The following is a 72,089-nucleotide window of genomic DNA, read 5'->3' as shown; positions in this document are numbered from 1 at the left end:
CATCAACAATTGTCTTCATCGAGCTACGGGTTCTATTTCTTCAACTCTTTCATTCCTCAGAATTGTATGTTGAAGACTTTCATCTGTGTTGTTTGAAGAATTTGTCTAAATACTTTCTCTGAATTTCCTCAACCTCAAAATTTTCATTCGAGTTAATCTTCACCCGCGTTCTGTGTACGTGCATACTGCGCAAACCAATTCTCATAATCTTCACCAAGTAATCTGTTGTAGTAATCTTTGCACTTCTGCTCCTGTACTATTTCACCTGCACGTAATTCATCAATGAGGAATTTCCTCAAAAGGAATTTCCTCAGCGTTGAAATTCTAAAAATCTCCTATTCACCCCCTCTAGTCGATATAACACACTTTCAATTGGTATCAGAGCAAGGTACTCCCTTGTTCTGTGTGATTTTGTTTAACCACCTGGAGTTTTAGTTATGTGGACTGCAGGTATGATCAAGGTTACTGCAGGATGTCCTCCCTTCGAAGGACATGACTTTCCCCATCAAGATGCAGATGCATCTTCAGGCTATTGACAATGATATCTGGTACATTGTGTAACATGGTATTCCCTCCATTAGTGCTACTATCTCTCCCGCTGATGTGAAGAAATTCAAGAAACTTGATTCTCAAACGAAGAATATTATCTATGGCCATTTGAGCAAATGTCGGTATGGCAGAGTGAGTGCTTTGGGCACAACTAAGCTTATCTGGGATAGGCTGTCCAAAGTCAATGAAGGAATTTCAACTCAGCGTGAATCTCGTGTTGATGTTCTTCGCAATCGCTTCAAGAGGCTTCACAACGAAAGCTGCCGAGATACCTTTGATCGCCTCACTGACATCTCAAATGAACTGCAAGTACTGGGAGCTCGAGACATCACTGACCATGGAGTTGTGAAGAAACTGCTAAGATCTCTTGATCCATCATTTGATACACTAGTTCTGATGATTCAAGAAGGAGACTATAAGATGCGTGATCCTGCCGATATACTTGAAAGACTCAATACTCATGAATTCCAACAACAAGAAAAGAGAGATATGTATGGACCAAGATACTCAGGACCTCGTGCGTTGAAGGCTAAAGCTATTTCCTCATCTGAAGAAGAAGACTCAGATTGCAGCATTGGTGATCCTGAAGAACTTGGACAGGAGCTTGCAATGCTCGTGAGAAAATTCCAGAAGTTTACAAGGCATGGCGAGTTTGGTAAATCTTCAAGAAGAGATATGAGGAAATCAGAATCTTCATCTGAGGACTACAAGAAACGAACCTGTCACAAATGTAAGAAATCTGGTCATTACATAGCTGACTGTCCGTGTTGGGTGAAAGAATCAAAGAAGAAGAAATACAAGGTTGAAAGGTCTGATGACTCGAAGAAAAATAAGAAATCTTCAAAATCCTCATCCTCAAAGTCCTCATCGCACAAGAAGACTAGTTTCAGAAAGGCTCGGGCACTCATTGGCAAGGAAATGGATTCAGAGGAAGAATCTGAGGAATGTGATGAAGATGAAGGTTCTGAAGAAGATTCAGAGTCTGGTGTGGCAAGTCTTGCACTGGCTACCACATTCGTCAGCAAGTCAATCTTCAACCTTCAAGAAAATGACAACGCTATCTACACTGCTGAATATGCTGATGACTTCGCTCCAACCTATTGCTTCATGGCAAAAGGTTCAAAGGTACCGAATAACACTTCCTCCTCCAACTCAAGTGATTGTGAACCTGATGATTATAAAAAACCCAGTTACAGTAAACTTGCCAACATTGCAACTAAACAACAAAGTGCATTGAAAAGCTTCAAAAACTGCCAGACAGAAGCGATGGTTTGTTGAATGATGGAATGAATCATAGTGAAGTTCTCATTGAAGATGTGAAAAGTCTTCAGTCTAGATTTGATAGTCTTCAAGATCGTTATGGCACACTTTTGGCTGATCATGAGAATCTTTCCTATGAATTTCTTCAAAGGAAACTAGATCTTGAGAAGTTAAAGATGTCTCATGATGATCTTCGAAAGGAAAACGATTCATTGATTGCTCAACAGATCAGTGCATCTGATGATGAGATGATGTATATACTTCTCGCTCCTCATTGGTTACCCCAAGTGGAAGGTTGAGATGTAGTTAGCAGCAAGTTTTCCCTCACACGGAAACTGTAAGGTTTATCGAACCACTAGGACTCCTAGGATCAACAAGTAGGTGTCCGCTGCCCCTGTCTAGCACAAGACGTGGACCTACACACACAAGAAATACCTTTTCTCCCAACGAGTACAAAGAGGTTGTCAATCTCGCCGGCCTTGTAGTTTGTAAACGATCAAAACACAAGCGGGAATAGTAATAGTGATTGCAATGGAAAAGTAAATGAAAACGGTAAATGATGGAGGTGTAAACAATGATGGTGATATGGACCGGAGTCACTGATGTTCACTAGTGATGTCTCTCTCCCAAAAGACGATAAACAACTTTGCTTGGGTAAACAAATCACAGTTGGGCAATTAACAGAATTAGGAACGCACCACAATGCTAATTATGCTACTTGATAGTTAGAGGTTCAATAGTAATGGGCAGTACGCCAAGACAAGTAGACCGTTTATTCATCAGCATCTACTTGCTAATCATCCACCTTGAGATATCTATCCAGAACATCTCGCTGGTATTAAGTTGCGAGCCCCACCAAAAGTGTAAACTCAAAGCAACGGACAACTGCATTAACGAACTATGCATAAGGTAAACAATCCTTGCAAACGCGGTCACAAGCACTGTTGTTCTCTCCCTCGTGGCAACACCACATCCCATAGTCTCATGTTTCTGTCACTCAAGTTAGACATCGAGGGGCATGAACCCACAATCATGCGTAAGCTCCCTCTTGGAGTTACAATCTACTACTCGGCCAAAGCAATAAATAGCAATGGAGAACATGCATGAATCACTAAGGAACGTAATATAAAAGGATAATCAAATATATAACTCATAACAATCTGAACATAATCTCATAATCCATTAGATCCCAACAAACCGAGCATAGCAATAGCAAGAGAATTACACAGATGCCTTGATCATGTAGGGCAGCTCACAAGGACTAACCATTTAAGCACAAGATTGGAGAGAAGACATCACATAGCTACTGGTCATGGACCCATGGTCCAAGGAGGACTACTCATGGCACGTCCGGGAAGCGTCCATGGTGGTGGAGAAGCTCCCGGAGGTCAATCCACCCTCCGGCAGGGTGCCGGGAAGAGGTCTCCTGACGCTCGTGATCTCAGAAGCGCTGCAGCGGCGTAACGATGGAGAAATTCAAGATTCTGGATGTGATGGAAGGGTTTCCTCACGGAGGAGTAAATATAGGCCAAAAGAGGGCACTGTAGGAGGTGGGACCCTCCCAGGCGGCCTCTTGGCGCGGCCTAAGGCCAAGCCGTGCCCAGAGGTCGCCTAGGAGGCCCCTGGCCCCGCTCTGGCCCATCTTCGCTGATCTGGAAGCTTCCGTTACGCTGATTATTTATATATTTTTCTTGGAATTTTCGGGATTCGGAAAATTGGGTAAAAGCCCCTGCAAAATATACATCAGCAGACAGAAACTGGCACTCGGTGCACTCAGTAGTAGGTTAGTCCAAATATGTGTAAAATGATATAAAAGTGTAGCAAAACATATAACAATGTCACCCAAAAGATCATAGAACAAGCAGAAATTATAGATACATTTGGGAAGTATGAGCCGCTCAGATTGAATTCACTCCACTATGTATCAAATGCATCAAGCGTGAAACTGCCAATTCTTCACCAGAATCATCAAATGCTTCTATTGCTACAAATTCTTCAACTACTCCTGTGGTATCAAATTCCTCACTTTAGAAAACCACAAATGCTACTGACGAAAATGCAGGGCTGAAGGAATTGTATGTGACAGGCATATACAAAAGTCTCAAAGGTCATCAAACCCTTTGCGATGTGCTCAAAAAGCAGATCTTGAACAGGAACGTGAGGAAAGAAGGAATTTCCTTCGAGAGGAAATTGAATGATGATGGATCATACTGGAAACGTGAGCAGTATCCCAAAACCTCATGGGTTGCTACTAAAGGTCCTCCTGTCGATCCATCCTCTCTAACATGAAAATCATGTGAATTATCTTATTCCTCAGACGAATCAATTGTTTCCAACTATAAACTGTTCAAAAATCAATCTGGTGAAGTATTTGCTCGATATGTTGGAACTAACTGCAAGAATGGACCACCCGTGAGGAAAATCTGGGTCCCCAAAAGTTGCTTGCAAAATCTTCAGGTGAATGTCCTCATGACACCACCTGTGAAGAACCTGAACCCCATATCAAATTCCTCAGGAAGACCAAGGTCTTCAAGAGGATCAAAATCCTCAACTGGTCAAAACTATGCTCGTACTCGTGCTAATGCTTCTGATATGAAGGGAAATTGCAAGGGATATGAATATGAGCATTATTCCTCAAATCATTATGTTCATAAATCCTCAAAGAACTTCTCTGCCTATTCATTTGAGTACTGTAACCCCCTACTGTGAAACGAAGCGCATTAGCTTCAATGCCCCCTTTCTCATATGGTGCTCGCAGGATGATGAACTCTTTGGCACCCCTTGAGATGTGGGTGGTGAAGAAATTGAACTAATTACTTCTGCATGTCACGTCTCCAGATGAAAATCATCATCTGAAGAATTTGCTGGAGACCTAAAGAAAATGCTTGATTGGACACAAGCCAAAATTGATGAAATGATAACATTTCACACGTCCTTAAAATTACTGTTTATGAATACATTCCTATCTGATGAAATTGAAATCATATTCTTCAAGTCTGAAGCATATGAGATGGTAAGTTGTACTAATTCATCTGCAGGATGACAAACCCAAGAATACTGAGTGGGTTCTTGATAGTGGTTGCACAAACCACCTGACTGGTGATAAAAGTTTGCTGATGAATATGCCACTAACTCCATCACCACTGAAGCAAATCACTTATGCTGACAATGGTAAAAGCAAGGTATTGGGACTTGGCAAAGTGGATATTTCCAAGGATAGGCACATGGACAAAGTGATGCTAGTTGAATCCCTTGGGTTTAACCTCATGTCAGTCTCAATGCTTTGTGATCTTGATATGGTTGTTTGCTTTGGAAAATATAGATATGTAGTCATCATGGAATCTGACAAATCCAAAGTCATCGAAGTATTTAGGAGAGGAGATTTGTACATTGTTGATTTTTGCACAGGTCCTCAACCAGCCACATGCTTACTAGCAAAAACCTTAGAAGGCTGGCTATGGCATCCAAGACTTGGTCATGAAGGCTTTAGAATTTGCACTCGCTCGCGAAGAAGAAGCATGTTATGAAGAAAAGGCACATGAGGGTTTTATGCTTGGTTACATAAAGGACTCAGACACCTACAAAGTCTTCAACACCTATCACAACAAGGTTGTTGAAACTGCAGATGTGCGGTTCGATGAAACTAATGGCTCGCAAAGAGAGCAATTGCCTCATGTGCGAGACAAATTATCGCCTGAGGAAGCTATCAAGTTCAAAGCTACTGAAGACATTATTCCTAGTGAGGAAATTGCTAAAGAAATCGTCCCCAGCACTGATGAAATTCAAAAAGATAAACTTGAGGAAATTGCTCCAGATCAAATTCCTCAGCCCGGACAAAATCCTCAACCAGCTCATCCAAGGATTGCAAATGAAGTAGAACCTGACAAAATTCTCGATGACATCAATGCGCCAGGTCCTCTCACTCTCTCAAAAGCTTCACATTTAGTTAACTTTTATGGTCATTCCTCCTTTGTGTCCATAAAAAAACCCTCAAAATTTGTTGAATCCTTCATGGAACCTGAATGGATTCAAGCCATGCAAGATGAACTTATTCAATTCAAGCTGAATGACGTATGCGAACTCGTCAAACGACCAGATCTTCGCAAGCACGATATCATCGGCACCAAGTGGATTTTCTGAAACAAGCAAGATGGGGATGGTCAAGTGGTGAGGAATAAGGCATGACTAGTAGCCCAAGGTTACACACATGTTGAAGGAATTGATTTCGATGCAACTTTTGCACCTGTTGCTAGACTTGAAGCTATTCGAATTCTACTTGCTTATGCTAATCATCATAACATTACTCTATATCAAATGGATGTGAAAAGTGCATTCCTCAATGGTAAGCTTGAGGAAGAAGTATATGTGCTCAGCCCCTAGGTTTTGAGGATCCGAAGCATCCAGACAAAGTCTTCACACTCAAAAAGGCACTATATGGCCTCAAGCAAGCCCCTAGGGCATGGTATGATACATTGAAGGAATTCCTCATGAAGAAAGGCTTCAAACCTGGTTCACTCGATCCAACTCTTTTCACAAAATCTTATGACAATGAACTGTTTGTATGCCAAATATATGTCGATGATATTATCTTTGGTTGTACTGACAAACGTTACAGTGATGAATTTTCTTACAAGATGAGTGAAGAATATCAAATGTCTATGATGGGGGAGCTGAAGTTCTTCTTAGGTCTTCAAATTCATCAACAATGCAATGGAATCTTCATATCACAGGAGAAATACCTCAAGGATGCTTTTAGGAAATTCGACATGCATGAATGTAAAGGCGTCAAGACTCCTATGCCTACCAACGGCCACGTTTGCACTGACGACAATGGTCAAGATTTCGATCAACAGGTATATCGCTCGATGATTGGTTCTTTATTGTATCTATGTGTATCTGGAACGGATATAATGCTTAGTTTTTCATGTGTGCTCGTTTTCAAGCAAAACCAAAGGAATCACACCATAAGGTTGTGAAGCATATTCTTCGATACTTAGCTCACACACCAACACTAGGATTATGGTACCCCAAGGGATCAAATCTTCATCTCGTTGGATATTCTGATTCTGATTATGCTCGTGACCGTGTGGATCGCAAGTCAACATCTCGCACTTGCCATTTCCTTCGAAGATCATTAGTGTGCTCGTCCTCAAAGAAGCAGAACTGTGTTTCTCTCTCCATTACCGAAGTTGAGTACATTGATGTTGGATCCTGTTGTGGTCAACTGCTATGGATGAAGCAAACCCTCACAGACTACGTCATCAACATGAAGAATGTGCCCCTCTACTGCGACAATGAGAGTGCTATCAAGATCGCCTACAACCCAGTACAACACTCGAAGACTAAGCACATCCAGATTCATCATCATTTTCTTCGGGACCATGTCCTCAAGGGCAATATCATGATTGATCATGTGAAGACTGACAATCAGCTAGCAAATATTTTCACTAAGCCCTTGGATGAGATAAGGTTTTGCAAGTTGCGGCGTGAGGTAAATATCCTAGAGTCTTCAAATGTTTTATGAAAACATGCACACATCCTAACACTTATGCAAAATTGATGACTTAGATGTGCAGCACACGAAGAATTAATTTTCTTCAATCAATGAAGAATATCACTCTTAGTGTGAGGAAATTAATGAAGAATTTGGTTCTCAGGGCCCTAAGACAATTGTACGCGGCGCCTGAAATCATCATTCTTATACGGTGGGTTACGCCACCACCCAACTTTGAAATTCTTCAAGCTAATTTTCTTCAAAGTTGAAATTCATCAATCTCACACTTTGTCAGAAAACCCTCAAGTTTTTCAAATTCTTCAAAAACGTTTCATGATTTTTATTTGCATATATATATATATATATATATATATATATATATATATATATATATATCGCGAGAGAGAGATTTCAAAGTCCTCAACATCATTCACTTATAGCTCAGTCCTCAATTTGATATTTCATCTAAGTGAATGTGATCGGATCCGACTCCCCTCTATGCTAAGCTCAACCCAGTCTATTCAATTCTTCATATGTGTTCTACTTGACACTTGTTCAAAATCCTCACCGAGTTCTTGTCAGTTCAGAGTTTGCAACAAAATCCTCAAAGATTCGAAAATCATTTTTATAACGTTACACACTAACTGGACCCAGTTTTCACGATCGGATAACCATGAACTCCACCGCTTCAGTCATGGGCTCCACGTGTCGTGCGGAGACGAATGGGCAAGGACGGTTCGGTCCGAAAGTTTCGGTCAAACAGATTTTCTCCTGAGTTATAAATAGGCCCTTACCCCCCTTAGTCAAAACTCTTTGTCCTCTCGTCTTCTCTACTCGAGTTGAACCCTAGCGCCACCGCTAGCTTCCTCGTCGCCGGTGAGGAAAAGCTTCACTGCCTCGCCCTCGCCGTTGCCGAACTCACGCTGGATGCGGAATTTCTTCCTCCGCCGCCGCCGTAGCTGATCTCTGCCGCCGAATTAGGGCGCGGAAGATTTAAACCAAAGAGCTTCTCTCTTTTACTTCTCAAGTTCTTTGTGTTCTTCGCTCAGGGTAATTAAAATCCTATTTTACTGCATCTGTTGATCTATTATTTCACTTTAGACTCGCGAAATCTGTTTTTTCTCAGAGTGTTTGTCAGCCACGCACACTCATTCCTGAAACACGTGATGAATTTCACTAAGCCACTCAAATTCTTCATGACATTCCTTAATTGTGTAAATTCTCGAATTTGCACAACTCTGGAACCCAAGATTTGAATGCTTAGTCAAATTCCTCAACCCACTAGTCAAATTCCTCAACTACTAATATTTTCAATTTATTCAAATCTGAGAACACATATGACCTCTCCAAATTCTTCGCACCTATACTCTATTCACAAGTAGAAAAATGTCAGCTGATGAATCTCTAGGTTCTCATCAACTTAACTCATTTGCAGCATTACTCGAAGAAACTTTAGCTGTGTCATCAGAATCTTCAAGAGTTCATATTACTCAGCAAAAGCCTCAGTTGATGAAAATGGAGGATGACCGAAAGCAGAAGGGAGGAAAGAAGCTTGAACAGAACACATCGTTTGAAATACCTGAAGACATATATGCTGACTACTGCACTCCAGATGAGGAAATTCATGGAAAAGAAACCATGGCGAAGCGCAAGATAAGGCTTCAGAAAATTGAACGACGGAGGGCTAAGGAGTAGAAGGAGTACAGATATGTTACTCCTAAGTATGCCAAGAAATTCGCCCTCAAGCCACCTTGCAAGAGGCCTCCTCAGGGTGATCAACAAGCTGCTCATCCCTCAAGCATTGAAACCATTGAGGATTATCCAGATGAGAAGAGTAAATATCTGTCTAAGCTACAGAAGAAGGCAGAAGGAGCTATGAAGAAATTAAATGATGACTCTGCTGCTGCACGCACTGTCGCCACTTCTTCAGCTGCTGAGGCCTGTGCTACAGCAATTCCTCACAACAATACTGTGCTCAAAAAGTCCAAAGCCTCAACGCCAAAAGAGCAATTGTCTCAAAAGTCTGCAACAATAGCAAAATCTTCAACAACACCACAGTCCTCACAACCTCAACAGAAGCAGCTCATTAAGCATCAGCCTGCTCGATCAAGTTCCTCAGTGTCGTGTCCACTAGCTCTGCTGCAAAGTCTCCACCACCTTTATTGCAGACTAAAATGACTGCTGGAAGAGGCATCAGGCCAAGTCCTAGCAAAGTCATCAATGTTCCTTCTGCATCAGAAGGAAGTGAAGAATTTGATGAGGAGACACTTCAATCTATCATCATAAACAAGCAGGAGCGAGTTGCTCAAGCCTCAGGCAGCTCCATTCCTCTAGGCATGGACCCGAAGGTTTTGCTGGACTTCATCGACCTCTGGTATGAAGATCTGAACACCCCTGTTGATGACTTAAAACTTCCCCCTGGTGTAAGCCACATGGTGGCCACTTTCATCAATGAGGCAAAGTGGAAAGAGCAGCAAGCCAAGCAAGCAAAGGCTGCAAAACTAAAGAAGGAGAAATTCCTCAAGCAGAATCTCCTCAAGATGACGCCTGAAGCTCTTGTATCAACTCAGGTTGAACTTAAAACTCTAACAGGTAAGTATACAAGGCTTCACACTGGTCGTCAAGGAGTCAAGGTTAATTTCATCAAGGCTGCATCTGTTGTAGTTGATGAATACAACAAGAGAACGACCCCTCCAATGTAGTAAGAAGCACGTCAATCAAGCTACACTGTTCAGCTGCGTGAGGAAGATGAAACTCATGAACCAGCTGCTGAGGAAATTCTTCAAGATATTCCAGCTGAAGAAATTGCTCCAGCTGATGAAACTGCCAGGCCTGACACTGCACAAGTGCGTGACGAAACTTTTCCTTCCCCTCAACCATCAAAGGTGAAGAAAGTTACTCCTTCTGCATCAGACGTGAAGAAGACTAAAGCGGTTGAGAAAGAAGCAAAGAAGAGGAAAACTTCAATGACCTGAGAAACCTCAGAGGCCAAATGCCTGAAGGTCATCGAGTCAGAGTCTTCAACTTCCCAGGTGGATGCTACTCCTCTGAATGTAGCTCCATCTTACTTGATCGTTCCCTTCGGAGTTGACTATGTCATTCCTGAAGATGATGAAGAAATGGAGGATGTTGAAGATGAAGAAATAATGGATGAGGAAATACAGATAGACGATATTCCTCAGTCCACCATTCCTCCAAAGACCACTCAAGAACAAGTGGGTGATGATGAAATTGGGTGCAGCACTCGAGTGATTCATGATGATTTTTGGGAAGAGACTCATCCTCGCTCACCCAGGTCAACTCAAATTCCTCTGACTCTTGAAGCAACTGAAATCCTCATAGGTTCTGATGGGAAAACCTTTTGTGAGGAATCTGCTCAAGAATCAGCTGCATTAGCTGAAGACAATGCAGCGATGAATACTCTAACTTCCTCCTCCAACAAGCAAATTCCTCAAGCTGGGGAAAATCCCCAAACTGAGGAAAATCCTCAAACTGAGGAAAATGCTCAGACTGAAGAAAATGCTACCGCGCACAACACTGAAACTACTATTGTTGTGGTAAACACGGAAACAACAATGATAGTGGCTACTCCTCAAGAAAAACAGCATAATCTTCAACCACAACAGAATCAGCCTTTCTCCAAAAGGCCAAAGTTTCAGAAAGAGGCATTCTATGAAGAACGCATGTACTTCACTGGCGAAAATCCATATGATAAGCTTCGCATCAGGCACAGGAAGTTTTGGGCAAGGAACCAACTCAACTACTATGCTTCGGTGCTCTGTTTGAGAAACAAGATATTTTAGCATGCCCATATTCCTCAGTGTTATATGGAGGAAATACCTTGCTTCGCTCTAGTCCTCAATGTTCTCCACGAAGCTAGATTACTGCCTTTATGCACTGACATCAGCGATTGGAACACTGACTCATTCTTTAGTTCTACGCCACTCTACACATCTCTGGCCACCCAAAAGATGTAAACACTTGGGTTTTGGATTGGATGACTCAGCACACGCACTACAAAGCGCCTGCAACTGAATTGCTCCGAGATCTTCCAATCTCAATTCCCTCAGAGGATGTAGTTCTGATGTATGATGAACGTGAACTGCCCAACAGACTGATGGAAGTCCTCATGAAGCCTTTGGCCAAGGATCAACCTCCAAGGACTCGATTTCTGGTACAAGGCTTGAAGTATGAACCAAGAACAGTCTACAAAATCTTGTCTTATGCCATTGCTCCTATCAAAAGGCATGATGATGAAGAAGATGTCATAGGCATCATGAATAATATCCTGTTCAATGTCATCCATGGCATACCAATGAACCTTCATGATTTCTTCTTGAGGACTTTGGGTGGCAATGCCCTGTTGCCATTTGAATTGAAGATTTATGCGCCGTGGATTATGAGATTCATCAGAAACAGGTCAGCCATCAACTACCAAGCTGATTTTCAGAATCGTCTCGGATATGTGCCGCCGATCAAAGTCATCAAGAAATCATTTGAGCCTCTTGAAGGCAAAGGCAAATCGGTAATAGATGAAGGAAATTGTCCCCTTGATGGCTAGTTTTGCAAGGCAGACTCATATTCTTCATATGATGACACTGCTACCCAAGATCCACCAAGCCCAACTGCTCCCAGAGTGATAAATAACAGACAGCTACTCCTCAGTCTTCACCAAAAGGTCGATCGCAATCACAAGTGGGTTAAACGTCACTTCAGTGCTATCGTGAGAACCCTCAATGAAACACACAATGCAGTGAAGAAAAATCACTATTATCTTCATGAGGTGTTTGATCGAACCTGGGCCACCTTGGCTCATCTTAAGACTCAAGAGGAACTCGAGGAATTGGAGTTTACTCAAGACTTCGACTGGTCGTGGCCTCCAAAGAAGAAATTCAAGCCAATTCCAGTTCCTGACTTGGTGGACAACTCATTTTTCTCATTCTGCACTTCAGAGTCAGATGAAGAACCAAAAGACACTGCAACTGGTCCAAGGAAGAAGCCTGTCTCCAAGAATCCTCACGCCTCTTCATCGGCCAAGAAGTGAATTTCTTCAAAGGGAGTTAATCCTCAGTTTTGTCCCTTTTAGTCACTTGATGACAAAGGGGGAGAAATCTGAGAGTTAGTCTTCAAGTGGGATCTATTTTGGGGCTTAGAAAATTTATTAAGTTACAAACTCTTGGTTCTTCTGAAGTGTTTTTATGTAATGAGTTGTAACTTAAGCCCGATGGTGCTCTGACTCTTTTGAACGTTTTTCCTCGCATGCTTATTCCTCAAAGTATATTAGTGCACACATGCTGAAATTCATCAGACACCATTTCTCATCATGCATTCTCAAATTCCTCATTTTATATGTCAAATGTGTGCATGATTTACAAGATACAGGGGAGATCTCCATGATATAAATCATCAATGTGCATCTGTTGTTCGAAGCAAATTCCTCAAAATATGCACATCTTGAGGGGGAGTCTCTCGGTATCTTGATTTCAAATTCCTAAAACTCAGTACTTACATTTCATATTATTATCCGTGTTGAAAACTTAACCTAGTTGTCATCAACAACCCAAAAGGGGGACATTGTAAGTGCATCTTGTGCCCTTAGTGATTTTGGTGGTTTGAAGACTTATAGGTTAAGTGACTAATATGTTTGCAAGTGTATACAGGCTCTATAAGTCGCTGAGGAGTTTGAGTTATACGATGAATATCGACCCCTAAAAATGAATGTCTTCGGCTGAAGAATTTGGTCTTACCCTGAAGACTTTGATCACGAAGAAATTGCGATGAAATTGATATTCCTCATGAAGATATAGAAGATGAGGAATTTGGTGGTTCCTGAAGAAAAACTGTCTGAAGAGTGTGAAGCGTTGATACGTCCAAAACGTATCTATAATTTTTGATAGTTTCATGCAACTTTTATGCTTTTGATAATTGTTTTTATATCAGGTTTATGATTTATTTGGACTAACCTACTAATAGTTCCAAAAGTGCACAATGCTCTTGTTTTACACTTTGATGTGTAGGAACTATCAAAACTAGAAGAGAAAACCTTGTTGGAGTGGGACTCTGACTTTCCTGAAATCGGTCCCCACTACAGATTTTAGGGATCATCTGTTTCTGCCTCGACGGTGAAGTCAAATGGAAAAATAATAGATGCAAAAGTTGTGGGGAGTTTTATGGTGATAGTTATAGACATACAACTCGGCCTATTTGGTTCGGACACTCCAGGAAAGCCCATTTTATTGGAGGACAACTATCTGATTACAGGATTACGGGAATCAGTGACGTGATTGAGTCCAACTCTTACCATATTAGATGGATTCGGCCAAGCCATGACTTGGGGACCTCATTAGTGCCGGGAGGGGTTCCTAGTAAGGTTCTAGATGTGCCCAAGAGCACTTGGATCAAAGGGCATCCATCGAAGGGCCAAGGATGATCGTGAGGGAAAACCTCATTTCTAGAGGGCCGCCAAGAGATACGAGATTTCCTCCTCCCAAGCAGTCACCTTGGGGTGGAGAACCACCTCCATACCAGCACTATATCCAAGGAAGAAGGGGGGCCAAGGGCCACCGCCCCAAAGGGTCGTGGCCGCCGTCAACCGCCGTCTCCTGTGATATCTTACGTTGATTGTGATATCTTGGTACTTGTCTTTGACTATCCTTGTGATATCTTACGTTGATTGTGGTAATCTCTTTGGATGGCCGCAGTGACATTGGGAAATTTATAGATGAGAACTACGAACTCTGAGGAGTTCTTTTGTAGTCCTACATTATTCTCGTCCTCTCTTGATCACAAAGGAATGACCTCCAAGTACGTCTCCATTGCATGTTTTTTGTGGAAATATCATGTGATTAGATTATGGTAATGTTGTTGGGAGTTGCCACTAGTGAAAGTATGAAGCCTGGGCCTTGTTTTCCACCATTGAACACCGTTTACTTTCAGTTTTGTTTCATGTTTACTTGCTGCCATTTTTATTTCAGATTTACAATACCTTGTTTTACCATCCATATCACTTGCCTTTTAACATAATCCTATATATAGTTTCATGTTTATATATATAGTGATTTATTTAGGTTCCTTTGGATAGTAATATGCAGTTTCTATATATGTTCCATTGGATAGTTAATTGCGGGTTTCTTGATCAATTCATAGGATATGAAAATTGCATAGGATCGATAGCTATGTGTTACATTTTGGAATCCTATAAAGATCAATTTCTCTTTAGTTGTAGTGAAACAATTTTATGCAGTGTTCTTTGATCCAAGGTTATGAAAAATGCATATAGCTAGTGATCTCTCTAGGTTTCATTGGATTGCAATATGATATGTCATAGTTATGAAAATTGCATATAGCTAGTGATCTCTCTAGGTTCCATTGGATAGCTATAGTGATCTCTCTAGGTTCCATTGGATAGCAATATGCAATATGTCTAGCTTATTGCATATTTCCAAAACCGTAGGAGAATATATATATATATATATATATATATATATATATATATATAGATATATATATATATATATATATATAGTTAATTTACGGTTTCTTGATCAATTCATAGGATATGAAAATTGCATTGGATAGCAATATGTTCCATCTGAATCGTAAAGATAATTTTCTTTTTAGTTGTAGTGAAACATTTTTCCTTGTTGTAGCAGTATGTAACATTTGTTCCATTTTAATTTGTTGTTGTTGCAGTAGTGACAAGCATTGTACAGAAATCATGGATTTCCTTCGCAGTGGCATCAATTTTTTTTACCGTTGACATAACGAACGACAAGCTGAAGATGAGGCACACCTTCTATATTGAGATACCAACTAATTGCCTCATTGATCTCCAACAGGAATTCAGGCTTCGACATGAGAGGACTTCGATGGCTCATATGGCAGTCGCCTTTATCGACAAGAAGTATATTGATGTGAAGACCAAATTCCCAACCTCTCAGCACAGACTTTGGGAGAAGGCCCCAATTGATCGTATCAACATTGAGTATGCAGCAAAAGATGCATACGTTTCATACGAGTTGTACCGCAAGATTCGAGTCGTCAACTATGGCCGGCGTCACCTCAGAGCAGGTGGACATTCAGATTTAGACGATTCAGATGAGTAGTGTTCACAACGGCGAACACTTGTATATATATCTATGCTATCTATTATTATGTACTGTTTGGACTAGTATCATTATGTACTGCTTGGACCAATTTATATATGTCTAGTTTCTGTTTGTGCCATTTTAGTTTTAAATTTGAATGGTTTAGACCTTTCTAACTTCATTTTCTACTTTTGAATGGTTTAGCCCTTTCTAACTTCATGGTAACATATATTTCAACCACATATATTTACAAAAAGTCTTCTGTTCAAATAAGTTCAAAAAAATGAAATCCCTTTTGTAACAAATGTGTTTTTGATTAAAACAGTCATTTAAAGTAACCTAAAACCTACCAAATTGAATATAATGATAAAAACACAGTAACATTAAATGGGAGCTGCTAGGCGTCCACCGGTGGATCCGTATCAAATATCCATCACCCAAATAGCCGTCTGATTACGCGCGCGTAGCCGTCCGATCTACCAGTTGGGTCGCTTCTTCCGGTCAAATACAACGTGAAACAACAACCAAGTTGCGGAAACAATTGCTCTGTTGCAAAATAATTTTAGACCCATTAATTCTTTAAACAACAGTCGAGTTGCAGAAACAATTGCTTTGTTGCAGAATTTTTTTCTTCGTCTTTGTGCAGCATAGGTACTGTTGCGGAAGAATTTTTTGCAACAAAGGTCATGTTGCAGAAAACTTTTGCAACATAGATCAGCTTGTATAATTTTTTCTTCATCTTTCTGCAACATAGGTACTGTTGCGGAAGAAATTATTGTCACATAGGTACTTCTGCAACTGCCCTCAAGGGATCCAGATTCAGATCCTGCAACATAGGAGGTGTTGTGGTGCGCAAACTGAAACAAGCGCTAAGTTGCAAAAGTGCAAGCTAGGTGAGTCTACATAAGACAAGCGTTGCACGAGCGAGAGGCGTCAGCCCTCAAGGAATTCAGATTTAGATCCTGCAACATATAACGTGTTGCGGTACGCAATCTGCAACAAGCGTTAAGTTACAGAATGATAAACTATACGAGTTCAAATAGGACACGCGTCGCATGGACGAGACGGCGGACGGCCGCGTGCGATCCGCCGGCTGGAGCACAACATTTTCCATATTAAATAGCAGGAAAAAGAATCACTCAAAAATCTATTTTTTAGTAAATTTATTCACAAAATTACATAAAAAATGTGAAAAACAAAACATCCAGTAAATGCATGAAAAATACCAAATGAACTCAGAAAGTGTTGAAAATTGATGATGTGGCCTTGAATGGTGCATTTTGAACACACAAAAAGTCTTGAGTTCAAATAAATTCAAAAAAATGAAATCCCTTTTTGTAACAGCTCTATTTTTGATTAAAAACCCTAATTCTTGCCGATTTGTACACGAAATGCATCCAGTTTTTGCCGCAACCCTCTCAACTTTTTAGCACATGCTATGTGGGTGAAATGATGATACTATGCCAACTTTGAACCTATTGAGAGTTCAGTTGTAGTGCTTTACAATTTCTCGGCCATTTAGCTAAAAAATATCAGTAAATGCATGAAAAATACCAAATGAACTGAGAAAGTGTTGAAACTTTGGCCTTGAGTGGTGCATTTTGAACACACAAAAAGTCTTGAGTTCAAATAAGTTCAAAAGATGAAATCCCATTTGTAACAGATCTGTTTTTGATTAAAAACCGTGATACTTCGAAAGAGATTGTTTGATTTGTACAAGAAGTGCATCCAGTTTTTGCTGCAACCCTCTTAACTTTTTAGCACATTCTATGTGGGTGAAATGATGATACCATGCCAACTTTCAACCTATTCAGAGTTCATTTGTAGTGCTTTTCAATTTCTGGGCCATTTAGCTCAAAAAATCAGTAAATGCATGAAAAATACCAAATGAACTCAAAAAGTGTTGAAAATTGATGATGTGGCCTTCAATGGTGCATTTTGAACACACAAAAAGTCTTGAGTTCAAATCAGTTCAAAAAAATGAAATCCCTTTTGTAACAGATCAGTTTTCGTAAGAAACCCTGATACTTCGAAAGAGATTGTCCGATTTGTACACGAAGTGCATCCAGTTTTTGCTGCAACCCTCTCAACTTTTTAGCACATGCTATGTAGGTGAAATGATGATACCATGCCAACTTTCAACCTATGCAGAGTTCATTTGTAGTGCTTTTAAATTTCTAGGCCATTTAGCTCAAAACAATTCAGTAAATGCATGAAAAATACCAAACGAACTCACAAAGTGTTCAAAATTGATGATGTGGCCTTGAATGGTGCATTTTGAACACACACAAAATTCTTGAGTTCAAATAAGTTTAAAGAAATGAATTCCCTTTTGTAACAGATCTGTTTTTGATTAAAAACCGTGATATATACTTCGTAAGAGATTGTCCGATTTGTACGCAAAGTGCATCCAGTTTTTGCCGCAACCCTCTCAACTTTTTAGCACATGCTATGTGGGTGAAACGATGATAACATGCGAACTTTCAACCTATTCAGAGTTCATTTGTAGTGCTTTTCAATTTCTGGGCCATTTAGCTCAAACAATCAGTAAATGCATGAAAAATACCAAATGAACTCAGAAAGTGTTGAAAATTGATGATGTGGACTTGAATGGTGCATTTTGAACACACAAAAAGTCTTGAGTTCAAATAAGTTCAAAAAATGAAATTCCTTTTGTAACAGATGAGTTTTCATAAGAAACCATGATACTTCAAAAGAGATTGTCCGATTTGTACACGAAGTGCATCCAGTTTTTGCCGCAACCCTCTCTACTCTGTAGCACATGCTATGTGGGTGAAATGATGATACCATGCCAACTTTCAACCTATTCAGAGTTCATTTGTAGTAATTTTCAATTTCTGGGCCATTTAGCTCAAAAAATGAGTAAATGCATGAAAAATACCAAATGAACTCAGAAAGCGTTGAAAATTGATGATGTGGCCTTGAATGGTGCATGTTGAAAACACAAAAAGTCTTGAGTTCAAATAAGTTCAAAAAAATGAAATCCATTTTGTAACACATCTCTTTTTGATTAAAACAGTCATTTAAAATAACCTAAAACCTACCAAATTGAATATAATGATAAAAACACAATAATATTAAATAGCAAGAAAAAGAATCACTCAAAAATCTATTTTTTAGTAAAGTTAGTCACAAAATAAAATAAAATAAAAAGAAACAAAAAATATATTTTTTTTAAAAATGCCACCTACTAGGCCACCACTGCGTGAATACGACTAGAAACCTAACCAGAGAGTTGGGCCAGGATTCAGGCCCGCACAAGGCCTAGTAGGCCCACACGCAGTGAACAATTAGGCCTGAAAGCCTGCAGTTGAGAGGAGCTCGAGAGTGTTGCTACTGCGACAACAGACCTTCCCTGGCAACGGCGCCAGGAATCTTGCTGCTACGGCTATGCCTATAGGGACTTCCTTGGCAAATATGCAAAGGATTTCCCCGCGGCCTTGAAGCCCTGCATTGGTTTTCCCTTGAAGAGGAAAGGGTGATGTAGCACAACGGCGGTAAGTATTTCCCTCAGTTTGAGAACCAAGGTATCAATCCAATAGAAGGAGTGTTCAAGTCACAAGTACCTGCACAAACACAAAAAGCTTACACCCAACGCTATGAAGGGGTTGTCAATCCCTTATAGATTGTTTGCAAAGTGAGAACTGAAAGAAACAAAGTAAACAAAGCAAAGTAAAAGTGAAATTGGAGACGATAGTTGTGAATAGACCCGGGGGCCGTAGTGTTCACTAGTGGCTTCTCTCATGAAAGCAAGTAGATGGTGGGTGAACGAATTACCGTCGAGCAATTGATAGAATCGCGCAAAGTCGTGACGTTATCTAAGGCAATGATTATATCTATAGGCATCACATCCAAAACAAATAGACCGATACTTTCTGCATCTACTACTATTACTCCACACGTCGACCGCTATCCAGCATGCATCTAGTGTATTAAATCCAAAAAAACAGAGTAACGCCTTAAGCAAGATGACATGATGTAGATGGACAATCTCATATCAATGATAAAAGCCCATCTTGTTACCCTTGATGGGAACAACATGATGCATGCCTTGCTGCCCCTTCTGTCACTGGGAAAGGTCACCACACGGTATGAACCCAAAACCAAGCACTTCTCCCATTGCAAGAATCATAGATGTAGTTGGCCAAACAAAACCCAAGACTTGGAGAGACTTACAAGGATATCAAATCATGCATATAAGAAATCAGCAAAGACTCAAATATAATCCATAGATAATCTGATCACAAATCCACAATTCATTGGATCTCGACAAACACACCGCCAAAGAGGATTACATCGGATAGATCTCCATGAAGATCATGGAGAACTTTGTATTAAAGATCCAAGAGAGAGAAGAAGCCATCTAGCTACTAACTACGGACCCGTAGGTCTGAAGTGGACTACTCACAAGTCATTGGAGAGGCGATGATGTTGATGTAGAAGCCCTCCAACTCCAAAGTCCCCTCCGACAGGGCACCGGGAAGGGTCTCTAGATGAGATCTCACGGAAACGGAAGCTTGCGGCGGTGGAAAAGTGTTTTCGTGGATGCCCTGATTTTTTCTGCGATTTTAGGGAATTTATAGGCCAAAGAGCTAGGGCAGGGGAGCGCCAGGGAGGCCACAAGCCTGGTTGCCGCGGGCCCCCTTGGCCGCGGCAACAGGGCTTCTGGGCTCCCTGTGGGCCCCCTGCCTTGGCCCTCAAGCCTCCCGATCTTCTTCTGTTCTGGAAAAATTTATTTCAGGGATTTTATTCCGTTTGGACTCCATTCCAAAATCAGATCTAAAAAGAGTCAAAAACATAGAAAAACAGGAACTTGCACTTGGCACTGAATTAATAAGTTAGTCCGAAAAAATATATAAAAGGTATATGAAACATCCAAAGTTGACAAGATAACAGTGTGAAACCATCAAAAATTATAGATACGTGTATCAAGCATCCCCAAGCTTAACTCCTGCTCGTCCTCGAGTAGGGAAGTCGTAAAGAATGAATTTTTGATGCTTTCATGCTACCTAGCATAGATGTCCTTTGTAACTCCTCTTATGTGACGTGAATGTTCAGATCCATTAGATTCAAAACAATAGTTTGCTATTGACGTGGAGACAATAATAATTCAAGCAAACTAGCAAGGTAATCATGAACTTTCAAAATAAAAAGGCCAAAAGAAAGTTATCCCTACAAAATCATATAGTCTCGTTATGCTCTATCATCCTTGCACAACGAATTTAAATCATGCACAACCTCGGTATTGGCCAAGTAATTGTTTTCACACCTTTACTTTCTCAAACTTTTTTCAACTCTCACACAGTACATGAGCGTGAGCCATGGTTTTAGCACTATAAGTGGTGTGGAGTGTGGTGGAGGTTGCAAGGCAAACAAGGAGAATATGGTCACATTGACTAGGCATATCAATGAGCTATGGAGATGCTCATCAATAGATATCAACGTGAATGAGTAGGGACTGCCATACAATTGATGCACTAGAGCTAAGAGTATGCGAAAGCTCTTAAAGAAAACTAGTGGGTGTGCATCCAACTTGCTTGCTCACGAAGACATAAGGCAATTTTGAGGAAGCCTATCATTGGAATATACAAGCCAAGTTATATAATGAAAATTTCCCACTAGCTATTTGGTGCTGACAAAACGAGACACTCTCAATCATGACGATCACGGTGCTTCATATGCACAAGTGTGGAAAGATAGTAGCATTGTCCCTTCTCTCTTTTTCTCCCATTTTTTTGTGGGCTCTTTGGCCTTTTTTTGTGGGCATATTTGGCCTCTTTTATTTACTCACATGGGACAATGCTCCATCCATGATGATCATCACACTTACAACTCAAAACTTAGAGCAATGATGACTCTATATGGAATGCCTTCCGTAGTGTACCGTGACAATGATCTAGCATGGCATAGACATCAATGGGAACATCTTGCTAGCTATCTTATGTTCATGCAATGGCAATGTAGAAATGGTGGCACATGTCATGGTGGTAGTCGTATGGTAATATATCTCGGAATAGCTTTGAGAAAGCCATAGTAGGTAGGTATGGTGGCTGTTTTGAGGGAGGCTATACGGTGGGTTTTGTGCACCAGTGAAAGTTGCACGACACTAAAGAAGATAGTGATGGTGGAAGGTGAAAGTGCATCTAAACCATGGACTCAACATTAGTCATGAAGAACTCATATACTTGTTGCAAAAGTTTTAGTAGTAATCGAAACAAAGCATTCAAGGCATACTCCTAGGGGAAGGGTTGGTAGGTATAAACCATCGCGCGATCCCGACCGCCACACAAAGGATGACAATCAATATTCTAATCATGCTCAGACTTCATCACGTAGCGGTTCACCATACGTGCATGCTACGGGAATCACTAACTTCAACACAAGTATTTCTAGATCCGCAACACCTTACTAATATAACTTCAATATTACCACAACCACAACTCAAAACTAATTGAGATGAATCAAACTTCTCTAACTACTCAATGCACATGAAGGTGGAAGTTTTCTTATCCCTATGGATAACTACCCCTTTTGAGACTACTATCAAAGCATAGATCAACTACCAAGCCACGCACCGCTGTGCTCTAAAAGATATAAGTGAAGCACATAGAGCAAAATCAACTAGCTCAAAAAATATAAGTGAAGCACATGTGAGCTGAATTGTCTAACCAAAGGATATAAGTGAAGCTCGACAAAATCACGGTGAGTGCATGTAACTCTCTCTAGGTGTGCAGCAAGGATGATTGTGACACAACAAAAATAAAAGACTCCTACGATACAAGACGCTCCAATCAAAACACATAACATGTGGTGAATAAAAATATAGCCCCAAGTAATGTAACCGATGGATTGAAGACGAAAGAGGGGATGCCTTCCCGGGGCATCCCCAATCTTAGGCTTTTACGGCATCCTTGAATCAACTTGGGGTGCCTTGGGCATCCCCAAGCTTGAGCTCTTGCCACTCTTTGTCTTTTTGTCCATAAGAACTTCACCCAATACTTGAAAACTTCACAACAAGAAACTTAAACAGAAACTCGTGATAACATTAGTATAAGAAAGCAAACCACCACTTCCTTAGGTACTGTAGAAAACTTAAATTCTACTCATGTTGATGTTGGGTTACTGTAATTTCAATCTTCCATGGATAATACCCCCCGATACTATCCATAGTTTCATCAAAATAAGCAACCAACTCAACAAAACAGAATCTGTTAACAGCAGACCAGTCTGTAGCAATCTGTATACTTCGTATACTTATGGTACTTAAATAATTCTGAAAACTTACGGTAGTCTGAAGAATTTGCGTAGCAATCAGCAACAAAAAGAATCAACTCAAAAGCTCTTACAGAAAAAAATGAAAATTCTTTTCGTGAGGAGAAAGTTTCTGTCTTTTCTAGCATGACCAAACGATCATCCCCAAGACTAATCATAACGGTTTTGCTTGGCACAAACGCAAAAAGAAACACAAAAAACACAATCATAACAGAATTATGAAAGTGTGGAAAACACAAAACAGAAAGAAAAAGGATAGATTCCTTGGGTTGCCTCCCAACAAGCGCTATTGTTTAATCCCCTAATCTAGGCATTGATAAATCAATGATGCTCACACAAAAGACAAGAATTGAAGCGCAACGAGAGCATCATAAAGCATGTGAAAATCACATCTAAGTCTAACATACTTCCTATGCATAGGCATTTTATAGGAAAACAGATTGTCAAGACAACCAATAGTTTCCATATGCAAGGAAGAAGAAAGAGACAATAGCAATCTCCACATAAAGACAGGTAATTTGGTAACATGAAAGTTTCTAACACAATATTTTCCTCTCTCAAAACTATTACATGTGGGATCATATTCTAATTCCACAATGTAACTATCACATAGGATATTCTTTTCATGATCCACATGTATGCAAAGTTGACGCTCTTCAAAAATAGTGGGATTATCATCAAATAAAGTCATGACTTCTCCAATCCCACTTTCAATAATATTGCAAATATCATATTCATCTTGAGGCTTAAACAAATTTTCAAGATCATAAGAAAAATCATCGCCCCACTCATGATCATTGCAACAAATAGTGGACATAGCAAAACTAGCATCCCCAAGCTTAGGGTTTTGCATATTCTTAGCATGATTGTCACTAATAGAATTTATAGTGAAACCATTGCAATCATGCTTTTCATCCAAGGAGCCCTCATGAATCACTTCATAAATTTCTTCCTCACAATTTTCAGATTCACGCAACTCAAGAAAAACTTCATAAAGATATTCAAGTGCACTCAACTCTCTAGCAATTGGATCAACATAATTGCATCTCTTAAAGAGATTAGCAAGTGGATGAGGATCCATATCACTAGATTTTTAGCAGGCCAAGATGCAAGCATATTGAGGGCACATGGCACACAAGCTAACATAAAGCAAGCGAGAGAAATGGGCGAACGAAAAGGCAAACGAAAAAGGAAAAGGAGAGAGGCAAATGAAAACGGCAAATGCGAAGTGGGGGAGAGGAAAACGAGAGGCAACTTGCAAAAAAGGTAAATGCAAGAGATGAGTTTGTGACACTTACTTGGATAGATCTTGACTTGATCTCTCCCCGGCAACGGCGCCAGAAATCCTTCTGCTACTACGACAACAGACCTTCCCTGGCAACGGCGCCAGTAATCCTGCTGCTATGGCTACGCCTATAGGGACTTCCTTGGCAAATATGCAAAGGATTTCCCCGCGGCCTTGGAGCCTAGCGTTGGTGTTCCCTTGAAGAGGAAAGGGTGATGTAGCACAGCGGCGGTAAGTATTTCCCTTAGTTTGAGAACCAAGGTATCAATCCAGTAGGAGGAGTATTCAAGTCAGAAGTACCCGCACAAACACAAAGAGCTTGCACCCAACACTATGAAGGGGTTGTCAATCCCTTATAGATTGTTTGCAAAGTAAGAACTGAAAGCAACAAAGTAAACAAAGAAAAGTAAAAGTGCAAGTGGAGATGATAGTTGTGAATAGACCCGGGGGGCGTAGTGTTCACTAGTGGCTTCTCTCATGAAAGCAAGTAGACGGTGGGTGAACGAATTACTGTCGAGCAATTGATAGAACCGAGCAAAGTAGTGACGTTATCTAAGGCAATGATTATATCTATAGGCATCACGTCCAAAACAAGTAGACCGATACTTTCTGCATCTACTACTATTACTCCACACGTCGACCGCTATCCAGCATGCATCTAGTGTATTAAGTCCAAAAGAACATTGTAACGCCTTAAGCAGGATGACATGATGTAGATGGACAATCTCATATCTACGATAAAAGCCCATCTTGTTACCCTTGATGGCAACAACATGATGCGTGCCTTGCTGCCCCTTCGGTCACTTGGAAAGGCACCACACGGTATGAACCCAAAACCAAGCACTTCTCCCATTGCAAGAATCATAGATCTAGTTGGCTAAACAAAACCCAAGACTCAGAGAGACTTACAAGGATATCAAATCATGCATATAAGAAATCAACAAAGACTCAAATATAATCCATAGATAATCTGATCACAAATCCACAATTCATCGGATCTCGACAAACACACCGCGAAAGAGGATTACATCGGATAGATCTCCATGAAGATCATGGAGAACTTTGTATTGAAGATCCAAGAGAGAGAAGAAGCCATCTAGCTACTAACTACGGACCCGTAGGTCTGAAGTGGACTACTCAGGAGTCATTGGAGAGGCGATGATGTTGATGTAGAAGCCCTCCAACTCCAAAGTCCCCTCCGGCAGGGCACCGGGAAGGGTCTCCAGATGAGATCTCACGGAAACGGAAGCTTGCGGCGGCGGAAAAGTGTTTTCGTGGATGCCCTGATTTTTTCTGCGATTTTAGGGAATTTATAGGCCAAAGAGCTAGGGCAGGGGAGCGCCAGGGAGGCTACAGGCCTGGTTGCCGCGGGCCCCCCTGGCCGCGGCAACAGGGCTTGTGGGCCCCCTGCCTTGGCCCTCAAGCCTCCCAATCTTCTTCTGTTCTGGAAAAATTTATTCCGTTTGGACTCCGTTCCAAAATCAGATCTGAAAAGAGTCAAAAACACAGAAAAAACAGGAACTGGCACTTGGCACTGAATTAATAAGTTAGTCCCAAAAAAATATAAAAGGTATATAAAACATCCAAAGTTGACAAGATAGCAGCGTCAAACCATCAAAAATTATAGATACGTTTGAGACGTATCAAGTGTATGCGCACCAGCGCTTGTAAACAATTGTCAGGCTGTCTCGGCTAGCGAGGTGGGACTAAACATCCAACCGCACCGTGGCTGTGGTAGGCACGGGCCTTTAGTCTCGGTTTGTGCAACCAGCCGACACGAAAGATGCCCTTTCGTGTCGGTTATTGGCACCAACCGGGACTAAAGGTCTCTTCTTCCCGCCCTTTGGACTAATGGAAATTGGCCTTTAGTCCCGGTTTGCGGCACAAACCGGGACGAAAGGGTGCATTGGTCCCAGTTTGTGCCGCGAACCGGGACCCCTGGTTTTCGTATATAGGTGGTAGTTGTCGAAATTTCCCCCAAACTCTCAATATGCAACCCCCCGAGCCCGTCGCCGTCGCCATGGCCGTCTCCATCGCCACCCCCGATCCAGTCCTCCTCGTCGTCACCGCCGTCCCCGAGCCCGTGGTTGTTGCCATGGTCGTCCCTGTCGCCGCCCCGATCCAGTCCTCCTCATCGTTGCCGCCGTCCCCGAGCCCGTCATCGTCGCTTTCCCGAGCACGTCGTCGTCGCTGCCCCGAGCCCGTCGTCGTCACTCCAGAGCCCGTCGCCGTCGCCCCGAGCCCGTCGCCATCGTCGTCGCCCCGAGCCCGTCGTCGTCGCTTCTAGGTGAGAATATCCAAATCCCTATGTTGTTGATATAGATGATAATGTCTTGTAAATGTCGATGATGAAAACGCTAGTGCTAGTCGCCATGTCATTGATGTCGATGATGATGCATTCTGAATATAGAGGATGATGAAAATGCTAGTGCTAGGCGCTCTATATGTCCTGTTTTTAGTAAAGGTCATGCCGATTTATTTTCATGAATTTTAGCATGACTTCTGCTACAATGTAGGACATATTGAGTGCTTGTGATTTGCGAGAATGAGAATTCAATGATATTCCAACAAAACATAGGGCATTCTTTCTATGTCATTTCTCGATGTATGGAATGGGTTGACTTTAGGTGTCGTGTCGTGGGAGTCGCTTCTCCTTCTTTTCCTTGTGTGCTAGATAGAGGAAGAATCCCGAGTGTTGTCGTGGGGTCGCTTCTCCTTCTTTTCCTTGTACTACATATTTGTAATGCACTATGGAAGGAGGAGTAGCGACCATCACCGACGGTCGAAATACCAGAGGGAGTGCCCACCATATACGTGAGATGTGAGAGTTTAGGAAGGAAAGACTCGACAGACGTAAAGTCAACCCGTTGCATATTGAGTAATAGTGATATGTGTGTTGATCAGTTTTAGGAAGGAAATGTCTCACGACGAAAGGAAATTCGTTATATGTGAAAACTGCCAAGACGAGTGCGGCATGTGCGACACGCTCAACTAGTAGATGATAGGCGCTCCAGGATCATGCTGGATGAGGACTTCGAAGTGGATACAGTAAGTCAGAACGACATGCCTTTTTCGTAATTAAGCATGACTTCTTTTGTTTCAACTTATAATTTTTATTTTTTACTATTCTACTAGCGTATCCCCTGCCATGCAAGAATTTATGTCTTGGATAAGATTGGTTTCAACACTGAAAAACTATGGTGGTAAAGATAGTTCACTTGAGGACCGAGCATGGTTATACTTTTGTGGTAAAGTTGTACAATGCAGACACCTACTCCTTTTTTGAATGCAAAACTTGGGTAGCACTATGCAAGGCTTATGCATTTGAGCCTAATATGCTTATCACCTTTGATATTCGTCCGGAAGATGAAATTGAAGGTAATATCGACATGTGGGTCGATGTGTAGACGCCTCCAGTTCTACCATTATGTGAGTTTCTCAACCATATTTATTAAGTAATTTATATTTTTTATTTAAAAATACTGACAACTTATTTCCATTGACAACTTATTTTCATTCTTCAAAAAATGTACGGAAGATGGTAGACAGAACCTATTACTACAATGATGAAGCATAATTAACTTGTAAGGAGAAACATCATCTTGTTGCATTTATCAATGATCTTGAGAATTACAATACCTATCAGCAAACTCCTCCACATTATGGTCAATACGTGCCACTAGTGCATGTGGTGAACTACGGTAACATGCATGGAGATTGCATGGTAAGATTTTATACTATTACGACATCCGTGCATCTTTTGCATAAATTCTTATAAAACTAAGCTACATTGCTAGCTACAAAGTTATTACTATGTTTTTCAACAGAAAATTCTGCAGGATTGTGTGCCTCATGTGATGTTTCCAAGAGGTCGCGTTGATGTTATGAGCATACGGCCAACACGATCAGGTCAGCCTAGGTATCTGCATCACTCCTGTCCATACCGGATTTCTAAAACTGATGAAATGATACTGAGAGATTGGAAAAAAATGTATGGTCAATCGTAGAGAGCTACTTGGAACCAACATTGTGCGTAGGCCAAGAATTGGAGACAAGATGATCTCCATTCTCCATAATGGAGAGTTAGGGCCTATTTTGTTTTATGATATTCTACCTAAGAGAGGGTAGAGTAGGTCCTATGAGAGAGGAGTAGGTCCTAGGTACAATGTGTTATTATTTGCTACAATGTGTTATAGTTGATGAGGAGGAGGAGGAGGAGTTGTGATTATGACTAGTGACCAACTTTTGTTATATGATGTCTCATTGACGAAAATGATGATTAAATAGTGTTGCTGGTAATGACTATGATGATTATTAGCTATAGTGATGCAAGAGTTTATATATTAATATGATGATGATGTTGATCATGATTATCATGATGATTTGTTATTATGATCATGATTGGTTATTATATCATTGGGGAAGGAAAGCGAATTAGATTCATGTGGATGGATCGAAAGTGACCAAAAGTTGAATTAGTAGGATCGTCGTCTTACTAATTCAACTTTTGATCACTTTTGATTCATTTGGATGAATAAAATCCATGTTTCTTCCTCACAATGATATAATAATTCATCATGAACATAATGATATAACAACCTCTTAATTGGTACTGTATCAAAATTTGTATAACGGCGTATAAATACACTAAAAATTAAAAATAATGAAAACCAGATTACTAATAGCGCGGGTTTGCAAGAACGCTACTAATAGTTATCTTATCAGTAGCGCTGGTATGATACACGCTACAACTATATGTCTTAGCAGTAGCGCGTCTTACACGCGCTGCTGGTAAGTAATAGTTGCAGCGCCTTACTAGTAGTGCGGTAACCCTCGCTACTAGTAGGCACTAAACCCGCGCTACTACTAGGCTTTTCTCTAGTAGTGGACACTTCTCTCTATTAGGTAGCTAACATAATATGAAACCACTAAATTAACCCTCCGAAAACCCCACCCCCCCATTCAAAGAAAAAACCAGCTCCGGCCAGATGGTGACGCATGGATGCCATTTTGTTCCGGTTGATGTGACCAACCGGGACTAAAGGCCCTCCTCCCTGGGCTCCCCTCAGCAGCCATGTGGAGACTCTTTGGGCCCGGTTCGTAAGCCAACTGGGACGAAAGGTTTGGGCCTTTAGTCCCGACCCTTTAGTCCAAGTTCTAGAACCGGGGCTAATGGGCCTCTGGAAACAGGACAAATGGGCCTTTTTCTACTAGTGTTAGTATGCTTCCTTTGAATATCAATACTGCTAATGACACGGAAAGCTCTAAGCTTGGGGATGACGGGTTTGATGAACATAACATTTTTAGTCCCCCAACTTTTGAGGAGAAAATTTGCTTTGATGACTACCATGATGATAATGATTGCTTTACTCTCACTATTCCTAATGATAAAGATTATGCTTATGTGGAGAGTAAGAGTACCTTTTTTGCATGTGGATCACGGTAACAATGCTTTATGTGATACATATATTGTTGAGTTTATTCATGATCTTACTAAAAATTATTATCAGAAGGGAACATATGCTTATAGATATTTCAATAATATCAAGTTCCCTCTCTTTATGTAGAAGGTTTTGTAGCTGCATTTGTTTTGCCTTCCTATGCTTATTGCTTTGTGCTTCAGTGAATTTTTCTATTGCAATATTCCTATGCATAGGAAGCATGTTAGACTTAAATGTGTTTGCTATTTGCTTCTTGATGCTCTCTTTTGTTCTACAACTCTTATTCCTACGAGAGCATCAATAAAATCTTAAGCCTATCTTTATGGCTATAAAGAAAGAGCTCTAGGGAGACAACCCTTGCTATCTTTACTTTCAGTTTTTACTTTCAGTTTTTGGTGGTCTTTATGTGTGTTACTACTGTAGCAACATCATTGTATCTTTATTTTTAAGCTTTGTGCCAAGTTTTAGCCTCCGATTGTAAGAAAGTTCAAAAGTTGTGACCTGTTGTTTGATTTTGTCTGCTTGACGGAAAAAAATCACCACTTCTTCTTTTTGATCTGAATGTTTTTCACAGCATGCTCTATACAATTGGCTTTCTGGTGTCTATTCTGAGTTTTTTGATTTGAGTTGCAGAAGTACCCCAAAACAATTGTTTACTACCTGTTGTTCTGTTTTTCACAGATTCTGCCATGTTTTGCGTTTTCATCATTTTGCAAATCTTAAGCTTGCTTTTCCTTTGAGAAAACCTTTTGTCAATCATGAGAAACAGTAGATTTTCATGAAAATCCTTATTTCCAGTAGATAATGAATTATTTTATCATGGGTACTAACCACTCTAATCAGCTTATGATGAGTTTTGTATGAAGGGAGTTTTCAACTATGCGATGGAAGATGATCAAAGAAGATCCACGAGTGTCAAGTGCTCAAGCTTGGGGATTCACCCATGAACCCCAAGAAATGTTCAAGGAGACTCAAGCGTCCAAGCTTGGGTATGCCCCCGTGCATCCCCTTCTCTATCAACAATCATTAGTTCGTCCATCTTCATCCAATATTTTTATCACTTCATATGTTATGTGCTATCCTTGGAGCATCCTGCTCTTTACTTTTTAGTTTGTTTTAGTTTTGCTTGCTGGTCATAAATAAGTTACATCCTATCATTCTTATTTGGGAGAGAGACACACTCCATTTTAATTGCTTAGAACACTCTGGTTTTCACTCTTATTGTTCTACGAGTGTTCACTTTTTGCTAGTACTGCGTTTAGCTCTTGTTTTCCACTCGTATTTTGTTTAGAGCTTGTTAGTTTGCTTCAGTTATATATGATTATCTCTCTGGTCTTTTATTGATATTATCTATGCGAGTTGTTTCAAGGAAGTTGATTGGTGTTGGAGAAGAGTAAAATAGTTCATGCTTATAGTGATGCAATAGGAAGCTTGTTTAGACTGTGGCTTAGACTTTAACATGTCATGTTAGATATTATCTTAATTATATGCTTAGTAGTTATTGATGTAGCATGACTTGTCTCAAATAGTTGAGAGTGCTTAATGTTCCATTGAAAGAATCATGTGTTGTTTTTATCATATCGAAGCATAATATTGTGGTATTCTCCTTTACTGCTTCATTTGGATTGACTTGGCACATGCTCACACCATGTTATGACTACAAACCAGTCACCTCTAGCCTATATGATCATTTATTTTTTGACTTGTAATATTATTTATGCTTTGATTAATAATGTTTTGTCGCTATGCATGATTATGGTCGTTATTGCTCTCTTAGTTGGTCGCTCCCAGTCTCTTGCTAGCCTCCACCTGTACTGAGTATGAGCTCTACTCGTGCATCCAACTCCCAGAAAAAAACAACGTTTGCCAAATGTGTCCACCATTCCTAGCTACATGTGGTATTTGACCGCCACTCCAAGTAAATTTCTCATGTGCTACCTTCAAAACTTCCAAAATATTCCTGTTTTGTGCCTCTGTTATAGCTCATGAAAAATAGTAGATAATCCATGATCATATCATACTTAACAAGCTTTATCTTGGGTCTGCATGTCTAATCTGCGAATCCCTAATACGAGGAGGGACTGGCATGAGTGCGCCCAGCTCATAAAAGATAATAGCAACAAACAAAACCTCCTTCACGCTTTGTTCATGAGAAATCAAAATAGTGATAAACAAAGGAGACTAAGGGGATGTGATCGTCCCCACTTTGGGATCCGTTCCTCGAAACTTGTCTAGCATGATAAGTATTGGGCTATCTACTAGCATTTTTTGACGAATTATGCACCTCCCAAAAGCTTGTTTTACAATCTTATTGATTTCAAAAATCTCTAAAAGCTCTAGCACATGAGTAATCCCTGCTTACCTATACGAAGGGCCTTTCTTTTACTTTTACGTTGAGTATTCATCTTCTAACTTTATGCACCAATTAAGAGAGCATAGTTGTCATTCTAAGTATAGTGTGCATAGTCCCAAAATTTATAATTGATTGATTCTTGATTATGTTATTACTTGTTCTCAAATTATCTCTATCTAGTCACCACCTGAACTTCGAAGGTGTCCTGGCATTTATGTTTTGCCCCACTCTTAAGGACAAGCGAAATACCACTTTGCTATGTTTTCTTTATGCTTGAAACAAACATATAACTTTCAAGTGCATTATTATTCATGATCTTTTGTTTGTGTTACTTTTCATGTTGCAACATGGTTGCTAAGTTTCATTGTTAGACTTATATCTATCATGCCTATGTTTAGAGTGCAATGATCTCAGCTTACAGATACTTTTATAGATATGATGATCAAAATTATGTTGGTATCATATCACCTCAAAAATTATTTTGTTTCTATCGTTTCACCTACTCGAGGACGAGTAGGAACTAAGCTTGGGGATGTTGATACGTCCAAAACGTATCTATAATTTTTGATGGTTTCGTGCTACTTTTATGATTTTGATAATTGTTTTTATATTAAGTTTATGATTTATTTGGACTAACCTACTAATAGTTGCAAAAGTGCACGATGTTCTTGTTTTACACTTTGATGTGTAGGAACTAACAAAAATAAAATAGAAAACCTTGTTGGTGTGTGACTCTGACTTTCCTGAAATCTGCCCCCTACAGATTTTAGAGATCGTCTGTTTCCTCCTCCAAGATGACGTCAAATGGACAAATAATAGATGCGAAAGTCATGGGGAATTTTGTGCTGATAATTCTAGACATAGAATTCGAGCTATTTGGAGTTCGGACACTCCAAGAAAGCCCATTTTACTGGAAGAACAATATGTGATTAGAGAATTAGGGGAATCAGTGACGTGATTGAGTCCAACTCTTATCATATTAGATGGATTCGGCCAAGCCACAACTTGGGGACATCATTAGGGCTGAAAGAGGTTCCTAAAAAGTTTCTAGAGGTGCCCAAGAGACCTTGGATCAAAGGGCATCCATCGGAGGGCCAAGGATGATCGTGAGGAAAAACCTGATTTCTGGAGGGCCACCAAGAGCTACGAGATTTCCTTATCCCAAGCAGCCGCCTTGGGGTGGAGAACCACCTCCATACCAGCACCATCTCCAAGGAAGAAGGGGGGACAAGGGCCGCCGCCCCCAAGGGTCGTGGCCGTTGTCGGCCGCCGTCTCCTGTCCGGGCTGCACCTCTCCATCAACCTCTTGCTCACCATGGCCATGTGTGAGTAGTCTCCCTCGGGGTTGAGGTCTTCTACGTGTAGCTATGTGGTCGTCTCTCTCTCCCATGATGTGATCTTGATTGTGATCATAGGCTATGTAAATCTAGGGTGATCCCATGATGTTTCCCCTTCTTCTATGTATTGGATTGATGTACTTACATGATCTTATCTAGTATAATCCCCGAGACCATGGTGACAACGGTCTAGTGGACATGGGTTAGAAGATTATTTTCATGAGTGATTTCCTCTTTTGTGAATTGATTGAAGATTGAGAGTCTCTTGGTGCTTGTCTTTGACTATCCTTGAGATATGTTATGGTTATTGGGGTACTCTCTTTGGATGGCCGTGGTGACATTTGGAAATTCATAGATGAGAACTACGAACTCTGAGGTGTGCTTTTGTAGTCCTACAAAATTCTCGTCCTCTCTTGATAACAAGGAATGACCCCCAAGTACGTCTCCATTGCATGTTTTAGTGGAAATATCATGTGATTAGATTATGTTAATGTTCTTGGGAGTTGCCACTAGTGAAAGTATGAAGCCTAGGCCTTGTTTTCCACCATTGAACACCGTTTACTTTCAGTTTTGTTTCATGTTTACTTGCTGCCATTTTTATTTCAGAATTACAATACCTTGTTTTATAATCCATATCACTTGCCTTTTAACATCTCTTTGCCGTACTAGTGCACCTACACAACTGACAATTGTATTAGGTGTGTTGGGGACACAAGAAACTTCTTGTATCTTAATTGCGAGGTTGCTTGAGAGAGACCATCTTCAACCTCTACTTCTTTGAGTTCGATAAACCTTAGGTCATCCACTTGAGAGAAATTGATGATGTCCTACAAACCTCTGCGCTTGGAGGCCCAACATAGTCTACAAGAATAGAAGCGTGCGTAGACATCAAGCGTGAAGATTTATTCTTTCTGTTTCATTTTCTTTACTCTTGAGACATAGGAACACTATATTGTTAAAGGGGGTCGAAGTTATACTACGGAATGAATTTCCTCATGATGCTCAACCCAAGCCAAAACCTACCAAAGTCTCAAAGTGAGGAATATGAGAGACATGAGGACTTTCACAGTTGAAAGTTCCGACTGTTGTCGCGACACGCGCCACCTCACTGATCTTATCCACCAAATGGTCACATTATTTAAGGGCATTTATGTCAAATCAGGTCAGGGTGCTCCCATGCTATAAATAGCCGCCCCCACAACCACTAGCTGGTTGGCTGCTCCGAGAGAAACTGACACTTGTAATTTAGAGCAACCCAAATTCCACAGAGTCTTCGAGAGTAAATCATCAAGTGAGGAAATACCCCAAACACCAAACCACAAACCAAAACCAAGTGACTGAGTATCACTGAAGAATTTGTTCATGTGTGTAACTGAAGCCTTTTACCTTTGAGTACCGTGCATCCTCCAGATGGTTAGGCGTCATGGTCTAGAGCATCCAGCAGTGTAGTCAATGGTGGATTGTCGGGTGACCGAGTTTGTGAGGGTTTGGAAGTCTGCCCGGAAGACTTACCATGAGTGTTGGGCGAGGACTGTGTGTCCTTAGCTCAAGGAGAATATGGTAGGGACTGTGTGTCCTTTGGTTTCAATACCAAGACGCTCTAAACCAGACGTACAACTGTCACAACAGTTGGAACTAGGTCATTAACAAAAGTCATCATCAAGCTACGGGTTCTATTTTTTCAACTTTTTCATTTCCTTGGAATTGTATGTTGAAGACTTACATTTGTGTTGTTTGAAGAATTTGTCTAAAGACTTTCTCTGAATTTCCTCAACCACAAATTCTTCATTTGAGTTAATCTTCACCCGCGTTCTGTGTACCTGCGTACCGTGCAAACCAATTCTCATAATCTTCACCAAGTAATCTATTGTAGTAGTCTTTGCACTTCTGATCCTACACTATTTCCGATGCACGTAATTCATCAGTGAGGAATTTCCTCAGCGATGAAATTCTAAATATCGCCTATTCACCCCCCTGTAGTCAATATAACGCACATTCAGGTTCATACTTTCACTAGTACAATCTTTCAACAATGCTAACATAATAGAATCATATGATCATCCCTCAACGCGCGACAAAGAATTACTCCAAAGTTCATATCTAGCGAAGAATATAAGATGAAATTATCGTAGGTAGAAAAACCACTTCAAAGTTATCCTTTTCGATTAATCGTTTGATCCATTCCTGTAAGTATCACGAACAACCCTAGATTTCGTACTAGAATAACACATGTGATACACATCAATCAACCCTAATGTCACCTAGATACTCCAATGTCACCACATGTATCCGTAGGTTAATTATTTGACATGCATCAAACAATATCAGATTCATCATTTTCAATCCAACAAAAAGAACCTCAAAGAGCAACCCAAGATTTTTACCAGAGAAAGTAGGACAAGAATGTGTATCAACCCATATGCATAGATTACCCCATTGTCACCACGACAATCTACAAGCTGAGTACCAAAACATATGTCAAGTGAATCTATAGAACACCCCATTGTCAACATGGGTATCAACATGCAAGACATACAACAAGTGATCTCAAATCCAATATTCAATCTGACATAATAAACCTCAAAGGGGAATATTTAATTCATCACAACAAGATACCAAGGGAAGAACACCATATGAACCAACTATATTAACAAAGCACGTGATACATCGAGATCATGATATGTCAAGAACACGAGAGACAGAGAGAGATCAAACACATAGCTACTCATACATACCCTCGGTCCCGAGGGTGAACTACTCCTTCTTTGACATGGAGACCGTCGGGATGATGAATACGGCCTCCACTGATGATTTCCCCCTCAGGTAGGGTGTTAGAACAAGGTTCCAAATGAGTTTTCTTAGGTACAAAGGCTTGTGAAGGTGGAGCAGAAGTTCTAGGTTTATTTATGAGGGTTTCTGTATTTGTAGGATTTTTTCAGCATTGGAATCACACTAAATGGAGCTACAGGGTGGTCCCAAGCTATCCGGACGCGCCCAGGGGTGTGGTCGTGCCCTGATGGCTTGGGGGAACCTGGTGGCCCCTCCTTCGATGGTTCTTCGCTCGAGTATCTCTCATTTGTTCCACAAAATATTGTCAAGAAGTTTCGGGCGTTTCCAAAAACTTATATTTTTTGCACAAAACCAACACCACAATAATTGTGCTGAAAACTATGTCGGTCCGGGTTAGTTCCAATTAAACCATATAAAGTGTAGCAAAACCATATAAAAATATTGTAAACATAGGTAAATAGGGCATGAATACTTTATGAATTATCGATACATTGGACACGTATCAGCATCTCCAAGCTTAATTCCTACTCGTCCTCGAGTTGGTAAATGATAAAAGAAGTAATTTATGAAGTGTGAATGCTAGCAGAGTATATAAGTTTGATCAATGATAATTCCAATCACTTCTCATGATAAAGTAGCATCATAAACATCAACTCTTTTCTTATAAAACTTCTCATGATCAAGTAGCATGATATTCTCATGTTAAAGTATAGACCATTGATAACCCACAAGTGTAGGGGATCGCAGCAGTTTTTGAGGGTAGAGTATTCAACCCAAATTTATTGATTCGACACAAGGGGAAGCGAAAGAATATTCTCAAGTATTAGCAGCTGAGTCTGTCAATCTCAACAAAACCTGAAAGATTAGTGTCTGCAAGCAAAGTATCAGTAGAAAAGTGGTATGATAGCAACGGTGCCAGAAAAAGATCTCTTGACGGCAGACTATTCCTAAGTGTTGTATCAATGGCGCCTAGAAAATAGCACGTTGACGGGGGACTATTCTTCCCCAACAACTGCTCCAGAAAAGTCTTGCAACAGGTAACAGCAAAGCAGCAAGTAACAACAGTAGTGACAACAGCAGCAAGTAACAGCAGTAGTGACAGCAGTAGCAAGGAACAGTAGTAGTGACAGCAGCAGCAGAGTAACAGCAGTAGCAACAACAGTAGCGACAAAGTAACTTAGCAAGGACCAGTAGTAGAAGACTCGTAGGAAGTGGATCGGTGATGTATGAGTATAACGGATGTGATTCATCATGTAACAGCTATAACACGGAGAGATAAGTAACTATCTCCCGTTCGTCAATCTAATGTAGGCATGTATTCTATATGTAGTCATACGTGCTTAGGGAAAAGAACTTGCATGACATGTATTGCCCATCCCTCCCGTGGCAGCGGGGTCCTAATGGAAACTACGGGATATTACGGTTCTCCTTTTAATAAAGAACCGGACCAACGCATTAACACTTGGTGAATACATGAACTCCTCATACTATGGTCATCTCAGGGAGTGGTTCCGGCTATTGTCACTCCAGGGTTGCCGGGTCATAACACATAGTAGGTGACTACAACTTACAAGATAGGATCTAAAACACACATATATTGGCGACATCATAATAGGTCCAGATCTGAAATCATGGCACTCGGGCCCTAGTGACAAGCATTAAGCATGGCAAAGTAGTAGCAACATCAATCTCACAACATACTGGATACTAGGGATCAATCCCCGTCAAAACTAATTCGATTACATGATAGATATCATCCAACTCATCACCGTCCAGCAAGCCTACGATGAGATTACTCACGAACGATGAAGAGCATCATGGAATTGGCGATGGAGGAAGGTTGATGATGACGATGGCGACGATTTCCCCTCTCCGGAGCCCAAAACGGACTCCAGATCTTCCCTTCAGATGAAGAACAGGGGGTGACGGCGCCTCCGTATCATAAAACGCGATGAATCCTTCCCTCCGATTTTTTTCCGGGTAAAACGGAATAAATAGAGCTGAGTTTGGAGGCGGCGGTGCCACATGGGCCCCACAAGCCCTCACGGCACGGCCAGGGGGGTGGCCGCGTCCCAGGGGCTTGTGGCCCACAGGCACACCTCCTCCGGTGGATTTTTGCGCTGGTATTTTTCATTTATTCCAGAAAAATTCTCCGTAAATTTTTAGGACATTCCGAGAACTTTTATTTCTGCACAAAAACAACACCATGGCAATTTTGCTAAAAACAGCGTCAGTCCGGGTTAGTTCCATTCAAAGCATGCAAATTAGAGTCCAAAACAAGGGCAAAAGAGTTCGGAAAAGTAGATACGACGGAGACGTATCAACTCCCCCAAGCTTAAAGCATTGCTTGTCCTCAAGCAATTCAGTTGACAAACTGAAAGAGACAAAAGAAAAACTTTGACGAACTCTATTTGACCTTGTTATTGCAACTATGTCTAACTCATAACCAGAATTTTAGCAAGATCACAAGGAAACCACATAAGCAAATGACATCTAGGTCTCACTGTAAACTCATATCAATGGCATAATCAACAAGCGAGCAAATAATAATAAGCTTCAAGTGTCAACACTTCAATCAAAACAACATGAAGCAGTACGAATAGATGGTATCTCGCTAGCTCTTTCTGAGACCACAAAACATAAGTGCAGAGCACCTTCAAAGACCAAGGGCTGACTAAACATTGTAATTCATGGCAAAGAAGATCCAGTCACAGTCATACTCAACACAGTTAAAAGCAAAGCATAAAAATGACAGAGGTGCTCTCTAATTGGTGCTTTTGTAAGAGGAGGATCACTCAACATGAACATAAATAGACAAGCCCTTCGTAGAGGGAAGCATTGATTTGAAGGGGTGCCAGAGCTCAAGCTTTGAAAACAGAGATGATCATTTTGGGTGGCATGCTTTAATTGTCAACACAATGACTAAGACTTCTCAACATCTTCCACGCTACACATGCTATAGGTGGTTCCCAAACAGAAAAGTAAAGTTTTGAGTCCCCCACCACCAATCAATCACACTCCACGGCTAGCCGAATCCTCGGGTACCGTCCATACCAACATCAATCTTCGGGGAGTTTTGTTTGCAATTATCTTTTCGATTTGAGCATGGAACTGGGAATTCCAATTACCGACCCCTTTCTCGTGAATGATAGTGAATGAACACATATCGAGGATAACACGCCTAGCATGGAAGATACCAATAGCCCCCTGTCACCACATGAGCGGTTCGGGCATGCAAAACAGATTATTTCTTGAAGGCTTAGAGAGTGGCACATGCAAATTTACTTGGAACGGCAGGTAGATACCGCACATAGGTAGGTATGGTGGACTCATATGGCACAACTTTGGATTTATGGAGGTGGATGCACAAGCAGTATTCCCGCTTAGTACAAGTGAAGGCTAGCAAAAGACTGGGAAGCGACCAACTAGAGAGTGACAACAGTCATCAAAACGCATTGAGATTAACTAACATTGAGTGCAAGCATGAGTAGGACATAAATCACCATGAACATGAACATCATAGAGGCTATGTTGATTTTGTTTCAACTACATGTGTGAACATGCGCCAAGTCAAGCCACTTGAATCATTCAAAGGAGGATACCATCCTATCATACTACATCATAGTCATCTCAACATTCATGTGGTCATCCAAGTCAAACCATTATAAGCTCCTAGCTAAGTAAGCATGGCATAAGCAACTATGATCTCTAAGTTGTCATTGCAAACATGTCACTTCATCATATATCGTCATTATTGCCTTTCACTTGCACGACCGAATGATGTGAAAAATAATAAGAGTGCTCGTGCATTGGACTAAAGCTGGAATCTGCAGGCAAACACAAAGGAGAAGACAAAGTAATATGGCTCTTTGAAAGCTAAACAGGTATGCATGCAAGAGCCACTAAACATTGTAACCAATATCTTCTACCTTGACCCAAAGAAAAAGAAAACTATTTACACGAGAAAGCTCCCAACAAGCAAAAGAAGAAAAGAAAATCTTTTTGGTTTTTCTCAAACTAGACAGACACACGAAAAGAAAACGAGAAAAAGAAAATAAACTAGCATGGATGATACAATGGCAAAGTGTGAACACCGGCTAACAAAGTGAAAGCATAAGCAAGAATGTAAAGTCGGTGAGAACACGTACTCCCCCAAGCTTAGGCTTTTGGCATAAGTTGGTCTACTCCCATGGAGGGAAATAACCAGCTCCGGGATACTCCGGAGTGGATTGAGGATGCCACTGCTGTGTGAGATCCTCTGGCTCCCACTGATAAACTGGCGTCTGGTACTCGACTAGTGGCTTGGGCACGGGCACGTGTGGTTGGGCTAAGCCCCAATATGCGTAGATGTCCGAGGGCATAATAATGTACCTGCCTGCATGAAGATTGAACAAAGAAGGAGCAGGCAAAGTAATAGTCTCACGAGTACCGTGACTAAATACCAGGTTATAAATCATCCTTCTATTTATATCTCTATCAAGAAAGTCATGGCGAACCATGCTATCGTAATCTAGATATCTCTCGGAAAGAAGAATCTCTTCTTCCTCGTCCAGTCTAATAGGTATCTCAAAGTGTCTGGCAAGACGGGTAGAATAGATACCTCCATAGACAACGCCTTCGAACTGTTCATGTTCAACCGTTGAGCTACTATAGCGCCCAAGCTATAAGTTTTATCATTATAAAGGGCTTCGCGCAAGACCGCAATATCTGGGGAACTAAGTGACCCAGCTTTCCCACGGCCAATCAAACATTTTCCCTCAAATAATGAGAAGTACCAAAGCACGGGAAAATGAATGCTAGCAGCTCTAGCGCAAGACACTCCTCTCCTACAGCAATTGTATCGATGAAAGCTTCCAAGTCCTGTGGACGAGGTTCATGAATATCCCCAACATAAGGTAATTTGCAAACATTGCAAAAATCCTGGTGTGACATGCGCTGGGGGATATCATAAAGTTTGAACTCAACCATAGGAGGATTCTTCCTCGGATAGAAGTTAAAGCTTTGTACGAAGATATTAGTGAGGAGGAGGTATTGCGGACACTTATCTTCAACGAAGGCGGTAAGGCCTGCATTCTCCACCAAGTGATAAAAGTCCTCACAAAATCCAGCGGCGCGTAAGAACACGTCGCTTGGCCACTCGCACGCTCGAACTTCTGCGACTTGAGGGACCAGGTACTTGGGCTTCTTCTCACTCCCATCATCCTTGGGGTCACGGCTTGACGAGCCTCTTAAGAACCTCCTCATCTTTTCCCTTTTCTATCTCTGAAAATTTCTGAAATTTTTAGTGACTCTAAAGAAAAGTGAAGAGGGCTCAATAAAACTAGTAGCAACTACTCCCACAAGTGCCTAGAGGCCATATTACGCATCAAAACTACTTGGGACCAGCTAAAATTAGCATGCAAAGCTTAAGAACATGGTCACCAAGGCAGCAAAAATACGCGGAGTATAAGGCACTAGAGCAAAAACTAATTGGACCAATGGAGGAGTCACTTACCAAGGAGTAATTTCCCCAAAACAGTTTGGAGAATGGTGATTTGAGCAAAGAGATCGAAAATCCCAGCAAGAGGAGCAAGAACACGGGTTTGAGCTGCGAAACGATTTTTTCTGGAGGTAGGAGAAGCGAATGAGAGCAAGAATGAGTGGAGGGGGTGCCTGTGGGCCCCCACAAGCCTGGGTGGCGCTTCTAGGAGGGTGCCCGCGCCGTCAGGGCTTGTGGCCCACTGGTGTGGCCCCAGACAGACTCTTTGTCCCAGTATTTTTTTAAAAATCCAGAAAAAATCATACTAGATTTTCACAACGTTCGGAGAACTTTTATTTTCGGGGTACTTTTCCACCGGACGGTAAGACAGGAAACAGGGAAAACTAAACTAAATCTATCATTTTTCTTCTAAGCAACCTAAAGTGAAAGCTTGGAACAGCGGTTTGTGACTCCTCGATTCATCCATCTCATGGTCATCGAAAGAAAATCCGCCAATGAGGTTGATCAAGTCTCCTTGACAAACCTTTTCGAATTGCAAAAGAGAACGGAGAATTTTCAAATAGTAACTAGGTCACCTCAATGGGGATGTGTATCTCCCCAACAAGAAATTCATTTTTCATCTTGACACGAGGAATAGGGCATTCAAAGCTCCCAATAAGAATCGATGAAGTTTTTTCGATAGCATTGATGCAATGTACTCAATATTGTTTCTTCGGAAATTGCACCGTATGCTCATTACCGTTGACATGGAAAGTGACATTGCCTTTGTTGCAATCTATAACAGCCCCTGCGGTGTTTAAAAAGGGTCTTCCAAGGATGACAGCCATGGCATCGTCCTCGGGAATATCCAAGATAACAAAGTCTGTTAAGATAGTGACATTAGCAACCACGACATGCACATCCTCGCAAATGCCGATAGGGAAAGCAGTTGATTTGTCGGCCATTTGCAGAGATATTTCAGTGGGTGTCAACTTATCCAGTTCAAGTCTACGATAAAGAGAGAGAGGCATAACACTAACACCTGCTCCAAGGTCGCATAACGCAGTTCTAACGTAGTTGCCTTTAATGGAGCAAGGTATAGTGGGCACACCGGGATCACCTAGTTTCTTAAGAGTTCCACCCTTGAAGGTATAATTAGCGAGCATGGTGGAAATCTCAACCTCGGGTATCCTCCTCTTATTATTCACAATATCTTTCATGTACTTAGCATATGGATACATCTTGAGAATATCCGTCAAACGCATTTGCAGAAAGACAGGTCAGATCATTTCAACGAAGCGCTCAAAATCCTCATCATCCTTTCTCTTGGATGGTTTTAGAGGAAAGGGCATAGGTTTCTAAACCCATGGCTCCCTTTCTTTACCATGCTTCCTAGCAGTGAAGTCATTCTTATCGTATCTTCTATTCTTAGGCTGTGGGTTATCAAGATCAACTCTAGGTTCAATCTCCACATCCTTATCATTGCTAGGTTGAGCATCAACATGAACATCACTATTGATATCATCATTAGGCTCATGTTCATCAGCAGATTGTGTTTCAGCATTAGAGACAGAGGCATCGTTTGGACTCTCAGGTGTAGCAGCAACAGGGTTGCTAGCGTGCAGGTTCCTATCATCTTTCTTCTTCTTTCTAGGATGACTAGGTGCATCAGTGCTAACTCCTTGAGAATCTTGTTCAATTCTCTTCGGATGAACCTCAGGATACAAAGGTTCCTGGGTCATTCTACCGCCTCTAGTGATGACTCTGACGGAATTGTCATTCAACTCATCGAGCAAGTCATTTTGAGCTTTAAGTACTTGTTCTACCTGAGTAGTAACCATAGAGGCATGTTTACTCAGAAGTTTAAGATCATTGACATTTCTTTCCACACAAGCACTTAAATGACTAAGCATACGAGCATTCTGTTCCAACTGTCTGCTAACATAATCATTGGAACTTTGTTGTTTGGCAACGAAGTTATCAAATTCATCCATGCATAAGCTAGCAGGTTTATCAAAAGGAATATCACTCTCATCAAACCTACGCAGAGAATTTACTTCTACTACCTGTATCGGGTTATCAAGACCATGGATCTCTTCGATAGATGGTAGATTTTTGACATCTTCAAATTTAATGCCTTTCTCTCGCATAGATTTCTTGGCTTCTTGCATATCTTCAGGACTGAGGAATATAATACCTCTTTTCTTTGGAGTTGGCTTAGGAGGTGATTCGGGAATAGTCCAAGCATTCTCATTGCTCAAGATGTTATTCAATAGAATCTCAGCTTGTTCTACAGTTTGTTCCCTAAAAACACTACCGGCACAACTATCTAGGTGGTCTTTAGAAGCATCGGTAAGTCCATTATAGAAGATATCAAGTATTTCATTCTTCTCAAGAGGGTGATCAGGCAAAGCATTCATCAGATGGATAAGCCTCCCCCAAGGTTGTGGGAGACTCTCTTCTTCAGCTTGAGCAAAGTTGTATATTTCCTGCAAGGCAGCTTGCTTCTTATGGGCAGGGAAATATTTTTCAGAGAAGTAGTAGACCATATCCTGGGGGCTACGCACACAACCAGGAGCAAGAGAAGTGAACCAAGTCTTAGCATCATCCTTTAGCGAGAAAGGAAACAGCTTGAGGATATAGTAGTGGCGAATCTTTTCCTCACTAGTGAATAGGGTGGCTATATCGTGTAGTTTGGTAAGATGGGCTACAACCGTTTCAGACTCATAATTGTGAAAAGGGTAAGATTCGACTAGAGTGATTAACTCAGGGTCGACAGAGAATTCATAATCCTTATCGGTCACAAAGATAGGCGAAGTGGCAAACTTCGGGTCGTATTTCATCCTAGCCTTCAAAGATTTTTCTTTCCACTTGTGCAGTAGTTTGTCAACATCATAGCTATCCTTACACCCAATAAAGTCCTCAGCTATCTCTCCCTCCATAGCATAACGCGTATCAGGCATATCAGGCAATTCAGACATAGGAGAGCTTGTTCTAGCACGCAAAATAGCAGGTTCTACTTCAATAGTATCAGCAGTTTCAGAAGTATCATCACATCTAGCAGCAACTCTAGCAATATGTGCATCAAGGGATGCACCTAGTGGCATAGTATCAAGCATAGTATCAAGCATAGCATCATCAGGCATAGTATCAAGCATAGCATCATCATAAGCATCAAGGGCAGCAGAAGTAGCATCATCAAGCACAGGAGACATATCAAGATTTCTATCAGGAGGCGATGTCGCAAACTTACTCATAACTGAAGGTGAATCAAGTGCAGAGCTAGATGGTAGTTCCTTACCTGACCTCGTAGTGGAAGCCAAGATTTCAGTTCTTGGACCTTTCGGCTTCTTCATAGTGACCAGCAGACATAAATCCCAAGTGACTCAGAGAATATAGCTGTGTCTCCCCGGCAACGGTGCTAGAAAATAGTCTTGATAACCCACAAGTGTAGGGGATCGCAACAGTTTTCGAGGGTAGAGTATTCAACCCAAATTTATTGATTCAACACAAGGGGAAGCGAAAGAATATTCTCAAGTATTAGCAGCTGGGTTTGTCAATCTCAACCACACCTGAAAGATTAGTGTCTGCAAGCAAAGTATCAGTTGCAAAGTGGTCTGATAGCAACGGTGCCAGAAAAAGATCTGTTAACGGCAGACTATTCCTAACTGTTGTATCAATGGCGCCTAGAAAATAGCACGTTGACGGGGGACTATTCTTCCCCAGCAACTCCTCCAGAAAAGTCTTGCAACAGGTAACAGCAAAGCAGCAAGTAACAGCAGTAGTGACAGCAGCAGCAAGTAACATCAGTAGTGACAGCAGTAGCAAGGAACAGTAGTAGTGACACCAGCACCAGAGTAACAGCAGTAGCGACAAAGTAACGTAGCAAGGACCAGTAGTAAAAGACTCGTAGGAAATGGATCGGTGATGGATGAGTATGACAGATGTGATTCATCATGTAACAGCTATGACACGGAGAGACAAGTAACTAGCTCCCATTCGTCAATCTAATGTAGGCATGTATTCCGTATCTAGTCATACGTGCTTAGGGATAAGAACATGCATGACATCTATTGTCCATCCCTCCCGTGGCAGCGGGGTCCTAATGGAAACTATCGGATATTAAGGTTCTCCTTTTAATATAGAACCGGACCACTTGGAGAATACATGAACTCCTCATACTATGGTCATCTCCGGGAGTGGTTCCGGCTATTGTCACTCCGGGGTTGCCGGGTCATAACACATAGTAGGTGACTACAACCTGCAAGATAGGATCTAAAACACACATATATTGGCGACAACATAATAGGTTCAGATCTGAAATCATGGCACTCGGGCCCCACTGACAAGCATTAAGCATGGCAAAGTAGTAGCAACATCAATCTCAGAACATAGTGGATACTAGGGATCAATCCCCGTCAAAACTAACTCGATTACATGATAGATCTCATCCAACTCATCACCGTCCAGCAAGCCTACGATGAGATTACTCACGAACAGTGAAGAGCATCATGGAATTGTCGATGGAGGAAGGTTGATGATGACGATGGAGACGATTTACCCTCTCCGGAGCCCAGAACGGACTCCAGATCTGCCCTCCAGATGAAGAACAGGAGGTGGCGGTGCCTCCGTATCATAAAACGGGATGAATCCTTCTCTCTGATTTGTTTTCTGGGCGAGACGGGATAAATAGAGCTGAGTTTGGAGGCGGTGGTGCCACGTGGGCCCCACAAGCCCTCACGGCGCGGCCAGGGGGTGGCCACGGCCCAGGGGCTTGTAGCGAACTGGGTTAGTTCCGCTGAAAACAGCGTTAATCCGGGTTAGTTCCATTCAAATCATGCAAATTAGAGTCCAAAACAAGGGCAAAAGAGTTCGGAAAAGTAGATACGACGGAGACGTATCAACCATAAACTTTCTTGAAAACCAACAAACTATGTTCTCACTAATCAAACAATTACATTTCATCTTATTTTCATGAAGGGTCTATGTAAGATCTTTGATTTAGCAAAACCCACATACCTAACTATCATTTAGTCTTCCATGATTGCTGACACTCAAAGAATATTTTTAGAACAAACAATATCAGTCAAATACATAGGAAGATAGGGGCTTAATGTTTCACCTCCCAACTTATTTATCTCAGGGATAATTTCAACAATAATGAATCATGATCACCTATATTTAATTGGATATATGTGTCTGGATCTTTCCCCACCACATGATGCTTGCCACTAAAGAATTAATAGATTGAAATAGAGATGAACATTTTTTACTCTTGCATAAAAGTAAATATAGAAAAGCAAATACACAAAAGTAAAAGATAGGCCCTTCGCAGAGGGAAGCACAGGTTGTCATGCACTTTTTATTTTGGATGTGCAAACTCTGGAAAGCAACGTCACCTTATATTGCCCCTTGTGATAGCAACCTTTATTATATGGGATAATTAGATTTATGCCCCTAGTTGTGTCCCACTCGGTTGTTTCACCCCTAATTTCCAAAAGTCACCAGTTCTGTCCAAGTCACTTCACTCTTCTTACGCTTTTTCCCTTTGACCGTTTGACCCTCAGTTCGAAAACTTCATAACTAATTCATACTAAATCAAAAAAATGCAAATAAGATACCAAAATGTTTGGAAAAACATGACCTATATGTTAGTGTCATTTGCATTCATGACAAAGGTGTTGTAAAGTGCACATCCGAGTTTTAGCTCTTATGATACCACCATGAATAGTAAAATATAAAAAAAATCGAAAATTTTGAAAAAATGGTGGCAAAGGATGACAAATGTTTTATGTGCTTGCCAAGTTTCATTAGCGAACGACATTCGTGGAAGTCGTGGCAAAAGAAACAATCATCACTCCAAAATGGATTTTTTTGCCATGACTTCCATGAATGTCGTTCATTGATGAAACTTGGCAAGCACTTAAAACATTTGTCATTCTTTGCCACCAAATATTTTTTAGAATTTTTTGATTTTTTTTTTATATTTTACTATTCATGATGGTATCATAAGATCTAAAACTCGGATGGGCACTTTCCAACACCTTTGTCTTGAATGCAAATGACACTGACATATAGGTGATGTTTTTCGAACATTTTGGTACCTTATTTGCATTTTTCTGATTTAGTATGAATTAGTTATGAAGTTTTCAAACTGACGGTCAAACGGTCAAAGGGAAAAAGCGTAAGAGGAGCGAAGTGACTTGGACAGAACCGGTGACTTTTGGAAATTAGGGGTAAAACAGCGGAGTGGGACATAACTATGGGCATAAATCTAATTATCCCTTATTATGCAGCCCGTCACTTTTATTTCTTCATCATCACAAGTTTGTACAAAGCTTATTTCCCTTCCAATAAATATCATACATATTTAGGAGCATTTTTCATTGATTTTTTGCACTGATGAAACTTACTTGAAGGATCTTATTCAATCCAGAGGTAGATATGGTGCACTCTCATGGCAAGAAACTGGGTTTAAGGGTTTTTGGATGCACAAGTAGTATCTCTACTTAGTATGAATTTTTGGCTAGCAAAAGATTTTAAGAAACCACCAAATGTTAGAGGATCCATGACAATATAAATTATATGTGAATATAAACAAACATAACCATTATGGTGTCTTCCTTGTCCAATATCAACTAGTTGATCAAGTTTGTAAATAATTAATGGGGGATCACAATCGTGGAAGATGTCCAAGATAGTATATTTATATGTGAAATCTCTCTTCCTTCAATATTATTTGATGAATTGTTCAAGGGACCGATGCTATGGTTCCAAACTTCCAATAAATTTTGCCGCTTATACTCCTAGTATGTGAAGTCATTACTCCTCATGGGATAAGCATATGAAGCATATATAATATATTATTTATGACATTCAATTCATTCAACATTTTCTCTTAGGATATAAGTGAATCACAAGAGTTAACATCAAAATACTCTAAAAAGATATAAGTAAAGATTAATGAGTAGTTAAACAATTAAGTAGCTACGTGAGGACTCTCTGACAGTAAAGACTTTTAAATCTAAGGTTTATTTCAAACAACAAAGAAAACAAAAACACACTCCAAGAATGGCACATATCATGTGAAGAAATGAAAACTTAGGATAAACATACGCTAACCTATAGTTGTTGACGAAGAGAGGTGGGATGCATAGCATCCTAAACCTTAGCTGCTTGGGAATTATTATAATATTTACTTGGGATGTTTGGGATCCCCAATCTTGAGATTTTCTATCTCTTTTAATCCTCTCATATCCCGGTTTCACCCAAGTCTCTAAAACTTCATCCACACAAAACTTGAAAAGAACTAGTGAGATAGGTCAGTACACGTAAGAATAAATCAACACTGCATGTACTGCCAAGACAAGGTCGTGAAAACTCTAGGATAAGTAGATAACAAACTATGACAACAATTTGTCCAAACCAACAACCTGTACTAATTAATTTTAAAAGTGTACTTCTGTAACTCAAAAAATTATAAAACTTTAGGACCTGATAAATAATTTGTATCGCAGTACTTTGTAAACATTTCAGAACTTTGCACGTTCCAGTAAAATCTCATAATTCAAATACTACAATAAAAGTTTTTGGTTTTGTACATTATCAAATCATACAATTCAAGTATCCTCAAGGCAACTCTTGGTACCTCTTACTGAAAACATGATTATAAATAAAAGCAAGCAAAGTTTAACAAAACAAAATGATGCTCCAAGAAAAGTACATATCATGTGTCGAATAAAAATATATATCCAAGCTTCCAAGTAAGATATACCAATAATGTTGAAGACGAAAGAGGAGACGCCTTCCGGGGCATCCCCAAACTTAGACCCTTGAGTCTTGTATGGAATTACCTTAGGGGTGCCTTGGTAATCCCCATGCTTAGGTTCTTTCCACTCCTTATTATCCTCATATCGGTATCTCACCCAAAACGTGAAAACTTCGATCACACAAAACTTAACGAAACTTCGTGAGATGGGTTAGTGTAATAAAGATAGACCATTCACTTAGCTACTATCAAGAAAAGATTAACAATTGTTATAACATAATACCTACCATATTATATCATTCCCACAATTATATATCCCTAAATATAAGCTATGGAAACACTAAAACAAGAGAACTATCCATGGAAAACAGAATATGTCGAAAACAGAAGCGTGTGTAAAGATCTGAACTAAAACTATACTCCCTATCTTTGAAAATCCTGGAAAATTAGGACAACATAGAAAATTTGCAGATAAAAACTATGTAAATTTTTTAGAATATTTTGATTCTTGAGTAAATCACATAATTCATATACTGGACGCAAAAGTTTTTGTTTCTGTACAGAATTAAATCAACAAGTATCCACACCATCCCAAAGGCTTTATTTGGCACTTTACTGAAATAAAAGGCACAAAACATGATTAATACAGTAGCTTAATCATGTTAATACAATAAAAAATATAAGTGTTGTGTTGTCTCCCAACAAGCGCTTTTCCTTAAGGCTTTTTAGCTAGGCAAGCTGGTTTCAATGATACTCACATATGAATAGTAATTGAAACATGTAAGAGAGCATCATAAATCACATGACAAGCACATTTAAGTCTAACCCACTTCCTATGCATAGGGATTTTGCAAGCAAACAATTTATGGTAGCAATAATCAACTTGCATAGGAAGGCAAAACAAGCATAACTTCAAAACTTTGAACACATAGAGAGAAAACTTGATATTGCTAAAATATACATAAGCATATCTTCCCCTCTCATGATACTTTTTTGACCAAATATTGTAGGGGTAACCCCTCCACGGCCTTTAAATTTTTATTAAGGATAGAAAGAAGGGTACATAATATGTACGAGGTTACCTCGGTAACCAGAGAAGCAAGAAAGGAGACCGAGCTACCTAACCTATGGAGGAAAGGAAAGTATAGGAATGAGGGTGGTAAGTATGAAACCCACCTTACAAGATCATCCGTTAACCTAGGCTTAATTCTGTGAGTCAGGAGTGTAATGTCTGTTACAAAACCTTCTTTCCAAATAGGTAAGGTAGGATTAACATTTGTGAATATTTTAGCATTTCTGACTAGCCAAATATTCCAGCTAGCTGTGAAAATAACCTTAGAGAAAAAGGTTTCCCAAACTCTTTCTTTGCATTCTAGGTTGTAGTTACCATATCATTGCGTGTTCCCCAATTTACTTGCAGATAATTCGAGACCCTTTGACTGAACAAACATGAAAATAATAGGTGGTCTCTATCTTCCTTAGAATGTGTATGACATAGTTTGCTATTAACCCCATCCTCCAAGTGTCAATGTCTCCTTTCCACCATATCCTTAGTGTTAAGTCTATCCATGATGATCATCCAAGCAAACACCTTAATCTTAAGGTACAACAACTTTTTCAAATCCAGTTTAGAAGAGGATTGAAAGTATGTGCTCTGTGGGCATATGAATAAAACATTTTTGGCGTATAAGACTTAGTAGAACCATGCCATGCCCAAAAATACAGTTGATCCTCTTTCAATTCAACTTCACTCAGTAATGATTGGAGCTTCCCAAGCTCAGCAAAAGCCTGGTTAGATAATGGGAGGCTAAACCAGCTCAAAAGATCAAAACATTGTAGTCCATCTTTGACAATGGTCCATGGATCCTTAACATATGAGAAAAGTCTAGGGAATCTGTTTTGAAGGGGAGTTACTGAGTTACTAATATTCCATCTATCCTTTCAGAAAAGGGAAGTATCACCCTGGTTGACTTGTAACCGGGTGACCTCCCTAAAATTATCCAGAAGTTTCAGGATATCCTTCCACCAATAGGAGCCACAAGGTTCAGTTGCTTGAGGTACCCGCTCATGATAATATGTATTCCAAATAAGGTTTACCCAAGGAACGTCAACTCTGTTGAAGAACTTGCTTGCATATTTCATTAGAAGAACATCATTTTGCACAACCAGGTTTAGGATACCAATCCACCTTTGTTTTTGGGACTACATATCAAGTCCCAAGCAGCAAGAGAAGGGGCATGTTCAGCCTTGTTTTTCCTCCAAAAAAATTGTCTCTAAATTCTATCAAGTTGTTTTAGGATGCCAGGTGGAATTGAGAGGATGTAAAGGAATAAGATAGGCAAAGATGACAGTGCAAAATTCAAGTACTAAAGTCTACCACCCCGACCAAGAAAGGAGTAACTAGGAGTCATCCTTCTCTCCATACAGTTAACCAAAGGCATAATATCCTCCATGTTTGGCTTAGTTGTTCCCACGAGGAGTCCAAGATAAGTGAAGGGCATTGATCCCACTTTGCACCCAAAACCCCCAGTCAATCTCTCAGTTTTTTCACTAGATACATTGATTGGCACCATGGAGGATTTGCGATAATTAATTTTCACAGTAGTTGATTCAGAATAAACCTTATACGTCCTTTTTAGGGCCAACAATTGTTCATTCAGAGCAGGGAGAATGGTCAGAGTGTCATCAACATATTGGATGATAGGGAAGTCCTTATCATGACAGGGGATTGGCAAGTGTATCTCACCTGTCCTAAGCATATTATTGACAAAGGATCGGATGTGGCGGGATACGAAGTGCACCGCTAAGCCAATACGAATGTATACATACGAACCCACGCCAATACTTGTAGTAGGGGTATTGAACTCAACTAAAGATTAGGGCACGGTTTCCGGTTGAATTTTCGAATCCTATCCTCTGTTTCTGGTTAAACCAATTAAATAGGAGTATCAGATCAATCGCTCGTAGACTAGGCCCCTATGGTTATGGCTTTGAGCTGTGAATAAGTGTTAAGGATTTCGCTTGACTGCAACATTTTGCTTCCTCCGTTCATAAGATGTGAGCCTGGCCCTTCCATTCCTCCGCCTACCAAATCGCTGCCCTTTGAAGGGCGAAGCCACTAACTAATACTTCTAGAGGGACTAATACTTCTAGAGAGATTGTACCAACCTCTTCCCTAGAATTGCATCTTCCCCGTACTTTCGTCGAGAGAGAAGAGCTAGAAGGCAGTTATACTTATTGATAGTTAGGTCGGGTAGCAGCCAAGTATGTGAACCATAATGAAATAGAACGCGCTCACTGCACCCACAGTTTGCAGGAGATTAGCTGCCAGCACAAACAGAAGAGGGGAAATGGAATCACCTTGCGTGACTCTAGCTTGACACAAGAACTGCTTCCTAGGAACCCCATTCAGAAGAACTGAGGAAGTCCCACAAGAAAGGAACTGCCTTATCCATGATCTCCATTTAGCATTGAAACCTTTATATTTCAAAATCTGCAAAATTACTTCATGCTCAATGGAGTCAAATGCCTTTTCAAAGTCCATCTTAAGGATAAGTATGGTGCTCTTGGACTGATGGCACTGATGAAGGTACTCCAATGTCCAACCAATACAGTCTTGGATAGTTCTGCCTTTGAGGAACCCATACTGATTCTTATGAACACAGGTCAATATTTCCTCTTGAAGTCTATTAACCACCATTTTAGTAAGGAACTTAATCCCCATACCAGTAAGGGAGATAGGTCTATAATCGCCAACCACCTTAGGAGAGTTTTTCTTAGGGACTAGAGTAATGTAGGATCCTTTTATAATCTCCAACTTTGCCTTTCCATCACAAAATTGTTGGGCAAGTTTATAAAAATCCTGACAAACTATGTTCGAGCAATTCTTGAGGAAGAGGTCATTGAAGCCATCTGGTCCTGGAGTTTTATCAATTGGCATGTGCTTGACTACAAGATCCATTTCTTCTTGAGTGGATGGTTTTGTGAGCCCGTGTAACCCTTGAACATGGGGTGATTAGAGCATGCGGATCAAAGCCCATATAGCTGCCCTTTGATGTGCCCATTCAATATCTAAATGAAGACCAGAGAACTCCTTCCATCTGGCTTTGTTCAGAAATCAATGTACCATCCTCCAGTCTCCCATTAGCAATGGAGTTCCTTCTATATCTCTCTGAGGCCATGGCATGGAAAAATTAGTGTTTTCTTCCCCAACCTTGATAAAACGAACAGTGCATTATTTTTTCCAGTACAAGAACTATTGATGCAATTGGTGTTCCAAGTGAGATTTTTACTATCTTCCTGAAGTTGAATTCATGCTCGTACGCTAATCATACACGCAAATGCGTACGACCAAGATTAGAGACTCATGGGAAGATATCACAACACAAGTCTGGACACAAATTAAAGTCATACAAGCTTCATATTACAAGCCATGGGACATGAGGACTCGAACACACACGATTCATCGGAGGCAATCAATATCTGGGTACAGACATCAATAAAAAAGTTTTGCGTTAAGAAGACTAGCACAAATACAACATGCATCGAAGAGGCAAGGCATCCTGTTTGGGAGCCTCCTAACTACTTCACATCCTCCATGTAATAGTAAGCTCCATCAGGGTAGTAGTCGTCGATGGGATCAACCATCTCCTGGGCTCCGTCATCTGGTCACGACAATCGTATCAAGAGGAAAAGGGGAGAAAACAAACGTGAGTAGTCATCCAAAGTACTTGCAATACTGACATTAGAACTATCCTAAGAATGCATTGGTTTCAAAGGAATGGGGCTATATATTTGGACTGAACTGCACAAATGCTAGAATAGAGAGAAGGCCTAGTCCTATCGAAGACTATCATCTTCAGTTTCTTGCAGCATTAGAAGAGTGTAGATTAGTAACACATATGTAATAATTGTGTTGCAACAAATTTATTAAGTACACCCAGAGATCCTTCCTCGACTCCCAGTGAGAAAGTAATCTTGGAGCCAACATTTCAATTTAAGTCACATTTCTAGTTGTATTAAATCGGGATACAACTCCAAGTCGTCCTGTTACCGTGGACATGACTATTCGAATAGTTAATTCATCCCTACAGGGGTGCGCCACATTTCCCGACATGCTCGATCAACTCCAGTCGGACACACTTTCCGGGGTCATGCCCGGCCTTGGGAGATCAACACGTCATAGCCCTACCTAGTCTCAACAGAGAGGCGAGCCTGCCAGTCTAAATCCTAAGCACACAGGGGTCTTGGGCCCATCACCCTTTGCACTCATGTACATTGCGTGGGCGGCCGAGATCAGTCCTAGCACCTCTTATACAAGATCAATGCTTATGCGGACCACTGGGCGCACGCTACTCCAATGCTGACGTTCGAAGAGCTTCGACTGATACGATGACGCTGAGTGCCCATAACTGTCCCTACGTGAAGGTTAGTGCAAAAAAGGTCAATCAACCAACTCAGATCAAATACCCAATCATATTAATATTTTGTTAACTGCGGCGACAATCATAGATCCATGATATGTGGTCTCGTCGCCCCGTCTCATGGATGTGTGGCAAGGGCCAAGAATGCCCGACCACTCCTCATCACAATCATATGGGAATCCACCCACACCACACATTTCATCATGTCCCACTAGTAAGTGAAAGTAATAGTGTGTCTATAACATCAGAGGAATCTGAGGTATTACCCTCGTTGGAGTCCAATCGATGTAACCATCAAGTTGACTAGGGATGAATCACCCTCGATGGTCCACACTTGAGGGGTTGCACGACATAGTCGTTATCGGAAGTTGTGAAGGAGGAATCACCCTCCGTAATCTACGTCTGGTTAACTACACTACACAGCTAACATCAGGAATACATAATGAGGTGTCACCCTCGGTACTCGATAGTAGCTCTAGAGAGTTGCACAACTAAGGGGGTGTGAAGTGATGTGACCGGTCATGGCTTTTCAATAAGTTGACCGAGTCTTCGGGTCTCTAATTCTTCGATGATGAAGCAGGGGCAACTGGGACTTAGTGGGGTCACTGGGGATCACTAATCCACCTATACTAAGCAATTGATATGCAGTAGGGTACAACAGCAGTTTATCAAAATAGGTTATGCATCAGAATAGGAGGTGTCTACAATAGTATCAAAATCTAATGCAAGCATGATGGATAAAGAATGGGCGAATAGGAATGATCAAGGGGGGTTGCTTGCCTGGTTTCTATTCTGCAAAAGGTTGCTCGTCAGGGGCGTAGTCGTACCCAGCAGCAGCGTCAGCTTAGGCGTCTACCAAAGAGAAGATGGGGGAATAAACAGTAAATATAAAGCACACAAATGCATCAGGATGCATGACATGACAACATGTAGCGCTAGGGGTGATCTAACGCAGTACTACACGTCGAAGACGAAGTGGGAAAATATCTGACAGTGTTTCCCGCGTCTCAGGCTTCTACGGACAAATGATTGATACGTCCCAAACGTATCAAATTTTCCAAACACTTTTACTATTGTTTTTTCCTCATTCTTGCATGATTTGAATGAAACTAACCCGGACTGACGTTGTTTTCAGGGGAGCTGCCTGTATGGTTTTCTTGTTCGCGAGAAAATGGATATTTAGACGTCCCGGAAAATTCCCATAAAAATAGAGAAAATACACGCACCGGGAGGAACCTTGGGCCAGAAGATGGGCCAGAGGGGAGCCACACGGCCTCCAGGCAACCTGTCGGTGCGGCGTGCCCCCTGGCCGCGCCGGGAGGCCGCCTAGGTGGGCTCCACCCCCTATGGTGCCCTACTTTGGCTCCTATTTTTACCCGTGACGCAGAAATCCCAGAACAGAAGTCGTTTTGCAAGTTCTCGACGCAGAGCCACCGCCACCCTCGATTCTTCTTCGGGAGAGCTAATTTGGAGGCTGATTTGGCCTCCGGAGAGGGGAAATCGTCGCCATCCTCATCACCATCCCCACTCCATCATACTCCCATGGCTTCCCCCATCATGTGTGAGTAATTCCCTATTGTAGGTGAAGGGGATGGGAGAGATTGGATGAGTTAGATCATGTAATAGTTCGTCGCAATGTTGGGGGCATGTTGCCTATCATCTACTATGGTGTTTATCATCTTTGCTACTACTTGTTACTCTTAATGCTTGTCACTTTGGGCCCGAGTGCCATGATTTTAGATCTGAATACCTTATGTTTTCATGAATATATTTGTGTTTTAGATCCTATCTATGAGTAGTATGCACCTATTATAGTCCGGAACCGGCGATCCCAATGGTGAAAGCTTGGGACACGAAAGGGGATAGACTATAATTTGAGGATTCCATGTATCCATAGATTGTTAATGCTGGTATCCGATGCTCTTTGACAGGAGCACCTTAATATCCATAAGTTCCTTTTGGACCCGTTGATAGCGGGATGGTAGGACAAAAGATGTTGTGCAAGTTCTTATTGCAAGCACGCACGACTACCTTGGGATACATGCCTAATGTTTGATATATGCCTAGATGATCATTACTTTTCTGTGTGCCTTGTCCCAAGTGAAATACAAGATATCTCTCATCCATGACCAACCATCCATCTCCCTAGCCTACAGTGTTTTAATACTGCTAGTTACAAGTTGCTTTACTTTCGGCGTTTTACTTTTGTTGCTTTGCCACTATTATTTCCGTTGCCACCATCACTTCCATATCACCGTTGCTACTAATATTTTGTTGCCAAGAAAGTATCTTTTAGGTGCAATTGAATTGAAAACTCAATTGTTAAAGCTTATAAATATTATTTGGCTCGCCTTGTGTCGAATCAATAAATTGGGTTAATTTACCCGCGAAGACTGTTGCGATCCCCTACACTTGTGGGTCATCAAGACTATTTTCTGGCGCCGTTGTCGGGGAGCATATCTTTATTTGCAAGTCTACTTGGAGTTATTCTGCTTGCTGCAATTTATTAACTATGGGTAAGAAAGGAGACCCCAAGGTTCCAATTTTACCATCCACTATGAGAAAAGGTATTGTTCTTAGCACTAGCACTACGCTTGATTCACCTTCTGTTATGAGTAAGTTTGCTTCACCACCACCACATGCTGCTTCTACCGAGTCTGTCACTATGCCTGATACTTTTGATGATGCTTCTACTACTATTGATGAGCCTGGTTTACCTGGTTATTTTATTGAGTCTCAGATTGCTAAGGCTGCTAAGCAGTCTGGAATTGAACTTCCCGTTACAGCTACCCCATTGGTAGATCTTTTGGTTACCCAGACTTGAGTGGTCTCAAGGAAAGAATTCTGGATGATGATTATATTGAACTTGATGATGATTTATGCAGGGAACTTAAAAGGTGTGCTGACTCTGACCCTGCTTCTGTTAAGAAGCTGCTTGAACAACATTCTATGACGAACAAATTTACTCCTGATCCTAAATTTGCTTCATCTACTATTTGCATTGAGGATGCTGATTTTGATTTCTCTGTTGATCTTTCACTTATATCCACAGTTGAAGCTGGCCCCTTTTATGGCAGAGAAGATGACGATGCTATTGCACACCTTGCCAAACTCACTGAGTTGGGCCGCTTATTCACTACAGAGGACAAGAAGAGAAATTATTATGTTACTAAGCTACTTCCTTTTTCTTTGAACGAAGATGCTAAAGCATGGTATGATGCACTACCATGTGGTTCCATTAAGAGTCCTCAAGATTTAGCTCAATCTTTTGTTGCTAAATATTTTCCTGCTCATAAGCAACATGCTTCTTTACAAAGAATTTATAACTTTAAACAGTTGCTGGATGAGCACCTACCTAAAGCTTGGGGAGGTATTGCACTTTACTTAAGGCTAGACCGGTACATGGAATTCCTAAGAATGAATTGCTTGATATATTTTATGTTGGTCTAACCGATGAATCTAGAACCTATCTGGATAGTTGTGCTGGTTGTGTCTTCAGGGAAAGAACACCAGACGATGATGAAGAACTAATGGGAAAGATAGCTAAAAATCATGATGATTGGTCCGTTCCTGAACAATCTCCACCACCTAAGAAGAGGGGCATGCTTTTCTTGAGCCCCGAAGTTATGCAAGAAGCCAAGAAGTCTATGAAAGAGAGAGGTATTAAAGCTGAAGATGTGAAGAATCTACCTCCTATTGAGAAATTATGTGAGCCTACCACTCACCCACCTATGGTAGAGGTACACTCTCTTTTAGAATTCAATGCAAGTGGCATCCCTAATGGTAAGCCCCTTGATCAATGTTTAGATGAGCTTGATAATTTTATTGTCAAGCAAAATCACTTTAATGAGAGGATTCAAAGCCAATTGCATGATAATTCCCTTGCTATCAAAAGTTTGCTTGATGTTTTAAGTAGAACTGTTAATGATGTTAAAGGTCTTGTTAAGCATTTTCATATGGTTCAAACTCAGCTTGAACAAATTTCTAATGTGCAAAAAGATTTTCTTGCTAACAATTCCAAACAAGTTGATACGTAGGCATATGGTATAAAGACCCGAGGAGGTACACACACCCAGGACCCTCTCTATCCGGAGGGGCATCCAAAAAGGATCAAGCAAGATTCTCAATTGCAGGAAGAAGACGTTGTCAGCTCCCCGAAGAAGAAGAAGAAACACAAGGAGGCTGACAACTCCAATGATCCCATAATTGATGAAGAACCTATTGTTGATCCTAATTGTGTATCTATTTCCGATGCTGAAACTGAAGATGGTGTTGAACCTGATAAATATGATGAGAAGATTGATCCTCCTAAGGTACGAGAAGAAGAAGCACCCGACAAGCGCAAGAGGTATACTAGAGAAGATTTTGTTGCAAGAAAACATGGGAAGGAAAGAGAACCATGGGTACAGAAATCAATGCCCTTCCCAGGTAAGTCTTTCAAAACCAAAGAAGAAGAGCATTACAATAAATTTTGTGAATGGATGAAACCTTTTTTCTTCAAATTCCTTTGACTCGTGCTATTAAGTTGCCTCCGTACTCAAGGTATATGAAAGATATTTTTACTGATAAAAGAAAAGTTCCTAATGAGGCAATATCTACTATGCTTGCTAATTACTCTTTCAGTGGTAAGATTCCTGAGAAGCTTGGTGATCCAGGTATACCCACCATTCCTTGCTCCATAAAAAATAATTATGTCAGAACTGCTTAACGTGATGTTGGTGCAGGAGTGAGTGTTATGCCTTTCTCTCTTTACAAAAGGCTATGTCTAGATAAACTAATCCCTATACATATCTCTCTTCAAATGGCGATAACTCAACGGCCGTTCCTGTTGGTATTTGTGAGGATGTTCCTGTTGAAGTTGCTAATTGCTTGATCCTTACTGACTTTGTTGTGCTTGATATGCCCGAGGATGGTAGCATGTCTATTATTCGTGGCAGACCTTTTCTTAACACCGCAGGTGCTATTATTGATTGCAGTAAAGGAAAGTTGACCTTCAATGTTAATGAGAAGGAGCACACGGTATATTTTCCGAAGAAGATTGATAAAAGGCATGGCCTTAATGCTATTGAGAATATTGATACCGTGAAGGTTGGAGAGATGGATTGTCCTCTACAAGTGCACCAAAAATACAAAACCATTATGGTGGGGACAATATCCATTAAAATAAAGGTACCATGATTGATTTATAAGAAGTGAAACTTTTTGCTCGATATAACACCTGTTTGGTAGTAAGACTTGATCAACCTTGCTAACAAATATGTTTTATATGAGAAAAAAGAGAATCTTGTTATGTTTTCATTTCCTTTATCCTTCATCCTCCTTGTTGTACCAAAAATGTTTTATGCTTTTGAAGCTTCGTATGTTTAACCATTGTTTCAAGCCTTTCGGAAGTTTTGCAGCTTTTGGTACTTCAAATTTTTTTCAAAAGTGAAGTTGTCACAAAAAATCCAGAAAAATTATAATAAAAAATTCCATCAAATAAGAGAAGCAGGGGCACCTGGAGCGAGCCAGGGGGGCACCCTTGTCAAGGCGACCAGCTGGCACGGCCTTCCCCCTAGTCGCGCCCACAGGTCGCCTAGGCCCACCTGATCTCCTTTCGAGGTACTTCTTCCTCCCTTCTCTCTCTCTCTCACTCCAAAAATCCTGATTTTTCTCATGGAGCTCGAGTTCTTGCTGTTCTTGGTGGCAAATTTTGATCTCTCTCTACAGCCCATCATTTGCATTGAGAATTTGGGCATTTGCTCCTTGGTATGTGACTCCTCCACCCCTCCAATTAATATTTTGATTGGTGGTCTTATTTGTGAGTATTTAGGAGTTCTTAGTGTTGTTCATATGATCTTGCATGCATGTTTAGGAATTTATTTATGAAGTGTTGACACAAGTTTATGCATTAGTGAAGTGAGTAGAATAGTTTGCTCCAAGTCATTTTTGCTTAAACCCCCATTTTGGTGATGAACCAAAAAATTCAGAAATGAGTTTGTTTGGAAAATAAAAAGTATGTCTTGGGAAGAAGAGACCCGAGCCTACCGATAGACTAACTAGAGCTGCAGCTTCATCCTCTACTGTGAGGACTAGTTACAATGATGATATCATGCCACCGGAGTTGTTCCACGAGACGGACACGACACGTGCCATGGCATACCCGTGTTCAGATTTCCTTATGGCGACAGGTATTAAGGATGAGTTTGATAACCTTTGTGCAACTTCAGGTTTGACACGTCTCGTAACACGATGTGTGCAACAATACCCAAAACTCACCTATTATTTTGTCAACTAGTTTAGATATAATGATAAAACTTTCATGATTGAATTCCGATTATATGAGGATGTCTTCACCATGTCTTTGGCGGAACTTTGTGATGTTATAGGTGTGCAGAATGTCGAGAAGACGACCAAAATGAAAGTTTATCCCTACGAGCTGAAATCCCTATTCGCTTCCCTTTCCAGTAAGGACCCGCGAGACATTCACCGGGGGAAGATCTCCAGCATCTTGTTTCCCCACATCAGGTATTTCACATACTATATTGCTCGAGGGGTGCTAGCTCGTGACAACACGAGCAACATTTTGGCTCCGAATCTCGCTATCATGGCATCCGCCCTCTTTGGAGATAACACGTATAATATTGGTGCTTTGATTGCTCGTCGCCTCGTCGCTAACAGCGGCAAAGGGCCTCACTTCGATGGCATTTATGCCACACTTATCCTCGAGCACCTCGGGCGCACTGTACGCACGGATGATACGCTTTTTTCATTCATAAGCTTTGATCTTACCGCTATGAAGAGGCATGAGTTTGTTACTAGGACTTCCGAGTTTGGTAGCCTTGTTTATATTATGAGGTTTGGCGAGCTTACTACTCGCGAGATCCGTCTACCTGCACCACTTTTGTTTGATTACACTAGAAGGAACGGGTGGTCCTTCACCTCGATTGAGCTGGACGAGTTCCTGATCCAGCAGCAGTTCCACAACCCCATGGAGGGGGTTGTTCCCGAGGAAGAAGTGACTTCTTCTTGGGTGGCCAGTCGGGCATCAGTATACGCGCCCGAGGCCTCGTATGATTCTTGGAGCCACCCGTACCACTCCGGAGCCGGAGGGAGCTCTTGGAGCCCGCAGTAGCCGAGCTCAACTTAGGCCAAAAGTCTAAGCTTGGGGGGGTACGTACCCTTCTCCCCTTTCATTGTATCATCCGTAGTTTTCTTTTTAATCCTTTCAGAGTTTTTGTCTGTTCTTCTTTGATCTTCCTTTGCAAAAACAACAAAATATTTCTCTTCTCTTTTGCTTTCATTTAACCTTTGGAAAACCCAAAATGATTTATTTTTTCTCTTTAGTTTTCTTTGTTTGCAGAGTTCAGCTCACGTCCATGGTTGTAATTGCACTTGATTATATCATTCTACGTTCAATCGTGCAAGTGATGATGCAATAATGACAAAGATCGACGGAAGGAATGCAACAAGGAAAGCCGGTATGGACTCTATTTGTTTCTACTTTTGTACATATGCATGTACTTATGATCTAGAGACCAACTTGTAGTGACATAGTGCTATGATTAAAATGTTTTCCCAGTAGTTCATGCTTTCTTTGTGACTAGTCTCAAATAGATGGAGTGCATAATGTGTTATTGAAATGTTTAGCATGCATTGCATTGTTCATAGTTTGGCATATTAGAGTGGTATTTCCCTTCGGAGAGTTTTTGGATTGACTTGGCACATGCTTACACATGTTTACGACTAGAAGTCTATCAAGCCTTGACAATCTTTTTATTTCAGAATAGTTATATCGCTTTCATGCCCGATTCAAAGTTGCTTTGTCGCTTTGCATGATTATGACCGTTATTGCTCTCTAGTTGGCCGCTTCCCCATCTTTTGCTAGCCTTCACCTGTACTAAGTGGACTGACTGCTTGTGCATCAAAAATCCGTGAAACCAGTTGCGCCATATGAGTCCACCATACCTACCTATATGCGGTACTTATGTGCCATCCTAAGTAAATTTGCATGTGCCCTATTTCAAATAAATATTTTGTTTTGTATGCCTGAATCGCTCATGTAGAGGCTAGGGGCTATCAGTATCTTCCATGCTAAGTAGGTTATTCTCAATATATGTGTTGATTCACTATCATTCACGAGAAAGTGGCTGGTAATCGGGATGCCCAGTTCCATGCTCAAAAGTCAAATCAAATTTAATGAAACAAAACTCCCACAGGATTGTTGTTTGTATGGACGGTACCCGTAGATTCGGCCCGCCGTGGAGTGTGATCGGTTGGTGGAGGGAGAGTAAAAACTTTACTATTCTGTTTGGGAACCGCCTATAATGTATTTAGCATGGAAGATATTGAGATCTCTTAGTTGTTTATCTCTGTTTTAAAGCTCAAGCGCAAGCTCAAGCATACCACCCAAAATTTTGATTTATCTCTGTTTTAAAGCTCAAGCTCTGTCACCTATGCAAATAAATGCTTCCCTCTGCGAAGAGCCTATCTATTTTACTTTACTGTTGAGTCATCCTCTTCTTATAAAAAGCACCAACTATAGAGAGCATAATTGTCATTCTGAGTGTAATGTGCATTGTCCCAAATACCACATTGTCTTCTGTATGATTGTGATATTACTTATTGTGAAATATTTATTTCTAGTCTCCTTTAAGACTCTGAAGGAGCGTCTGCATTTATGTTTTGCTTCACTCATGGGGGCTAGTGAGATACCACTCTAGTATGCCAAGTCATGTGCATTGTGATCTCGTTATGATTTTCAGTTACATATTATTCATTCTTAGTTGTTTGAACCTCTTCACATGATCGAAGGAATGCTTCGTGCATTGTATTTGTAGCATTGCTTCAATACTTGTTGGACTTGTTCGTAGTGCATGCTTATATACATCTGATGAAGCAAAAGAGTTTGTCGAAGTTTTCTTTGTCGCGTTCAGTTCGTTGAACTGAATTGCTTGAGGACAAGCAATATGCTAAGCTTGGGGAAGTTGATACGTCTCAAACGTATCGACTTTTCCAAACACTTTTGCTATTGTTTTGGCCTCAATCTTGCATGATTTCAATGAAACTAACCCGGACTGACGTTGTTTTCAGCAGAGCTGCCTGTATGGTTTTCTTGTGTGCAAGAAAATGGATATTTAGACGTCCTAGAAAATTCCCATAAAAGATAGAGAAAATCCACACACCGGGAGGAACCTTGGCCAAGAGGGGAGCCAGAGGGCCTCCAGGCGACCTGTGGGTGCGGCCTGCCCCCTCGCCACACCGGGAGGCCGCCTCGGTGGGGTCCACCCCCTCTGGTGCCCTATGTTGGCTCCTATTTTTACCCATGACGCAGAAATCCCAGAACAGAAGTCGTTTTGCAAGTTCTCAACGCGGAGCCGCCGCCACCCTCGGTTCTTCTTTGGGAGAGCTAATCTGGAGGCTGCTTTGGCCTCCGGAGAGGGGAAATCGTCGCCATCGTCATCACCATACCCACTCCATCATCCTCCCATGGCTTCCCCCATCATGTGTGAGTAATTCCCTGTTGTAGGTGAAGGGGAGGGAGAGATTGGATGAGTTTGATCATGTAATAGTTCGTCGAATTGTTGGGTGCATGTTGCCTATCATTTACTATGGTGTTTATCATCTTTGCTACTACTTGTTACTCTTAATGCTTGTCAGTTTGGGCCCGAGTGCCATGATTTTAGATCTGAATACCTTATGTTTTCATGAATATATTTGTGTTCTAGATCCTATCTATGAGTAGTATGCACCTATTATAGTCCAGAACCGGCGATCCCAATGGTGACAGCTTGGGACACCAAAGGGGATAGACTATAGTTTGAGGATTCCATGTATCCATTGATTGTTAATGCTTTGTTCCGGTTCTCTTTGACAGGAGCACCTTAATATCCATAAGTTCCTTTTGGCCCCGTTGATAGCGGGGTGGTAGGACAAAAGATGTTGTGCAAATTCTTATTGCAAACACACACGACTACCTTGGGATACATGCCTAATGTTTGATATATGCCTAGATGATCATTACTTTTCTGTGTGCCTTGCCCCAAGTGAAATACATGATATCTCTCATCCATGACCAACCATCCATCTCCCTAGCCTACAGTGTTTTAATACTGCTAGTTACAAGTTGCTTTACTTTCGCCGTTTTACTTTTGTTGCTTTGCCACTACTATTTTCGTTGCCACCATCACTTCCACATCATCGTTGCTACTAATATTTCGTTGCCAAGCAAGTATCTTTCAGGTGCGGTTGAATTAACAACTCAACTGTTAAAGCTTATAAATATTCTTTGGCTCCCCTTGTGTCGAATCAATAAATTGGGTTAACTTACCCATGACGACTGTTGCAATCCCCTACACTTGTGGGTCATCAATGATCCTCATGCTAAATGTGTGTGGACAACATGCTAGGAGCATGTGACAAATGAACGGACAACGTATTCGGATTCGTGAGATTTTTCTCATCAACTTTCATATGTGAAATATTTTAATTTGACTTATGGTTTATTTTCTATTAAATTTTGAAGTTTAAACAATATTCTAAAATTATTAGATTTATTTTAACTCAAAAACATTAGGCAGAAAAGTCTAGGTTCACCTAGTGCAATGCATCGAGAGGTGCACGAGTGGTTGACAGTGGGTCCTAGTTGATTGTCGAGGTAGTAGCCAACTAATGACTTTGACTCGTCAAAGGGGGCACGGGTCCCACGTGTCACTCACTAGAACTAGCCCAGTCAGGAGGTTGACTCATCAACTGGGTCGAGTGGGACGCAGTGGGCAGTGTCATGGTTTCTAATAGTGGTTTAATTAATACTAATTAGAGGTATTAGTAGATGGGGTCACCCTCTGAGTGTCTATACTAATTGATGGGGTTTAGTTAGTTTAAATTAATCTATACAATAAGTGGCCCACCTGTCAATGACGGTTAGGGTTGGGCTTTAGTGGCTAACCAGCTGACATGTGGGACCCATTGGAGTTAAACGATAGCGAGCATCGGTGCAGCTTCGACGGGCACCATTAATAGCAGCGCTGCTCGGAAACGGCACACGGGCCACTAGTTCGCGTGCTATGGCCACCTACGAGACGAGGGAGCTCGCGCGCGTCGATCCAGCCCAACAGCAGCGTCGGGGGTGGTCGGGAGCAGGAGGGCGAGCGAGTCCGAGCGGCGGACGGAGTTCGGACTCGGCCAAATCGTGGCATGAGCGGCACAGGAGCCTACCTAGAGGTCGTATTCGACGCAGAAGGGGCCCTGGAGCAACACCGCACAGGCCAGAAGGTGAGCAGGGATAGGAGTGAGGAGAGGCGGAGGTCACCGAGGGAGCACACGGCGGCTAGTTCGGTGAACGGGAGCATAGAGAGGCGGTGAATTTGACGGAGTCGGCAGCGGGTCTGAAGGTGGAAGAAGAGGAAGATTCGACTTTGGAAGGGAACCAGATCCTACAAGTGGTATAAGAGATTTGATCTCCATTGCATTGGTTTGACAACCTAGGATAGTATGACGTCTAACGAGGGAAATTACCATTGTAAAGGTCCATATTTTGATGTACAGACTTTGCTAGTTGGAAGCATAATATGAAAATGCATATTCTTGGTCATAACCCAGCCGTTTGGGTTGTTGTTGGTGTTGGTGTGCAAGGTGGTTTCTTCGGTGATGGAAGGGAACCGGATCGTGATGCGACTGCAATACAATGCTGAGGAATGCGACATTCTATTCAACTGTGTGTGCCCCAAAGAATTGAACAAAATCAGTCTCCTTGAGAATGCAAAAGAAATTTGGGATACTTTGGTTGATATGCACGAAGGTACATAATCTGTTAGGGGATCTTAGTTGGATGTGCTACACAGTGAGCTTGACAAGTTCAAGATGAAGTATTGTGAAGGAGTCGCTGAGATGTACTCTAGGATATATCTCATCACAAATGATATTGCCGGCTTAGGAAGTGAAGATATGTCCGACAAATTCATCATCAATTTGATACTTAGAGCCTTGGATGGAAGGTACGACACCGTGTGCACATTGATCCAAATGATGTCAAACTATAAGGATCTCAAGCCAACGAAAGTCATTGGAAGGATTTTCGTACATGAAATGTCACTCAAGGACAAAGATGAGATGGACAACAAGTCAAGCGGTGCTTACAAAGCTTCAATTGATGCTACCGCTACTTCAAATGACAACCTTGCTACCAATTAAGAGATGAGTCTCATAGTCAGGAAATTCAACAAGTTCTACAAGAGTAGAGGCAAAGAGAGAACCTCTAACTGAAGATGTGAAGAGAAGCGTTCATCTAGTCGTGACAGAAACTGCTACAATTGTGGAAAGCCCGGACACTATTCCAATGAGTGCTCGGCTCCCCACACACGAAGAGAAGAGTCGCCTAGAAAACGAAGCTCAAGAGAATAGTCACCTCATAGAGAGAGAAGGAGTAGATAAGATCGTTATGAACAAAGACACTCCCGGAGAAGTGAGGAATCAGAGAAGAAGGACAAGTACACCAAGATCCACTCAAGAAGAAGACATCAAGCTCATATTGGTGAATGGGTATCCGTCTCCGAGTGCGACAACCAACCCGAGAGGAGCTACCACTCCAACTCCGACTATAGTCAAGGTGAAGGTGGTGCCGGTCTTGCACTCGTATCCTCCAACCCCTACGACATATTTAATTCACTAAATGAGGGAATTGGAGCTCCTTCATGGAAAAAGGCCCCAAGGTATCACACCCCAAGTACTTTGACTTTGATAGTGATGAGGATGACTTGTTAGGAGAAGATGACTTGCTCTTTGATAAAACTAGTGACAATAATAAAAATAAACTTGATGTTAATCATGCTAGTCAAGAGGAGTCGAATGATGATGATAAGAAATAGATTGAATGACTAATTAAAGAATTGAGAACTCTTAAGTTAGCTCATGAAACTACTCTAGAATACCATAGAGAGCTTGCAAGAACTCATGAAAAGCTACGCTTCGAGAGGCTAAATTTAGAGAAAGGGCATGAGTTTCTAAAAGAAATCAATGATGATCTTCGAAAGAAGAGTTCTTCTTATCTAGCCAAACGATTACTCTTCTCTACTTTTTTTTCCAGAAGTTAAACCTAAGCACACTAGTAACAAAGGCAACAAAGTTTTTTTATCTAGTAACATCAATTCTAAAGTTAAATCAAATGGTGTTGTTGATAGTATCTCTCTTGATTACACTAATGATTCTCTTAGCCAAGTTACACTTGAGCAAGAAAATGATTTATTGAAAGTAATTATAGAGAGAAGTGCCTTCAAGAGTCTCGTCGGAAATAAGCAATTCGAGGAAATTGTACGCAAGCAATGGGGCACCGAAAGAAGCAAGGTGTTGGCTACTTCAATGCCAATAAAGTTGAATGGGAAGAAGGTCAATTCCCCATCCCGAAGTTTGTTCCCCAAAAGGAGAAGTGTGATCCTACTCTCCCCAAGGGAACAATCTCTCAAGATGACGTTCCACCACAAGACCACAAGGTCAAGGACAAGCTTCAAGAGGAGATTGACTCATTTGAGGAAGAACCCCAAGCCAAGGTCAAGTAAATTCCCAAGTACACTACTAGCTCTACTTCATCTAGTGCTACCCTAAGACCAAGGATTAACATCAAGTTGATGTCAGTCCCCAAGAAGAACTAGATAAGTTCTTGAGGGGATACTACCAATGAAATTCACTCTTATTCATTTTGGCAAGAACTATATGCAACCAACTCCAACCATATGCATTAGTTCGAGGAGTCACATATTCCCTCAAAGGTAAGCAAGGTACAAGGTAATTAATGTATCATTGGACATCATCTTACATGTACTTCACTCCATGTCCATAGATATCCTTGTGTATGTTCCTTGTATTTTGGTACTAACCCATATAGGTGAGAAGAGTAAGAAACAACAAGTATTGCTCCCAACTCAAGATGATCTTCAACAACAATGGGCATCCACCACTAGTACACCTACATGAAGTATTCTACGACGAAACACAAGGTAATTTATCCCTCTTAGGGGGGATGTCACATCAAGGGGGAGATTTACTCTAAGATTTGAGTATAAGCATCTCTTAAGATGTGAACACATTGAAAGATTTATGTAAAAGTGGTAACCCCACTTGTGCTTAAACGATGAGTATGACCTATGATCAAGTATTCTTTCTTGGCTCCTATGTCAATATACTCATATATAGATGACTTCGTCATCGCCAAAGTGCTTGGTAGATACTAGAGAGTTTATGCATGATTCACCATGTTTATTTGACATCTTATTGTGTCAGCATATTGGTATGCATATTTTTACTCATTCGAGGATATCCGAGTGTTGTTATTTGGCTTTGTATTTTTATTTGGACAACTGGATATACAAGAATACCTAAGTACCTCTCTCTAGCTATCTATGCTTTTTCGTCTCAAATTCTATTGATGCTACATCACAAAGATTGAGCAAGCACTTTAGGGACACTCTGTGTGACGATCACTCGGAGATCCCTCTCGACTAGGGCTGACTTCCAAAACCTCCCAAGTGCATCTCGGTGTGACCAACCTCAAAAACTTGGTCCCATCGATGCCTAGGGTTGATCTAGTTTTTTGATCTCGGTACGACGGATAGGAAGTTTTTGGCTTCACCAAGTTTCACTATCACCTCATAGTTATGGAACTCGGTGGCACTGAAAAATCCAAATCGGTGTCACCAACAACCGGGGGGTATATATACTCTGCGGACCCGACGTTTGAAATAACTCCTCAAACTTCGCCTCCCGCGCCGCCTTGATGTCCTGCTCTAGTCCCCAGGACATCTACATTGTCTCCAATGCGCCCTCGCTGCAGTAGTCCTCGCCGTCGATGGGAATCAACGCCACCGTTGTCGATGTAGGGTGACCTTCACCGAATTAGGGTAAGGTTTCGGCCCCTTCTTGCGCTCTCAAATCCAAATCTTGCACAATTAGATTTTCACATCTTCGGTCCATCTTTGTAATCTTCCTATCCATAAGAAGACTCGAGTAGATTAGAGTACAAAGAAAATTTTAAGGTTAACTATCTGCAAAACCGAATCTCGGTGTCACCGAGTCTGAAAATTGGTCTTATCGATTTTGGTTTCCATCTACTCAGAACAGTCTCGGTAAAACAGAGTTACACTTTTCGGTGGAATCGAAAAGTATGCCAGGTTTCTTTGAAAGAGATTGTCAGTCTTGGAGGCTCCGATTTTTTTGTTTCGGTGGAACCGAGTCCCTTTTTGCAGAAAGTTGAACTTAATATTTCCAAAGTTCAAAATTTTCAGAAACTTCTGAATTTTTTGACTCTCATCCACTCATGCTCTTCTACTTATATTTACTAGGTAAGCTTGTTTTCTTAGTTGATTGTGTGCATGTCAGGTTCAGAGGATAGTCAGAATGGCTTTCGAGAGCCCAGTGTTGAGATGGACTCGGGCACTAGTCCTGAGAGGACTGCTTCCGACCGAGGTACTCCTAGTTCACATGTTTTGCCAAAGGCAACTACTAGGTCTAGGAAGAAGCTCAATTATGATGAGGAGGATGTTGATTTTATCTCAGAGGAGAGCATTCGCTAGCAGCAAAAGGAGAGAGTCAAAGTCAAGAAAACTGTGAGAAAGGAGTATGCCAGACCAGATTATATGAGTGTTCCACACGCTGCTTAGAAAGGGATGAAGCTCACACTTGAGAACCCAGCTTCCGAGCAGGCTATAAAGCCAAGGCAGAAAAGATCTAGGAAGAGAGTGGTGCATGTTGTTGGAAGGCCAACATCCATGTATGAAGATCGAGTAGAAGATCTTGAGGAAGAGGGAGAAGAGGTTGCTGCTAATTCACCTCCATCTAAGAAGAAGAAGAAGCTCATGGCAGATGCTATGACAAGCAGGTCAGCATCAAAGACCAAACCTTCTATTCCTAAGCCCAGGAAGCCAGTTGCTCCCAAGAAGACTACTAGGGACATACCTGCAGCAGAGAAGAACAAAGGCTCTGCATCCAGAGATGTTGTTGCAGAGGAGGAAGAAGATGCATATGTGCTAAGAAAATTGAGAGCTCACTTGCCATTGGACAATGGTGCTCATCCTATTGTTTAAGACATGAAGAAGAGAAGGGGTCAAGCTATGAGGCAGTGGAGGACTGCAGATCCATATGCTATCAGGAGGAGAACTATTGTTGATCCTTGTTTTCACACTAAGGTGCAACAAGACTTTTATGAGATAGTAGTGTTGGACAAGAGTCTTGCAGTCAGTGACATGAGATATCTTGACTATGACTACATCAAGAAACATGAGGAGTTTACACTCAAAAAAAAAAGAAACATGAGGAGTTCTTCCCTCATGTGAGAGAAAACTTCAAGCTGATTGACATTGAAGATTTTGTTGGCACAAAGATGACAGCTTGGAACGATGAACTGATTATGCAATTATACTCAACTACTCATTTCGATCTAGATGGAAGGATAGTGTGGATAACGGAAGGTCACAGGTAGGAGTCTACTGTATAGTAGTGGGCCACAATCATTGGTGCCCCTGAGACCCAATAGGGTGATTTGGATGTGCACTCAGAGTCCAAGATGAATCATAACACTATGGCCAACATGTACAATTCAATGCCCCATCAATATCGGAAGACACATAAGTTTGGTTATGTCTATTTTCTGCAAGCGGGAATACCAACAACTAACACCATTATTAGATACACCCTGATGCCCAAATCAGGAGATGACAAGATGATCACAGGGTATTCCATCAACATGTTGCACCACTTAGGCAACCACACCAGGACCAGAGTGATGGATCTCATCATTGAGACTATCATGAGGACCGCAGCAGATCACAAGAGATCTGGTGGCTATGCACCATATATTCATATGCTCATCAACTACAAGATTGGCAAGCATGCATATCGACTTGGTTATCCACACCTGCCACTTCAGCCATAGTTTGAGGACAATGAAGTTGTGATGGACCCTAGCCATCCCAGTAGCTACAGCTTGTTAGCAGATAGATGCAGTAGAGGCAGAGGCAGTCAGAGATGCTGCAGCACCATCCAAGGGGTGGAGAAGAATATTCAGAGATTTTACTGAACCAGAAGAGCCTTGAGAGGATTGTGGAGACTAAATTCCATGACCTAGATGTCAAAGTGACAGAGTTGGCTACAACCGTTGAGCAATTCCAGCATGAGGTTGATGTAGTGCATATAACTCGCTCTAGCAGTGATGATGAAGATTCGTGTCTTGCTACAACTACTCAGTTCAGGATTCAGTCTAGGTCTGCAGTTGTGCCAGTGATGGAAGCAAGACCAACTTCATGAGCTCAAGAATCAGCGCCTTCAATTCCAGCTCTAGCTCCTGCACCTCTGGTGTCAACGCCTCCACCTATGGGGACATTTTCTCAAGCCTTCGTGGACGCTCTCCTATCGACTCCATAAACTGCTACACGAGGAGATTGAGATAGAGCGATGCTTAGTTCTAGACCTTTAAACTTTCTGGTAACTTGTTGCCAAAGGGGAGAAGTATATAGATCATTTAGGGCTACGAGAGAGAAAGCTTTGCCTTTTATTTTCTCTCGCTTGTTTTTACAATACATTTGGT

This window comes from Hordeum vulgare, chromosome 7H, assembly GCF_904849725.1.
Source record: "Hordeum vulgare subsp. vulgare chromosome 7H, MorexV3_pseudomolecules_assembly, whole genome shotgun sequence".
NCBI lineage: Eukaryota > Viridiplantae > Streptophyta > Magnoliopsida > Poales > Poaceae > Hordeum > Hordeum vulgare.
Note: the sequence above shows the minus strand (reverse complement) of the source record.